The sequence below is a fragment of the Colossoma macropomum genome, unplaced genomic scaffold (genome assembly GCF_904425465.1).
Source record: "Colossoma macropomum unplaced genomic scaffold, Colossoma_macropomum, whole genome shotgun sequence".
NCBI lineage: Eukaryota > Metazoa > Chordata > Actinopteri > Characiformes > Serrasalmidae > Colossoma > Colossoma macropomum.
In genome coordinates, this window is record NW_023494791.1 from 18,115,149 (window position 1) to 18,187,237 (window position 72,089).

General features: G+C 39.5%; 1 protein-coding gene across 6 annotated transcripts; it reads right to left on the reverse strand.

Annotated features, from left to right (window-relative positions):
* Positions 1 to 2,866: 2,866 nt before the first annotated feature.
* Positions 2,867 to 37,215, reverse strand: pax2a (paired box 2a). Of its 6 annotated transcripts, none has more exons than XM_036574218.1 (11): positions 37,127 to 37,215; positions 30,496 to 30,661; positions 29,446 to 29,643; positions 26,151 to 26,236; positions 25,870 to 25,989; positions 24,887 to 24,931; positions 18,219 to 18,394; positions 15,652 to 15,772; positions 6,405 to 6,506; positions 4,360 to 4,446; positions 2,867 to 3,904 (listed from the first exon to the last, which is right to left on the reverse strand). In XM_036574218.1, exons 1-11 carry the CDS (start codon positions 37,149 to 37,151, stop codon positions 3,828 to 3,830), a joined length of 1,203 nt encoding a protein of 400 aa, XP_036430111.1. In that variant the 5' UTR covers positions 37,152 to 37,215; the 3' UTR covers positions 2,867 to 3,827. The 6 variants fall into 6 exon arrangements, with proteins under 6 accessions (XP_036430111.1, XP_036430109.1, XP_036430113.1 ...); XM_036574216.1 differs by lacking the exon at positions 37,127 to 37,215 and adding an exon at positions 32,420 to 32,885; XM_036574220.1 differs by lacking the exons at positions 24,887 to 24,931; positions 37,127 to 37,215 and adding an exon at positions 32,420 to 32,885 and having other exon boundaries at positions 2,867 to 3,885.
* Positions 37,216 to 72,089: the final 34,874 nt, after the last annotated feature.

The window sequence follows — 72,089 nt, forward strand, 5'->3', positions numbered from 1 at the left end:
AACACTGTATTTTTGTACATGTCTTACTTTTCATTTATATAATAAATTAAAGATATTATTAAGTATAGATGCTTAGAGAAATCTGCTGCTACTTCTTTGGCCAATCTATACAGGTTTTACCAATCACAGTAAATATCAGCATTTAATTTGGTATGAATTGGAAAAAGTAATGCTAACAATAAAAACACTTTTGAAAACATTTTAAAACTCTTAAAGCAATGAGCTACATGTTAGAAAGATTCTAAACGGTGTTGCTGGAAAGGGCTGAAACAATAAAAAAGCAGGAGAATTACTGTGTGAGTGTGAGCGCATGTAGCTGTTTCTCGAAGCGCAGCAGTACAGGGCTGGGGCCCCTGACTGGGTTTGAGGAGCCTGGAGGATGACAGGTGCTTTTTGTAATGCCTTGCTGATGAGAGCCAATCAGCTGATTCCATTCGGCTTCTTTTTTCCCCCCTTCTCTCCCTTGTTGTCATCTGGCATGCTAAAGTAAAGATGAGCCTGATTGACAGATGCATCCGGGTTCACAGTTTATTGGTTTCAGCAAAAGAGGCAGATATGCCAATTTAGACAGGGTAGTGACAAAAAAGTTTCCATCTAAATGGAATAATTTTACCACTGGGAATTCTCAGCTGGGGGAAGAGTGGAGACGAGGCTCTTTTTCGTTATTTTAACAAGGCCTGAATGACAAACATATACGACAGTAAGAGGCTGACAGAACAGCAGCTTTTGATGCTTCACAGGGGAGCTATGAAATAAACAATAGGCAGAGCAATTGAATTACAACTGGGTTGGATTGTCTGCTCGAGCAGGAGGAGCAAGCAGTGGTGTGCTGCTGAGGAAACCCAGCATCATTACATATCTCTGTCTCTCTCTCTCTCTCTCTCCCTATTCGCTTCTGCAGAACTGAATGTTTTGTACTATATATCATATACACTATATTACAGTATATCAGTGTGTGTATTTTAGGTGGTTTTGAAAGATTTCAACACACGTGTGCATACATTATGTCTGTATACATACACGTGTGTATAACTGACTCTGCAGGAGTCTTTTGCCTTCTCTCTCATGCTCTCTTTCTCTCGCTTACCATCTTATGTACACTTTTGTGGTGTGACGTTCATAAAAAGTGGGACCTTATCATGTCCTTGAACCCTTAATGGTTCCCTCATGAAAGGGTTAATAATAAATACCACTCTTACAGGTTGACATACAAAAAATTTATTTCTCATGTGCACAAAAAAGGAATTGGACAGAAGTGGAACAGAGCAGTGATTGAGGCCACATGGCTTTTGTTATAGATTTTCATCAGAAATTCTTGTTATGTCCATGATATATCTCCTGTATCATTTTACCAGCTGGAGGAGAACCATGTCCTCTGCCTTGCTCTAATGATGTAGGTCCTTTCTGTCTGCCTCTTCTTAAAAGACACAAAATGGAGCGCAATGTGTGAGACAAAAAAATCTCTTCATTCTAAGCGGGACTGCACTTTTGACCTTTTAAACTGTAACAATATTCACCCATTTATTCTTAACTGCTGTTCTCTCTGCTGGTGTATGAAGAAGCAGAAGACATTTTTCCATGCTGCTGTGTCTTATAGCGAACACTTTCAGGTCAGCTTGGCTCAAGAACCTTTAGAACCGTAAAGTTACAGAATGCACTTTAAACGTGGAATAAGGATCGCTGTAAGGAAATCCGTCAGAGCAGTCCACAGAACCAGGCGTGGAGAATGCATTTGTTCATTTGTACAGACTTGCCATCAATAAGAGGCCGAAGGAACAACTGGAATCAGATGTCAGATGGAACACGGTGGTAAAAGAGAATACAGAAAGCTGTTTTACTTCATTTGCATAGTGACTTAAAAAATTATGAACAAGTCAAGAAAAACGGAACCAAACGTACAACCAGCCATACATGTGATGGGCATCATTTGAAACCCACAGAATAATAAATGACAGGTTTCTTTTTTTTTCCTTTTTTCTTTTTTTTTGTTGTGCTTTAGTGCACAACACATAAGACACAAATGTATGTATTTTTTTTCTCCTTTTCAAATCGCATATGTACAAATGGAATCAGTAAATTAGTACGATACTGCAATGGTCAGATGTAGATGATCTTATATACATAGAAGAATTGTCTTCACATTATACACAAATTCTACAAAGCAGCAATTTGTTGCAAATGACATAAACATTAAGTAACCCAATACACATTGTTCGTGTACACTGTAATGTTGTCTTTGATGGACCTTTTGCATTTTGTTTAACATTACCACATACAATCAGTGTTGACTACTATTAAAACATAATACTGCTTTATTAATGCATACAGAGACTGCAAATAAAATATTAAATATCAAACTATGTCTTTGGCAAATGTGGTAAAAATTACATTCACTTTACATTTCCAGGAGTGTGTAACATAATGAATCTTTTTCACTTCTGTCTCGAATGTCCCACCTAGATTTAGAGAAAAATTGTGATCAACAGCACAAATGTTGTGTTACATGCACGTCTACCTCTCAGGACTGGAGCCAATGTTTTCCCCCATACATTTGAGGGAAAAGGGGGGAAAATGATAGTAAGGCGTTACTAGGAGTGTTACTCACGATGACATAAGAGTAGAGTGCTTTTGTTCTTTTAGCATGAGCAGTGCGTTTACACAAAATTACTTCTCGGTTCTAAATAATTGAACAGCACTGACTTGATTTTAGTACAAATCATAGTGGCTTAGTAATATGTCTTTTTTCATTTATTATATATATATATATATATATATATATATATATATATATATATATATATATATATATAATATGTCTTTTTTCATTCCTACTGAAATGAAATGAAAAAGGCATGTACAACTTATTATGTTCAATTATTTTGCCCAATTATGCTACACAGTTAGCATTTAGAATGAGTAGTTGTACATGTTTGTGCATGTAGTCTGGTAAACGTTGCTAGCTCAATGTCCTTATGATTAAATAGTGCAAAAATGAGCAAAGCATATAATATTGGTCATGAAGTCGGAACTGAATGAACTGCAAGACAGAAAACTGGCATTAAATGTAAAAAAAAAAGGAAAGAGAAATTCATTAAATCCAAACACAGCTATAACTTAATAAATTCTTTTCTTTTCAGACCATTCGGAGTTTTCTGTTTTTTTATTCTTAGTAGTCAGACTTTTACACATGATTGTGTATCACAGAAAACAGTGTACGTCTTTTGCTATCATCATGCTATCACTCAGAGGCAGCAGATGACTAAACTGGTCATTATAGTAGGGGTTTGAGTGAAAGCCCTCTACTGCAGTTCTCTCCTTCTCTGTACTCCGTGCATAATTGATGTGTCCGTGAGAGGTGAGACAGTGATAATGGTAGGACATTGGCAAAGGACAGTCCTAAATGCCTCAATCGATCCTTGGTCAGTGATACTAAGTACAGTATGTAAAGGAATGTATTGATGGGAAAAAACCAAAAAAACAAAAAAAACACATCACTTGTTACTTTGTATTTTTCACACGGTTTGTCATGTTTTATATTTTATAATATATATATTTTGTATAATCTTTCAGAGTCTTTTCGGAAAATTGCTCAGTCAGTTTCCGGCGCGTCGAAGAAGTACGAGGGCTCTGGTGTCGATGATCAGGGGGTCCAAGAAATGTGTGAGGCAAAAACCCACCGCTGCTTGACCCTCTTAATCTCAGCTTGACCCCACCAAACTGAAGATTGTAGAGTCAAGTTCAATCCCGTGGACCTTAATGCCATTCAGACTGGTACAATATGGAGGCCACGACCATGGTGCTGCAGTTTGATTGGGTTGCCATGGTAACTAGTGGCGGTCATAGGCAGTGGCAGCAGTGGGAGGGGCGGAGCCCCGGGATGCGGCACTATAATAATAAGGGGAACCTGGAAGTTAACAGAAGAGCGGACCGTTTGAAACCACCTAGTGCACCACAGCAGAGGAACATTCAGGCCCACTCGAAAGCAGGAGACAGTACACGCTCACTTCAGCTCAGGATCAAGTAGCGTGATTTGAGCTGATAAATAAAGCTTATATTAATCACCTTCATGTTAATAGGCCTAATTTTTGTAGGGAGTAACTTTGGTTACTTCAGAAATCTATCAAATATGGTGTTGCTACATCATGGTTCAGACTACATAATGCCATGATGTCAGTAAAATGAAGTAAATTATGCTCAATGTAATCAAATAAAAAATAAACCATTTAAAGAAAGAAGATGCAGATATTGGATTTTTGCAAACGTGCTGAAGTTTATGTTTATAAAGATTATTTATTTAGGCCCACTATAAAAAGCTTAATAACAAAGAGAATAAACATGTAATCCAGTGTTAATACTCACTTAATAATGCAGGGTTGCTGAACCGCCAAGCCTCATTGTAAGTTGTGTATTGTGGATGGGAGTAGGGGTTTCCTGAAAAATCGCTTCCTGAAAAATGAAAATGAATCAGACTCTAATTAGAAGAAATTATAAATAAGTAATCTTTTAATTAATCTTAATGAAATGTTTTAAAATATTTCAATTCAGTTGATGCATCTTAATTCAGTTTTGCTTGAATATCCTTCCTCACCAATAAAATCATCTCCCCTTTTTGTGATTTTTCTATGTACTTTGAGCACAGCAGCTGTCCTTTATACTATGTATAAATTTCATGATGAGTGGAGCAATAAAAATGCTCCAAAATTACTTGTAATAAAATCTAAGTTGAAAGTTGAGAACATTTTTGCCTTCTTCTGTAAAGTTACTATTTTGGAGATCACTTAAAGCTGAGCCCCTAAAACTGATGCAGATCAGCACGGACATAAATTACATTATTGCACTACACCAGCCCAAGCTAGATTTTGCTGTTGTAAGCCCTCCAGCTTGGATGTTTTGGTTGAATTTTATCACAGCTCTAAGTACATTCTTTTTTTCTACGGTTTCTTTCTTTGATATCTGCCTTTGCACTATCAGAGTTCACTTTCCCTACTTTCCAAAAGCTCCCCAATGGACTCGTTCTTGCTTGCGCCCGCCTTCTTTATATAGCCTGGATTCGACTTTCAGGGAACAGCCGCAAGCGTGTCAGTGAGCAATGCTGTTGGTCCCTCCACGTTTCTTTCTTTTATGAGACAATAAAGGCTGGGGTTTATATGAAGCTGGTGAGGAATGGCTTTTGCTTTAACAGTGTTTGGGGTCTGTCACTAAATCTTAGTCGTTCGGGGACCAGATGAATGGGAATGCACACTAAGCCCGTGGCTGCTGGATTTAAGAGGATTTCTGAGTGTGTGTGTGTGTGTGACCAGTGAAAATGAATCTTTGATGAAACCATATTTGATGTACCTGTAAAGATATGTTTGCCCAACAAATGAATTCTGTCACTGAATTAAATTTACCCAGCAAAAACAGTATTCATGTTTGCAGCCCAGGGAGGCTGAATCCGGCTGAAGCACTCAACAGTGACCGCCGCAAGAATCCTTCTGTGTTTGATGTAAAATATTTGTTTTCCAATTTTTTGCTCAAAGTATGTTTGTGGAGATGCTATGGGGCATGTTTTGTCACTGATGCTGAGGCCAGGCCTGGGATAAAGTGTGTAAACAGTGCTGCAGCTGTAGCCAGCCTCTTACAGTATTGTACTGTACAGAAGAGGTGTTGTGTGTGCGTGTATCCGTGTCTGTGTGTGCGCTGTTTGGGGAGAGGGCACCAGTCTGTTGCCAGATTGCATCCTGTCCTGGTGGCTGGCAGTGAAACTCAAGCCGGGTCCCTCAGAGAGATAGTGATTTAAATATTTACAGGCCTTCCCGCCCGCTGTTTTGTGACCCTTAACTGTTTGCTGTGAACCTGAACTGCAGGTTAAGTAGAGGGGGAAAGAGATACGCTCTGCAGCACTGCAGGCTGGGGCGGAGAGAGCCCTGTTTATCGATGGTCCGTGAGAATGCTGGGGAGGGGGGGTAATGAGCGCTGGAACCCGAGTGGAACTGAAAGGAACTGTCCTATATCCCGCGCCCTGATCGCTTATTGAACAGCGCTAATTTGCTCCTACTCAGCCAATAAGCAGCACGATGCTTCCTTACAGGTCAATTACGTGTCCGAAGAGGCCTACGGTTCACACACAGAACGTCATTGTCCTTACTAAGCCTACAGCCACCGTGTGGCAAGCCTCCTTTCTTTACACTGTACTTTGCATTATGCTAAAAACATTATTTAGATGACTTTTATCTGTATTTAGTTGACAGACTCAGCAGGCACTAGGCACTGCAGAGCTGTAAAAAGTAAGCCCTCCAAACATTTCTTTATGAACTTTATGTTGGCTTTGAATGACCTCAGGTTTGCTGAAGATGGTCAATTGGTGAAAATATTACGAGCTCTCTTAAAATGAACAGCCTCATAAAAAGAGTAATGTCACTTACCAGGGACCATTCCAGCAAGTGTTGAGGTGGGGTAGCTTCCCTGCCCAGTGGGGGGGACATGCGGAGGGTAGCCTGGGAGAGTCGTGCTGGCCATGTCTCGACCTGAAAAGCAGGAGGCAGAGAATGTAAGAGCAGCTCCAGGACTAAGCGTCAACTAAAGAACACATGCTTCCCATATGGATATGCAAAATCTGAATCCAAATTAATGTGCTGTCTTTTATTTTTTTGAAAAAACCTTTTAATTCTTAAGATGTGTACATTAACATACTTTACTAGCAAAAACACAATCGCTCCTTGATATATCATAAGGCAGGATATTGTATAGACCACATAATTTTCACAGTAAAGTTTATAGTGCATAGCATCAACTGGAAAAGAGCCCTAAGCATTAAGCAGTGCTAAAGTAACACAGTGTGAAGATATGTGACCTCGCGCACAACTACAGTAAATACATTCAATCATATCAAAATATTTCCTCTTCTTTTCCGCTGTGCCAGTGTCAGTAATCACCAATAATGCTTCAAATCCAAACCTCATCAGTTATCAAAGAAAGCGCCAGCAAACCAGTCACAGATGATTAGAAAGACAAACAACAAGCCTATATTGTCCAAAACTCATTATGGGCAAACCATGCTGTGGTCAAAGATCATCTCCTCTATGCTCCGCCATTCCAAACCTGCTTACACAGCAGAACTCCGCAGCGTTTTATTCTCCACACGTCATCCTGCTTCACAGAGCACCACCGAAGGCCAGTTTTCACTCATGTGTCTTTTTTGTGAAGTGACAGAGTTGAACCGAACTGAACGCTGTTGTTTGGCAGAGCTCTTACTGAAGACCTCAGCAGTGCTGAGGGTAGAAGCGCGCATGGCCTCCACATTCAATGCCGTAATTGGTGGTGACGGCCAGTTCTTCTGGTCGTGCCGTTGGCTCTGGAACACATAAACCTTCGTCAGCCTGAGCAGGGCCTTCACTGGGCCTCCTGCTTTTGTTAGCAGAAGGTCCTATGACAGTCATGACGGAAAGTGACAGCTAGCAGTCAAAGTTGCTCACTTTTTACATAATAAAAATCTGCTAATGGCATGACTGAACACATGCATGAGTGAATGAGGGGATGGGCTGACTGTGGAATATGGATGCCATTTTTAAGATGAGTGAGACTAATGGGGAAGGCAATAATAAAACCAATAGTAGCAGACTCCAGTAGCAGTGCCCACATAGCATTAGGTCATCAAGACTCATTCCCTGAATCTTTTGCCTCTATTGCATCAGTAACTAATCAGCAAACCAAGCTGTGATCCCTTGTTAGTGTTCCTGCACAATCAACAGTCTAACCAACAGCGGAGAAGTACAATAGATATTTACTGCAATCCTATACAGATTTTCACCATTAATCATTCAGTTGTTCAGCATGTACAAATACCAGCTTCCAGTCCAAACATACTGAGGTTCATCTTCACTAGAATGATGTTATTACAGTTGACATAGCATCTGAAATTAGTTTTCAACTGTATCTCCTGTACTCTGGCATTCTGACCATAAAGATGGACAATGGGAACTCTTAAATTTGTTTGTGCGTCTACGATCCAGTTTACATGTTTTTAAGTACAAGCCATCTTAAGACCACATTTACTTACATATGCAACATAGCCTCATTTAGCATTAGTGTGCACCACCAGCCTGTACGGTCAGTTCTGTTTTCCTACAGATTTGTTGGCTTATGCCAAACAAAAATAAAAAGCCTACAGGACAGTGCCCTTCCACCATAATAGATTTTGAGATCATTTGTGTACTGTGCATAATCTGGTTCTATAACTTATCAGAAATATATTTTGAAATTTGTAAACAGCATATATGCCATATGCCAGTCGACTGCTGCAGGCTGTGGATTCTTCTTTTAACCATACAAACAACTATTAAACTTGTAATATGTAACACATGGTCCGATCATGGCTATGCAACATGTCATCATTGGCTGCAGAAAAATGGCTTACGCGAGACAACAGGGGTGCTATAACTTAAATAACTGTATCCACTGATGTGTTCATCCACTTCAGTTCACCTCAAGATTTTGACATAATTTGCACAATTTGTTAAAACTACATTTGTCTACTAGTAGAGGAGAGGTGGGCACAAACTAACATGAGGTGAAATGTGAATATTGTATGTAGCTAAACAGATTCCCCCTATAACTTGCTTTTAGTGATGTTCTCCTATCCATATTTTGACAGCAATCGGACAAACGTTTCTCAAGATTCCCCGTTTTTGCAAATAAAGGTAACTTTTTCATTGTAAATGTTTTTGAATACTGAGCTGTGTGTTTATGACACAGAATTCACATCTACGTTGTTTTAATCACCCTGTTGGTGGCTGTATTCTAGCACTGTTTTGATGCATACGAATAACTCACAGTGAGAGCTAGAACAGCTAAAGTGCAGCCTCCACACAGCCAGGTTAGTTGCAGCACAAAGTTACAATATAGATACAATATACAATACAGTATTCTTTTCAAGGCAAAAAATGAGAGAAGTCCATATCCCCCATATTTACATTAAACACAGTCATTTTTTAAGTTTTTATACAAAAAAAATGTACTATAGATATCACGTAAATAAAATATTTTTCAATTGGTTGTGCTGTTCTACTTTGTGGTCAAAATAATATGTTTGACACTGCCTCTTTTCGCTAATCATATTTATTTTGATGAAAATTGGGTTGGAGACCTCATCTGGTTCAAACAACATAGAACTGTAGTGAATTAATTGTGTTTTTGCATTGATTTATAACACATTTTAGAGACTGTTACAACTACCCCCTCTTACACTTAAACCCACCTATTGGGTTATATGTCACATTTGCATTCACTCTGCTTTTGATTGTGTTGTTCATAAATAGTACGTTTTTGAAAATATTCATTTTCATTTGTAGCAAAGATGTTTATTGAATTGTAGGTTGACTGGATAAATAATATTGATATTGCTCACATACTTTTAAAGTTATTAAGCAAAAAACTCAATGTCTTGGGCTGTACAAGCTGCATAAAATACATAACATTTGGTTCTTAAACAGAGGGTAATCATAGAATATTTAATGCAGACATTATTATTATTATTATTATTATTATTATTATTATTTTAGGGTTTGGTTTTGCTGTCTTGAGTATATTTATTACTAACAAGAGGAATTTGAATATAATTTCATTAAAAATTTTAAAATGAGTAGAGATGCTATATGTTTTTTCTTTTTGCAGTTAAGAGCATAAAAAATAGAGATTCACAGCAACTCAGTCATTATTTTGATGATAATAGATGGGAATGTTACATGATTTTAGACACATGGACAAACACGCTCTCTCCCAAACACAAACAAGAATGTGCAAGAATCACCAATCCTTCCCAGCAAAAAAAAAACAAAAACAAAACAAAAAAAATCATTTATGGTAGGTAGTAGCTCTGGGACAGAGTAGGACAGTAGCTGTCTCCCCCCAACCAGCGCAGGGTACAATGATTTTTTTTTGGGTCCTCCAGTCGGGCTGTACCTGCTATAATAGGCTGGCTTGCATACTGGCCGTAGCTGGGGCCATGGTGGGCATAGGCACCGTAGCAGGGGGTGGAGGCGTCTACTGACACGCTGGGCTGGAAGGGCAACAGTTCCGCTAGGCCCGAGGCTGCCAGCGAAGAGGGGGTGAAAGGAGCCAGCGAAGCCTCGTGTGGCTCTTGCTTAACACACACCGAGGACGAATGGGACTCTGCCGGGTGGAGAAACAAAACAAAAGCCACACACACAATCAGACAATGCACAGGCACACACACAAGCACATGGAATGATGAAGGATGGGTGTGTATGGGATCAGTCGGTTAAAACCAACGTAACAAAAAGAAAATGAAATGAAATTTGGATTCGGATTTGTCTGACTCTGCTGTGTGCTGTGATAGTGTTTTTATGGTAAAGTAAGCTCTCTGTGCTGAGGCATGACTGCATTGTGTTGTGGTCTAATCATCCAGATGTGTTTTGGAGTTTTAAAGTATCAGCACAGACTTTAGAGAAGTGAGCATGAAGCCTCCATGTGTGCATGTGTATGTTTTTGTGTAGTGTGTGTCTGTGTGTGTGTATCAGTCCAATGCCAGGTTAGCAGGGGTCAAAGAGCATGTGGAGGACACACACTCAGTGTTCGGAGCAACACACACGCAGCGTGTAGGGGGTCTGATCCCCAAATAATTAGACTGGCGATACCATAAACACACTTTGTTAAGCAAATGGAATCTAATGCGGTCATCTCCTACAGCTCATGAATGTAAGTCCCAGAGCATAAAGAGCATTCTTCACTTAAAAGGCCCAGATAAATCTTTCTCAGCCCACACCCTTGGGCTTTTCCTTTGAATTCTTTGCTGAACACTGAGTCTGAATGCAAAGTGTCAGGCGAGAGATAACTCCTCTTTCCAGCACACAAGTGGTCTGTTTTGTTGTGCAACAACTCATGCGTTGAATATATTTAATTTCTCAAAGCTGAAGCCTTGTAATGAACCTGGGAAACAGGAATTATTATAAAGCAAAATTCTGGCTTGTTGGCTTTCATTATACACTAACAAATGAATATGTTTCCTCATTATTAGGTCACTTCTGTGTGTACAGTACCTCTAAAATAACATCAGCAGCCAACAGTAAGCCTCCCAGGTCAATCAAGCTCAAATAGGAGAGAAATTTCCCTCTGGTTTAGGTGTATAAAACAAGTCGAGAGAGAAAAAACTGCAAATCATAAAACAACCCCTTTGAAACGTCAGTATTAATATCATCTGCCTGATGAAACTTGGCATTTTTCATTCATCTTTGTGGGTTTGCTGCTGCAACCCAGACAATCAATGTAATCTCTCTCTGGCTCTCTCTTTCTCTCTCTCTCTCTCTCTCTGTCTCTCTCTTTCCTCATCCTCTTTAACATCCTCTGCTGTTAGCGTGGTCTGTGGGGAGGGCTCTCACAGCTCCATGATAGCCTCATTAGCTGCTTCCCAACTATTGTTGTTTTACAACCGAGCTGTGTGCGGAGAATCCCTCATTAAGATAAGGCCTCCTTTATGTCGGACGCAACCCTGACAACCCTTTCAGACCTAACGCCAGGAAATCGGGCAACTTAACTGGCCTCTTTCCCACACAAATCAATGGCAGAATTTCCCTTTCTGAGGGCCTGATGGCTGCATCTGCGTACAGTACCTGACTAATAAACCTCGCTTTTTAGTGGAGAGCTTGTTAGAGAATGTAAAATTTTGTTACTGTGCACACAAAAAGGGGTTAAGCAGAGGTGTAAAATGAACAGCTCAGATGACTATATTGCTTTTTTTCAACAGAAGGAGATGTTGGCCATAAAGCCAAACTTCAAGACGAAAACCTTTGAGGCCAATAAAGGAGAGGGAAAGAGGCTTTTTGGAACGAATTAGGGCTCCTGTTTTCACACGCAGCGCTCTGCTGTTGTCAGACAGACAAGGGCACAGTGCTACACTGACCCGGGCTTAGTGTTCAAGATCAGTGAACTCTGAAACTAATCAGAAGCGCTGTTGCTTATTGTCCTGCGGACGAGCGAGGCCTGCAAAAAGGAAGGCTGTCAACCTCCTGATTACTGAGATGGGAGATAAACACAGGTCTGTGCGGAGGCTCTCTCGCAACAAAACACATCACGGCATCGGGCCTATAGAGTTCTCCACGTCTGTCTCTCCCTGGCGCATGGTTTCACATGGGTGCGTATACTGAGGGGAATGTGTCTGTGCAGTAGGAGGGGAGCATTTGACCTTCCTTTTTTAAACCCAGCAGCTATAGCAAAGTCACCTGCATACAAGTCTTTAGGGGATTACAAATATTTTAAATTCTCCACAATAGGGACACCTTCATGTATGTAACAATAACAGTTCACTAAAATCTTTGACCTCTATTTTCAGCATTCTGGAGTTAGCTATTTATCATAAGCCTGCAAAACAACAACTCTAATCAATTACGACTGAGCCAAGAATGTTTGGAGAGGTGAATTAAAGTCGAACTCCCTGTCTATGTGTTTAAAAGTCATTCATTATCAAATGTGTGCTCAAAGGTTAGTGTGCTATTGTGAGGATGAAATAAACATTAATTTGGGCAGCAGGGCCTGGCGGGGCTGTGCTGAGCTGAGCTGAGACACAGGTAGTTTGTCACCGGGCCACACATCAGGCGCCTCAGCCGAGCCGGCTGCCTGTTGTTCGCTGCTCACTGGAGAATAGCAAGCCACACTTAAAAAATGGCTCTCTGGCGGATATATTTCAGCCGGAGTTCATCAGCGGCAAAGGCCGACACAAAGCAGTCTTTTCTTTTCTCCCTGCCTGCGTATGCTGCTTTTCCTTCTAACTTCTCCTGCACCATGCTTTTTTCTTCCTTTTCTTTTTTTCTCTTTTTTTTTACACAACCTCCAGACATGGAGTTGTGTTGCTTTCAGGCACAGCACTACCCCCCCGACTCCCCCATACCCCACTCCCCCACCATCTCTCTGAAGAGATTTGGAACAAGGGAGATCCCTTCAGCACCTGCTCAGGTTTTCAGCGGGTCAGAGGGGTGCCCATTTACACGGTACCATCCCACTGGCACCAGGAAGACTTCCATTATATGCCTCTGCAGGGAGGGCGCTTAAGAATGTGCACCGGCCATTCATTCTAGAGGTATGTGCAAAACGGCCTTTTTAAAAAGACGAGTCATATCTGGAAAGAGTCCAAGTTAGTTTCCATAGCCAGAATAAATCATGCCTTTGTTTTTTTTTCATTACTGTAAATACGTCTAAGTGTTGGAATGTGAAGTCTCACTGGCCCTGATAAGACAGCGGACCAAAATAACAATACCTCTAATCTGATTTAACGCATAAAGTTGAATAATCTGATATTTTAAAGATTATTTTAATAATCATAATCAATAAAGCCTATAGCCAACCACACATTACAATGCTGTGTTTATGTGTATCTCTGTATCTGCACAGAAATGTGTTCACTTCAATGGGAATTAATCTGTTTTACTAAATGGCAGTGGAGAAGACACATCAACCCAGTCCAAATACAGGCCTGCTTGGATAAATTAATCCAACTCCCTAACAGCGCTTCCTGCCTTTTCAGCCGCAGAACAGCAGTCCTAACTCCTTGCGCTAATAGGATAAACAGCGGACAGAAAAAGAGCCGTGTCTCCTTCCCCTCGTGCTGCCCTTAAAATTCCAATTTCTGTTTTGTAATGAAGAGTTCATTAATCATTCATCTTTAATAGATTATGCAAATTTCATGACATAAAATCAACATGATCAATGACAGCGTGAATTTTAATTGGCTCAGGAAAACATTGCAGGGAATGACCATAATCTGCAGCTCTATCCAATGGCAGGGAGTCATTTATTCCAAATTGGCTCTCAATGTAAATGCAGGGGGTAATTTAGCACCTCTTTTAACTTGGTCCTTATACCCATTTCCAAAGTTTATCACATGCTAGAACACCATAACATCCAGTTATTGCATATCACTCGACATTACTTGCTCAGCACTGCATTATAAATGGAGTTATTACTGCCAGAAGCCATTTAAAATACCTTGCGCAACATTTAATATTCAAGGCCTTCGAATAAGGAGGTTTGTGCCCAGTGCATCAGGAAGGCAGTGGTAAAAATAATTACAATATCATTTCATGTTTGAAGAATACACATAGCAATTTAAGGTTCTTCTAGCATTGGTTCTTTCAGTTCTTTTTCTGTTAGACGAACCTTGCCACACACTGCATGAAACTAAGCTAGGCATTAATGTGTATATATATATATATATATATATATATATATATATATATATATATATATATATATATATATATAGATAGATAGATAGATATAGATATATATAATATTATTAATAGTAATAGTATAGTATAGTAGTATTAAACTGTTGAACTATAAAAATATCATACTTTCTTTATAAGCAAAGTTTTTTATTGTGAAACGAAAGGTGGTCTGCACTGAAACCCCCTTGTGGAGTCCCAACCCAGGTGCAAGAAAGGCCACCTGCCATGAGGGTGCTCCCCAGACCGAGACTGCTTTCATACAAAGGACAAAAACACACCTTTCTTCTCCAGGGGCCCAACTTTCTGGAGGGAATCCTACCTCCCACATATTACTGCGAGGAAAAAAAGCCCTTTCTTTTCGCATAACACTGGCCAGCTATCATTTGAGAAGGGGGCACAGCAATTTTCAATCATCCTGTCCTACGCCCACACAGAACTCATTGGCTTTGATGGCTCCTGCATAATTATGTGAATTTTATTAAAAGCTCAGTGTATTAATCTCGGAGCGACAGTTGGCTATCAGTAAACTTAACCTTCTCCGAGGTAATAACAGCCGCTGCAATGAAACAATATTTCAATTAGCCAGCCTGACATTAACCACTACATACCAAAAGATGACAAGTGGGGGGGATGTTACTGGAGCACCACGGAGCAATACACAGCAGAGTGCTTTTTCTTACCATGTGCCTGAAAGGTACAGGCTAAATAAAATTTTCTTACAACAGTCGTGTTTACACAGGAAGGCATCATTGGCCGTTTTCATCCGCCGTTCCTCAGTAAGCAGAGGTGACAGGTAGAAGGCGGTGCATCAATTACCGCACAGTGACTTGCTTGACACTGTCAGTCAGCACTCAGATCATCACTTCAAATGTTCCCACCCTGCCATGCAAGTAACAGCACCTGTCTGTGGTGAGCAGTATTCTCTCACACTGTCAGTCAGAGTGGGTCCTAACACTAATCTGACCACTTTAGATATAAATGCCAGATTCACAGAGATGCTCGGCTCGACTTGAATAGCTCACTTTACCACTCAACACGCCTGAAAAAAAGGTCACACACAAACATATACTGGAGATGAACCCTAATGCTAGCTAATGCTAGCTAGAATGCTATGGGCCTATGCAGAGGTGGGTAGCAACTAATTACATTTTGGGTTTACATTACATTACTAATTTCATTTTGGGTTTAACTTCATTATGTTATGTTGTATCTGTACTGCTTTCAACTGGTCATCTGACCTTTGATTCATTTGTTTATTATTTTATTTTAGACTAAAAGTGCATAAAAAAGCTTTTAAGCTGTTTTTGGATATATTCTTTCATATTTATTTGAGCCATTATTTCACCAAAGCAACAATCCTTTCACTAGAGTATGAGTTCAGACTAATCTACCCACCTCTGGGCCTTGGCTAGGACAGGTGATCCAGCACTCTTACCTGTCACTACCGGGTAGCTCTGTGACACGCTGGAGCCCAATTCTGAGCTGGCGCTGGTCGACAGACTGGGCTTGACCTCGTCCAGTCCTGGGTTCAGTGCTGGTAGTGCGTATTCATTAGCCTGCCAATGAGGGGGACACTTTAAACAGGCGCACAGAAGCACAGCTCTCTGCCTAACTCTCTATCCGAGGTGGCCAATTATAAAGCTAACTGCTTCTGAGCCACCAGTCAGCCAAGTATGTTCCATTATCATGTGAAGCCATGTTTAATGCTTTGTCTGCCATTTTTGGAGTGTAGCACTATGAGAAAAAGGAAAAGAAGAAAAAAGGAAAATGCGGCACCACAGAAGGCACCGCCTACATCTAAGTTAATCTACTGGCTGCTCAGGTGATAGCTATGTAGCTTTATAAATGAGCACCTGGAATACAGTGATACTGAAATTCTGTAGCATCTCCCTTCTCTCCATTCACAGAGAGAGAGACTGTAAGGCCTGAGTGTGTATTTTGGTGAGAGGGCATGTGCATGGTGAGTGCATACATTAGTGAGTGGGGCTGAGAGTAGGATTTGGAGCGGGTTGAAAGGCAAGGGTGTCAGCTGCCTCTTTGTGCTTGACTGCAGCCATCCCCCTGACCAGCCAAGGGAAGAGACGGCCCTGCTTTGTTAGATTACCGACATGTGGCCCCGTTTCTAGAGCCAGAAACGACCGTTTGTAATTGTTTTCATTGAAAAAAAAATATGATGACACATGCAAGTAGCGTGGAGAACAATTAAAGAGATTTGTATTATTTTGGATTCACAATAGATTTATGCTCTATTTGCTGATTTGTGTTTTTGGGCACAATAATTATCTATGTTAGATTTGTTTGGATTAGTTATTAAAGGAATCATTAAACAGAAGTAAAAATTTGTCAGCACGAACAGTCATTTTCATGGATGGCCCAGATTCTCAAAAAGTGTCACGCTGTGCTAATACTGACTATGATAGCAATGCTGTAATACACATTGAATAAATATGATGATGTTAGGAAACTTCTTGGTATGTCTTTCAGGAGTGGTCTTCCTGCATTCTGTACTTCAAACCCTTCCTTGCTCTGTTGTTATCTCTCTGCTACTGAAATGCGTGTGTGTGCATGTATACAAACACACACAGCACACACTTGGGTGTGCGTGAATGTGTTCGTGCATCTGTGTACCTCAATGGACCAGTGTCCCAAAGGGAAATGCCGTGACCCCAGTCTTGTCTGTCTCTATCCCAGATAAACTCTAATTGTCTGATACAACTGTTCACTGGGCCAGCAGCGGATGTTCCTCTCTATTCGGCCTGGCCTCAGATGCACAACAGCCATTTTATCATGCAGATAGGGTCAGGTTGGGCGTGGGGCAACTGAAGAGCCATTTGAAAAGGATGACCAAATGGCTGGCAGAAGTGTGGGAGGGGTGAGTCTATTGAGTTCAGCATTTCCAAAATGGCTTTTTAATGCCTTGCTTCACACACCAGACATTGGCTAATAGGGCCGCCCTTTCAAGAGTTAAAAAGGGGGCCGAAAAAGAGACCAATAAAAGGGAGTAAAGTCTGATTAATATTACACTGAATTAAAAGTGATTTTTCTGGGCCTGTTTCAGGGCCGTTTTTTTCCCCTTACGCTTAACCTCTTTACTCGCAATTTTAATACCTTCTCTGGTTCTCTTTGTGATTGCAAGTCATTTCCAATTCGTTTTGGTATTGATCTTCCAATAGAAATCAGTTTTGTAATTAGCTGCAAATTAGGCCCTCTACTAGGGGTGAGGGCTGTCCCCCTGATTTATCACCAGTGTAATTCGCCACGATTGGAGAGAAATTAAAATGAACTCAATTAGGCCTCTGCTTTTGCTTTATGGGCCTCCACTTGGAGTTTCAAGGGAAAAATTAATAGTCGCTTGTTGTTTAATAGTCTAATGAAAGTAAATAAAGGTTAAGTCTACAACTTTAAATAAGAGGTTGTATACAGAAGGGTTTGTTTTGTCGCATGTATCACTTTTAGCAAGGCCTTAAGCTGTAATTCTGACTGCACCACGTTTAGGACCTTGATTGGATCATTTTTGCAGGCTGTAATCTTCTTTATAGTGTGTTGTTTCAGTGGCTGTATAGTCTGTTAAATGTCAGATAATTTAATTTAATTAAAACTAAAAATGATTAGATTTAATATCCGTTGCAGAGTCATGGGTTAGCTCAACAATATTGTTTTGGATTAAATTGTATTGTAAATGAATAGTCTGTGATATATTCTGTGTACTGTGTGTATCGGTTATAGTGGATGTTGATCCGGGTGTCTGATGTTTGAGGAAGAAAACTCTAAAAGACTGTCAGTGACTTAGTTTCCACCTGAATTCTGTTTGTTTTGTCTGAGGTGCTCAAATCAAATGGCTATTCGAGTTTCTCGCATTTTATTCCATGTTTAGTCTTGTAGTAAATCAGATAGATTGTTAACTAATCAAAGAGAGAGATCTTGGCTAACTGGTCAGATCTGCTGAATGGATTTGTTGTATTTGGTCATAGTTATTCTCCATTTAGCCTCGGTGTTACTGACCTGCTCTGGCTTGATGTGCTCTGACGTTGGGAAGACGTCGGGGTACGACGGTCGCTCAAACACCCGGTCCAGAGCCTCCAGCTGCTGCTGAGTGAAGGCATCGGCCCTCAGGTGCTTCCGTAAACTCTCCACACTACCCTGAGAATCACTGTTTGGGCCAGAGCCATCTGAGCCATCTACGAGAGGAGAGAGGGACAAGGCCACATGCTAGTAGCAGTCATTATGGCCCCATTTCTCTGCAGGGCAGCCACCCAAAAAAATAAAACCCTCCCTGCTCTCATAGCCCGGCCTAGTGCACCTCTCAGCACCAGCGGTGGGAGCAGGGCTGAAAGATAGGAGTATATCAGTTCAAATTCAGTCAGCACTAGCCTCAAACAGATCCTAATAGCTGAGGAAAGACAGCACGAGTGAGGGGGAAGGGGAAAAGGAGAAGGAAAATGAGAGCCAGAGAGAGAAAGAAGGGGGAAAGAAAGAGGGGAGGAGAGAGAGTGGTTCTCCTCCTCCAACACCTCTACCTCCCCCTCCCTGTCCAGCATCAGCACCATCATCATGTGATAGGTCTGCAGTAATTGATGGATTACCTTCAGTGCAAACATAGACTTGTTGGGAAGACCATGTGTTTTAGTATGAGCTGTAGCAATAAGGGGGTGTGGAGGTGGTGGTGGTGTTTGGGGGGGTGGGGGTTGCTCTCGTTTGGCAGGCTGGTGGAAATGGAGAGCTATTATTTAAAGGCACAATTTCCTTTAGAATGTAATGCTGCTTTCACTTTCAGATTGCTTTTCCCTGGAAAAATGGGGGGCCAGCTACAGCTTGAATACAATTACACTGCGTGACTGCTAGCTTATGCATTTCCTTCAGACCCACTGTCTATAAACAAATGAGCAGTTTCCCCTCAGATTCTGACCTCATCACCTCGCCAAAGCAGGTGCCCCGGATTCCCCACTGCTTCATCTTCGTTTTTGCTCTCGAAAACCCCTTCGCTAACCTCCGGCGAGCATCCCTGCAACCCTGGCAGCCATGACCACAGACGCCCAACCTCCCAGCCTCGGGCTTTAGTTCCCTTACAAATCTGTCATTCTAAATTTGCAGCAGATTATGTTCTCTCCTCAGCGCGAGTGTGGTGATATATGATATGCAAGGCCCCTATTGATTGCCTGATCTGGTGGCAGGAGGGAGGCGAAATGAACTTGAAATGAACATCATGCCTCAACTCATTGTGCGTATAATACTCTACTTAATCCCACATTTTTCTGTGCTATGGAATTCAATTGATCAATCATGTTCCACTGATAGTACCATTTCAGGGGTGTTATTGCCATTCTACCCGCCAGCTTGACCTTTTTTCAATGGCTGAAGCCATAGGATGAACCTGACTTTCACAGAGAAATAGATCCATAGAGAGCTGTGATAGAGAGCAATATGTGTGTCTGTATGTGTGGTGTGTGTGTGTGTGTGTGAGTGCAGTATTCTTTGTGTGAAGTAGCAGCTAGAATAAGGCAATATATTTTTTCCCCTCCTATTAATCCCTCTTGTGGCATGTATGCTTTTCATATGTGCTTTTTTTCCTTGGCATTATTTGAATCATTCCATATTTGAGGTCAAGCATTTCTTACGGACGGCACCCTTGGGGGTCTTTCACATGGCTATGTGTTGTTGCTGTATAAAACTCAATTGTTCTCTTTGGTACAGAAGAAAATAGAGTCATTAATTACTTTCTATCAGTTGGCCTAAGTGCAAACTGCGATCAATAAGCAAGCGTTTGTCATTCACTGTGCTACAGCATGCTTCCCATACTCAAAAGCCCAAAGCACACAGGGCTGCTGTTGGACACGGGGGACGCTGCTGCCGCTGGAGGTATGGGGGCTGGGCTGCTCTACACTACATTACAATAGTTAGAGGAGATCTGGAGCTGACCAAGGTTACATCAGCTTTTCTTGTTCTTGCATGGTCTTGACTCAGTCTGCCATAATGTTTTATGATTTGAGTATTTAATAATAGCCACTGTTTTGACCTCTAAGAAGCTGCGTCTCGTGAGCCGATTGCATAGTGAAGAGGCCATTATGTTGTTCCTGCGTCTGTTGTTTGCTGATGTCCCTGCGGTTGTGCTGTATTGATCACATTGGGACACTTTGTGCGTTTGTTTTGACATCCTCCTACATTAGCACTCTGGTGCTATGGGACCACCACTCTGTCAGATCAGATAACCAGAGTCCATAAAACACTCTTCTCCTGAGCTTCCTCCTCCAGAGAACCTAATTCAGATAAAACTAGAGCAGGAGAGAGCTCGACTTTTATCAAATGAGAGAAATCACAAAGGATGCCTTAAAAGGTGATATTGTTCTAGAAAGAATTCTGCTATTTTGCCAGGGATATTTTTTTAAAGTGAAGGTTTGAAATTGGACTTTTAATCAGAAATATTTGATTTCATTTGGCTTATATATTCTTTGAAATGCAAATGTGAAGATTTTTTAATTGATTAAACCATGTGCCCTGAAAGTGGTTTATTCTACTTACATTCCCTTATTTAGTGTTTTGTTCACATTAGACTTCAACACAAAATCCTAACTTGATTCTGAATTACACGTAATCATAAAAAAAAGCTTTGTAACTTTTTCCTATATTAAATTGAGTTGGATATGAATGGGTTAAGCAGATAGCACTATCTTTAAATATTAATAATGTTTTCAGCATTTGTATGCATTGATAGTAAGTGGATGGTTTGGTAGGGGGTTGTCTGAGCTGGTGTGACATCCTGTAAACAGAGAAACACTGTGCCTCCTGCTTTCATCTCAGATAAGAGAGAGAGAGAGGGAGGGAGAGAGAGAGAGAGAGAAAGAGAGAGAGAGACTTTTTGGAGAATTAAATAAAGCAGGCCTGCTCCTGGCCTGGGCCTGCCTGACATGATCATATGTCAGCTTTTGTTTATTGTTTACGTTTATTTTCGTTTTACTGACTGTGGTGGGTGACATGACTGATTTGTTTTGGGGGCGATCACTGCATTAGCTGACAAATTGATGGTAGTAAATTCTGATGATTCTGCTCACTGAAAAACAGTTTGTTACTGTTTGTGTGTTGCCTCAAACACATCCTGCAACCTCCTTAGCTGATTTAAAAAAATCAATTTTTAAGGGAACAGACGTAAAAGCTTACAGTGAGAGAGGAAGTGAAAGAGAGAGAGGGAGAGTTAGAGAGAGAGAGAGAGAGGAATTGAGTAAGGGGGCAAGTACACCTTCCATGTCAGCTGTACTTAGTTTGAGAAAAAAATCCCCTATTTATGAAAGCCATGGAGCGGAAAGGCTGCACAGCAAATAACTGTATCGTAAGAGACGAGAATGGGAGAAAACAGTGAGAGAGAGAGAGAGAGAGAGAGAGAGAGGGAGAGAGAGAGGGGAGAGCAGAGAGAGATAGAGAGAGGTGCTGCTGCTGCCGCCGGTGCTAGTGGTGGTGGTGGCAGCAGCGGCACAACCGGGGCTGTTAATTTCCTGTTATGTTGCGGCATGTTTAAAGGCTTTATTAATTCAATTTAGCTGTGCTGAGCAGGGTGCAGGCTGGCAGTGGGTTGAGGAATTAGAGCTGATCTCTCTCTCTCTCTCTCTCTCTCTCTCTCTCTTTCTCTCTCTCTCTCCGCTCTCTTGTTGTCAGAGTGGGTTTCTCCTCTCACCCATATCACACATCCTCTACTGTACTCACACCCAGTCCGTCATTTAGCACATCGGCCTCATGTGATGCAACGTTCTGGAACGCAATTAATGAATGCATCTTCCTCCCCTCTCTCTCCTTTCTCTCTCTCTTTCTCTCTCTCTCTCTCTCACTCTGACTCTCTCTCGTTTGCTCTCTCTCTCTCTCCCCACTTCACTCTCTTGCTCCTTTTTAAAACCTGAGTAATGCAGCGCACCATTAATTCTCAGCATCAGTGCCCATAATTGACTTTTCTCTGACATGATTCCTCTTCAAGCGAACCACCCTGTCCTTAGATATTTCCATGCTGTGGATTTGTGAGGTGTCTTTTGGTGAGCGGCCCGGCGGCGGCAGCAGCAGCAGCAGACGGCGAAGCGGGTCTGCTTGAATGCAGATGTATCAGCAGAGCAGGGCATAGACCTTTTGTGTCCTTTGATAAGGAGCCCTGACACCTTCTTCTCTCGCGGTTCCGCTCTGCAGCCTCGCTCAAATCTGGGCTTTCTCTTTCATACAGAGAGCCATCATCGTGATGAGATCGGGTGGGATGTTCTTATTCGATTTAGACTGAGGCCAATCCATTTCTTGGTTTGGATGTATTTCATTTCTATTCCTTTTTTTAGAGTAGAATCCATATTGACACAATAGAATCTTACAAGCCATGAAATGGAAGCACCAGGCTAAAGCGTTCTAGCTGCAGGCCAAACTATTTTAACATGGGGGGAGGATTTGAGGTGTGCGGGGGCCGCGCTCTCCCTCTCTCTTTCAAAGCGATGCCTGTCAAATGAACAAACAAGCCACAAAGAGAAGTGCCAGAGCTTTTTTTTTTTGCGTGCCTTGACCATGATGGCATGGGCCGTGCGGATGTAATCTCTTTATCATGCTAATGTCAAATAAATAAGCTGCTATGCCTTTTAAATCAACCCACTTTAATTTCTCTCTCCTGTGAGCGCACACACTTGTCCACTCCCACAGTGAATTCAACCGTCACGTCTATGTTTTTTTTTTTATGTAATTTATTACGGCTAGCCTCCAACGCTTAAACTCCCTAAGTAGCTTGTGTTGCGTTTGCCTGCCTGGATTTTATATTGAGGGAAAGACAGTAGGGAGAGTGGGGTCACACCAACCTGCTTATCAGCCATTGCGAGGTCATAATCAACTGAACACTGCTTAGAGGGGGAGGGAGCAACATATAGTATCAATATACTGTTATGGCCTAAATGCTAGTAATTAACCCAGTGCACTCATTTGTCTTTCTCAGTATAGAGGTATTAATGGATGAGTGAACCCCCCCTGCCTCCCCCCAAAAACAGGCTTAAATTCCTCCTTTTTTTGCCATTAATGCATTTGGCAAGAGAGGCATTCTATTTTCCATAATGAGATACACAAATAAATCTGGCAATGGATTGAGGGGCCTGCGAAGGCAGCAATAAGGTTGAGGCGCATTCTCGGTGTGCTGGTATAATTGGTATCACTGCTTGCAGACATATAAACCAATCTTTACACAGATAGGGCTGCAGCTCTCTCTCTTCCCCTTTAGGCTATTTCTTTTGTCTTTTCAATAGCTTGTGCATCCGTGATAGAGGAAGGGGGATGTTAATTTGTGAATTAATAGCTTTTCTCTGCAGAATTGCAAATTCTCTTAAATGTCACTATGTTCAACGTGCAGGGAGCTATTGCCACCAAAGAACTAATCTAGAGAGGTACCTTCCCCCCCTTTTCCCCTCTGCACCACGCTTAACATCACCCATAGCCGACGAGTGTAACATGCTACTTTTAATTTGCAATAACGCATGAAAATGGCAGATTAATGACTCTTATGACACCTATGTCCCTGAAGCTCCCCTTACGAAGACCTGGTGTACATAACGCGTCACACTACATTATCTCCACATCCCTCTTGTAATGGGGACCTTTTTTTCTTAAAGGGCACTGCCAACATCAAATACACAGGCTGACCTCCATGTCTAGAAGCAAAGCACAGCGGCCCAATGCTCCATATAAAGAACAAGCAACATTTTTGCACTATTCAAAAACAAGCCAACTTTTTTTCTGGAAAATCAGGCACTTTTAGCTTCTAATGCATTCGAGTTTGACTGTACATGCTACTCTACCTAGCTCTCAAATCGGATTAGCATATATTCAGTTATGTCATCAGCTAATGAAGGCGAGACTTGCAGCGCCCAGCCAAATATGGCTCAGGTAGCCCAAGGCTGCTGTGCTGCTATGAAATTGAAACCAGGCGCTGGCTGTCGAGCGGCCTCCCTGATGTCTCTGTGTGAAATAAGGGCTAAGTTTAAATAACTCACAGCTTTTTGGACAATTGGCACAGGATCAAAAAAGCAGCTATGAGGTCTTCATTAGGGTCACAGCACGACGTATGCATTCAGTATGCATGCGCTAAATATATACACACACAAAGAGCTTAATAATTGTACATGTAATATCATATTCACTGGCGATATTAACCCCACTTGTCATAATGGTAGTAGCAGTCATAATAAACAATACAACAACAATAGTAAATGTCTTAAGACATAGTATTATCAATGCAAGCAGAATCATGAACTCAAGTTTTACAGCCAAATGATCTGCAGAACAGTTAAAAGCATCCCCTATTAATTCAGCACTCACTTTTAATATACTGCAATCAAACTGTTTATCACTACTTGCGTTTAAGTGTTCATAAGACTTGCTTTTTATATTCTGCTTTTGGAGACAGGCTGTGGCAACAGTGGAGGAAAAGCTCCAAATACAACATCCAGTGTAGCAAATTGGCTACAAACTCTTTCTCTCAGAGTTTTTATATGTTCCAGGAATCTCTCCATAAATATAGAGTTAGGCATAAACGGTGTACTCTCTCTTTCTCTCCCCACTTCTGTCTTCACCGGGGCCTCCACACACACATACACACACCCTCACGTGGCCACTTGATCAGAGTCGAGTGGCCCGTGATTCAGCAAGCAAAGAGAAGGTGGGCTAACAGAACTTACAATATCCTATTTTCCTCCCATCCAAGTGGTTGCCACTCCAGAGAACTAAAGAGATGGAAACATAAAAGAAGCAAGTAGGCCTGCTTTGATAAATGTTTTAAGAGATCATTTCCAACCACTTCACCCTCCCTCCCCTCAACTGCCACTATGTTTGTGCGCTTGTTCGGCCCAGTGCCACACTAATGTTTATTCACTAGCGTTCAAAAGCTGATTGTTTGAAGAGCCGATCAGCTATTAGGCCTTAGGCACTGTGTGCCCCCTCATTTTGAAAGGAGAGAAAACATTGGTCAGAACAGGTCTGCTTCCCTGTTTTTGTAACTTGTTACGTGGACTACGGTCTCAACGTTTGTCCATTTAGAGTATGCAAATAAAGACAGCCAAAAGCTCCAGAGATCTCAATGCAAAACATTGTTTGCTGCTCTAACTAAGACTTCAGCCTTAGTTGTTTGTGAACTTGCAGTAAAGTGCCTGGCTGGATAACAATCCATTATAATATGTATATTTTTAACAAATGAAAAATTAACTGATTATTTTTAACACTTCTGCTCTATCCTAATTCAACACCTTCACAAATACCCCCCTTAAAATAAGCGCAGTTGATCACTTTAGCTATATTATTTACAAAGGAATTGAGCTCTAACTTCAGCACACTACTTGCTTACACGTATTATCATAATGGCCACCACATCACAATGCTTCATGCTATATGATCATTTTCTAGTTGGTGCTGAGATGCTAGATCATTCAAATAACAAAGGAGCTTCAGCTCCACAAACAGCAGAGTAACAACCAGCTGAATGAAATAGTCCAATCTGCATTACTATATCGCAAAACGCTTTTACAGAATGCTTCTTCCAGTGCTATCAAAATGCCACCTTCATCTCCCTGCACATACTGTATTTGAATTTACAGGCAGTCCTAGAATGGCACAGAGAAAGAGCTTAAGAGGAGTACAAGCAATGGAATACAATCCAGTCACTTACCATCATCACGTTTTCTCTTTTCGCCATTAGAGCGAGGGATTCCAAGGATGCCGTTGATGGAGTAGGAGCCCACCGGGTCATTGGAAGCACTTGATACGGGTGGAGAGGCTGTGCTAGGCACTGACAAAGCACAAGAAAAGGTTCACCCTAAGAGACCATTCTCTACATAGTGTTTAAACAGTGAGGATAGTGCGCTCATTTTTGTTCACTATGGAGAAATGATATAGACATAGATAGGGCTTGTGCATTTTGTCCTTGAGATTGCAGAGCATCTGTCTTACCTATAGTGTGTCCCGCTGTGGTTAGTGTGGTCCCTGTCCCGTCAGGAGATGGATGGAAAGGCTGTTGAACTTTGGTCCGTATTATCCTACAAAAGTGAACAGAGTCTGGTCAATATACTACCAGCCAGTATGGCTCAGCAGAGCTCTTTTACATACTGCGCTCAGCCAGGTAAACCTGCTGTGTTGTTTTGGGGCCTTTCTATAAGGATACCTGATTCTGTCACAAATAACCAATCCACGGGCATTAGGGACAATCATGGCGTAGATGTTTGAGGCTGAGTGAGAGCTACCCCAGAGAGAGTAGATTCAATCAAACGAGATCCCAGCTTTAGAAATATGATAAAGTCCCACTACCTCAAAGGTGTGATATGGGGGAAAGTCTTCATTGCACTTTGGTCTGAATGATCTTGCAAACAAAGCATGAAATCACATCAATTCACCTCAATGATGGGCTTCACTGCCTCGACCTGGCCTCAACTTTAATAATCTCTCTCTCTCTCCCTCTCTCTCTCTCACTCCCTCCTCTTTTTCTATGTCCCTCTCTCAATCTCCCTTCTTCCCTCTCCTAAGTGGCCTTTTGAAGGAGTGAAGATCGCTTGTAGACCGAGACTGCTGACTTTCCTGATCAGAGCATTTTTTTTTTTCTAGTACAAACATCCAGGATTGCCAATGCGGATGAGGCCCTATTGATTGGGACTTGAAGATAAAAAAAAGTTGGGAATTAATAGTAGAGGAGAACAGATGCAAATGGAGGGCTATAAATTATATGTGACAGGAAAGCAATAGTGTCTCATTGCCTCACAAAAGCCCACTGCAACATTTGATGTCTTTAATCTGGGACACACTTCTGAGAGAAGGAGCTGTCATCCTGTGCTGCAAACACATTTATATTATTTGAAGCCATATTCTTCATATTATACCCCACAATATTTATGTAGGTATATGATATCAAATGATATCAATTGATACCAAATTATATTTGAGATCTAATTTTGCAGGAAATTCAGTTTCATCATAGATATATAATGTTGTAGAGTGCATATAATGCGCTGAATAAACACCACTATCCCTAGTGATAAAATTTCAGCTCCAGAGAAATAGTTTGAGTTGTAAAACTATCTGAATGACTACAGTGCTACTGTTGGTCCTTTTTTACGTGACTTGCTGGTTAACTATGAAGCAGCCTTTCTGATATCTTTGTTCAGGCTTGCCTTTTTCCATTCTACAGTATCTCCTTGGTCTGCCCTTTGGCAAGAGTGGCAAGATCTACAAGCCTTTCCTGGAAAAAAGAAACACACATCAATATTTTATTTGAATTTTTAACATCTAACCATAACAATGATTTGACCCTGTGACTTGGACAAGCCATATAAATTCAAGGACTTTATATGGGATCCATGTTCCTCCTATTGAATAAGCAATCTGGGAGGGTGAATTAATGACTTGCCACAGTGCTGAAAATTCCCTGTAGAAATATGAAAATATGAATCAATACCATTGAAAGGCACTTAGGATCTTGGTGTTGGGAGTGCTCAGTAGTGGGTGAGCGCTGGTGAGTCCACACTGAGCAGAGGACACTACGTCCACCCAGCCTGTGTGTAATCTTTAATAATTCATGCAGAGAAAATGTGCTTAAAGCTGGGACATCTTCTAATGTCAGCAGAGCAGAGGTCAACTACCTAACCACTCAAAACATGAGGGTCACCCCTCTCCTGACTCCACAGAGGAGAAATGCTTGCAGGCGCCCTGTTTGAACGGCAATAAGTTTATAATATTTCAGCCAATTGGAATTTGTTAATGCTTGGTGAGAAGATATTGTTAAAAGCAGTTATCTTTTTAGATATGCCTCTTTTTATGGTCAGTGTCATCACTGGTCATTTACAACTGCACAAAGTAACATGAAGCTCTTGACCAACTTCCTTCACCAAGTTTATTAGGCTACATTTAAAAGTGCTAAAGTATAACCAAACATAAACACCTCTGATATCTGTTGATAATGAAATAATGCACTTTAATTCCACACATAAACAAAGGCCCACCCTTTGCTCTTTCACGTAAACAAGATTACAACCCAAAGTTTATCGGTTCTTCTTTTAATGTCATTAATGCGGATTTAGAGTTTACCACATACATGTGTTGAGTCCTGTTCAAATTGCCCTTTTTAAGCAGTCACGGTGCATGAAATGAATTTTTTCAGCCCCTCTTTCCCCCATTTTTTTCTCGGAAATGTCTAGTGCGGGTCGGCCCATGATCTCTCTTCAGCTCATTAAAATGTAATGCTGCTGGCCAGCTCTATGGAACAGTGCCTCCTAACCAAAGTTCATTACTCTCGCTCGCAGGTAGGCCTTTTGCACCTCGCTCTTTTTTCTATAGCTCACCCGGGATACTTTTTCCAGCCCTCTTTTGTTTTATAAGAAAGAATGGAGGAAATAACTGATGAGCTGTTAATATTACTTCTTTTGCATCCAGAATATTTAATGGCTCATATTAATGTGTAAACCCCAGTGGACTGTATTTCAGATTTCTGTATTTCAGAACACAGCCACTCTCCGCACTTTCATCGCACTTATACATATACATATATGCACCAAATGTAGCCTAAGCATGCTAACGATAATGCGGAAAACAATACACAACATATAAAATAATGCTAATATATGTGACAATAATAATAATAATAATAATAATAATAATAATAATAATAACAAAATAATAATAATAATGATAATAATACGTTTAGTTATTAATAACAATAACTTTAATTATCCATAATAATATCAGTAAAAATAATTACATTCAAGTTTTAAAGGGTTTAATTTGCTGAATTTTTTATTCTCTTTCCTAATTAAAATTCTCGTTTACTCCCTCACTGAAGTTCTAATTCAGAAAACCAGTATAGAATATTTCCCTTCCAGCGTTCAGCTGCTGAGCGCCATGGTTACTGCGCGCTGCTGACAGCGGTCGGTTCTGGGCTTCAGTTGTCTGTCTGAGCGCACGAGAGGAACTTACAGTGGCCAAAACTTTGACAGTGAAAAGACTATTTTTGGATTACTGAGATTATGACCATGCGCTAATTCAGTATTTTTTTATTAATTTATTTATTTTAACGTTTTTCTCATATAAAAGTAGCTGATTTTTCTGAACTACACCGGAACCGTTGCGATTTTTTAAATTATTTTCTGCGGTTCTGATGTTATTGGGGTCTGCTGGATGAGGGGGGTATCTGCCGTGTTTCCTGCGGTTATGTCGCTTTTAGTGCGCGTGGTGCTGCCAGTGCAGTATTTTATTCTGTTACCTGTTGATAGACGACACGCTTGGCACTGTGTCGTTGTCACACACTCCTTCCGCCAGCAGTCTGTCTCTGATCTCCCAGGCGAACATGGTGGGGTTCTGCCGCTTGTACTCTGCGATTTTATCCACTACTTTTGGAGTGGCCACTTTAGGTTTGGACCCGCCAATAACTCCAGGCTTAATGCTGCCGGTTTCATAGTATCTGCAGGACACGGATCACACAAGTTATTACGCTGACATTAGACTAGTACATGGGAACAGCAAGAATAACAGATCACGCAGCTTTATTCTGATTATTATTATTATTATTATTATTAATAATAGTAGTATATATTTTTCAGCCAAACTGGCCGAAATATAGCACTAAGATAATAATGTTTTTAATATCATTTAAAAGCCCAACATTGGACCCAATCGTCCACATATTAAAATTACCAGACAATGTGCTCAATAATATAAAAACGCAAATCTAAACACTTTTACTGTAGCATTTTTTCACCTCGATTTTTTTTTCTGTCACATTTTCCATCGGAAAGCTTTTAACATGACTGACGTCACTCTCATATTTCTAATATTTCTTATCGCTATAATTAATACACAGCTGTAATGTCCCATGCACTCATTAAAAAACATGCCACCAACATAAAGACTCATCTTTTCTATCCCACATTCCAAGTGTATAAAACAAAATACCTCATAAAATCCTTCTGAAAGCTGAAAAAATATTTCAGAAAATTCAAATATACATCTACAAGACGGTCCCAGTAAACAGTTTTCTTCTCCTGGTCTGAGAACAGTAAACGCCATTAATTAAATCTAATCATTTCACCAAAAAGGAGAGTGGAGAAAGGAGAAGAAGCTGTGTGTGTTTTTTTCAGGTGTAGTAGCAGCTGATTGATGTGAGGCTGATGCTGGACTGGGTGTCAGGCTGCTTCAGCTCTGGGCGATCAGCTATGCTTTGAGGACATACATGCACAAGGAACTACAGAGCTGTGTGTGTATGTGTGTAAGAGAGAGAGAGAGAGTGTGCGCGTGCGTGCTGTTTCTCTCCTACCTGCCGAGGATTTTGCTGACACAGCCGTGGCTGACCCGGAGTTGTCTGGAGATGTCACAGGGTCTGACCCCTTGATGCGCCAGCTCCACGATCCTTTGCCTGACCACATCAGGTAGGGGTCTGCCATTCACAAACACCCCGCCTAACTGGTTTACACCCCCATGCCCTACATGGTATATAACACACACACACATACACAAGCAATATATTAGAATACATGCATACAGAAAACACTGCAGCATAGCTTAACTATATACATACCATATACATCCCCTCTCTATCTTTCTCACTCACTCACTCACTCACTCACTCACTCGCTCACTCACTCTCGCTCTCACTCTCTGAATCAAACACACACAAATAAACAAACAAGTAAACAAACACACACATACACACAAAAGAAACTGTAATACTTTGCACACAAACATTGGCTAAATGTTATTCAGTGTACTTGTGCCGTTTGGGCATAGTCATATTTTTATTAAGCTATTTTATTTATTTATTTTAAAACAGTAATAAAAGATTTAAGAGAGTTAACTAACAGGCCTACATCTCCCCATAAAACACAAATAATCTATATTTTCATTCAGTTAAGTAATTCATTTTTAATATATTTTTATTTCCAATAGTTTTTCTATTATTGTTATTATTATTATTATTATTGTTATTATTATTATTATTATTATTATTATTATTATTATTGTTGTTAGTATTATTTTGTCATGGTACTATTCCATTGATATAAGTACATTAGTAAAGGATCCATAATCTCTGAGTGTAATGATTCATAACAGTATTGACCTCACACGCACGCGCGCGCGCAGACTGCATGTTTTGTGTTGAACGGCGAAACTGATAAAGTCGCGCGCTACTCTATCCATAACACAGCAGAGTTTGCTAGTATTTTCCTCTACTATTCCATTGCAGCCAAACACATGTCGCACGGATTATGTTTCAAGCTGTTTAATTTTCCTTGCACAATTATTGTAAATAATTAAGAAGAGCTTTGATAACTCATATTACCGCCGTAGAGAAGGCAACTGCAAAATGATTAAGAATTAATTATTTAAATTAGCCGCTGGTAGACAATCATCTTGTTACAAACTTCATTCTCAATGAGTCGCTCTTTATTTTAATATATTACATTTTGTGTGTGTGTTAAAGAATAAATAAAAAATAAAAATAAAACCAGGCGCGTGATGCCTTCCTTTTCAGCTTTATTTCTGCGCTTCTGCAATTTTCAGTGTTTTTTGTTTACATAAAAAAGGGTATAAACTTATTAATATGTATATTTTTAGAAGCAAAAAGGGCTAAGAAAAAGTAATTACAGTTATTTTAAATTACATTGCATTAGTCGCCTCATAGGTCATTTGCTTTGCATTTTAGGCTCCAGCGTTCAGTTTAAAATGCACGCAAAATATACAGCTGGGGTTAAAAATAATTTATTAGGCTCACATTAGTGTGTTTAAAGCAACTAAATGCAAATGAAATTAAACAGTAACTAGTCAGAGCTACAGTATAATTGTATTATTATTTTATTTTTTTATTATTTTTTTTTGTGCCAAATTTCATAGACTTTTTCTACAACTTCATTCATTGCTGCTCAATACAGAACAACATACATGTCAATATGGCAAATCATCTTTGCAACTGCTCTGCGGCTGAACGCCAGCCTGTACAGGGGTTATTAAAATGATTAACCTTATACAGCTAGTTTGTGCGCAATTATGAAAATATGAAATTCGTGAACTGCAAAAGCTCGAAATCTTCGCTCTGGAAAGCTCGAGATCGCTGTGGAATGCGCATAATGCGTTCGAGATGAAGTTTGCTGTTACACTACGCAGCACACAGCGCTGAAGTCCCTGTCTTCTGTTTTAGAACTGAGTGAAAGAGATTGGGAAGAGAACGCGAGCGGTTTACTCACGGTGCATGGCCGTGAAGGGGTCTGCCTTGCAGTGAATATCCATTGGATAGCAAAGGAAGGAGAGATAATCGACTGAGGTCGCCGTCTCGCCTCGGTTATGCAGCTTTAAGCGTGAGTTGTAAAAAAATTAAATAATAAAAAAACAAAACAAAAATTGCAGCGCGCGTCCGAGGCCCTGGGGGGCTCACAGGGGAACTTCTTCGCCAAGTTCAGCTCTGAGCCTCCGGTCAGTCCCTTCAGTGATGGAGCAGCAGCGCTGGACGGTACGGCATGTCCGTCACTCGTCTCGGGAAGAAGAGGAAACGAAAAAAAACAGAGAGGCTCTCGCGCTGCGGGATTGGTCTTGAAGTGCTCGTTCAGTGCACCGCCGCGTGCCACATGTTTCAGAGGAGCTCAGGCTGCCGCCGCCGTCCGCCGTGTAAAATCCTTCGATTTTTCAGCGCGAGCGCTGGAGCTCAGGCAGGAGCAGAGAGGCGCGAGGCTGCGGGCGCTGAAGAGCATGGACACGGAGAGAAGGGCTCGGAGCGGGTCCCCCTCTCTTCAGGAATGGGATGTGCCTGTTAGAAGCTTTGGGCTGAGAATGAAAGCCCTCTTCCCAGTGTGTCTGTTTCTAAAAGCTGCAGTCCGCCGCCACCCCCCTCCTCCTCCTCCTCCTCACCCCCCACCCCACCTCCTCCTCAGATCCCCCTCGCATAGAGATGGATGACTTGTCAGACAAAGGCAATAGATTCCAACACTTTGTGATTCGCCAACGCGAAGGAAGCAGAAAAAAAAAACGCCGGAGCCCAAATGAGGAGGTCTCTTCATGTGACACTTCGGAAGGGGAGGGATGCAAACAGGGAAATGAGTGGAGTTTGGGTTAAGAAATCGAGGAAATTAAAAGAGAGAAGGGGAAGGAAACAATAAGAGCACGGGCCAAAAGTCTTCTGTGATTTCAGCACTGCATGCATTTAAAACGACCATCATTACTGACCTCTGCCTAACAGTACACTTCGTGAATTTCTGTAGTATTGATATACCGGAGTTCTGGCTTTAGCTGTTGTAACACCAGGTCCAGTTTTCTCCCCCCAAAATGAATCATGTTTTTGTGCCACACGTCATCTCTTTAAGGATTTAATCGGAGATATTCCCACATTTAGGTTTACTGGTCCCACGTCACGGACTGGTCGAGGCTTGGGGCGCCCACAGGTCTGATTTTCCGTTGAGATATCTCAGAGAGAGAAAGAGTCTCCCTCCTTCTCTCTCTCTCTCTCTCTCTCTCTCTCTCTCTCTCTCTCTCTCTCTCTCTCCCCTAAGTTTTCTCGGTTTTCTCTAGCCAGGTGTTGGGATGTGAGCTTAGCTTCTATCCAGCGGGATGCTTCAACTTTACTGGGATCTGCACTTCACAGTCCAGGCTGCCTTTATTTTGCTGTTTCTCCTTGCTGTTGAGCTGCAGGTGTATGCTGAGCTGAGCTGAGCTGTGCTGTGTTGTGCTGTGTTGTGCTCTGTAGATGGCGCTGCCTCGTATGCTTTATTTCACACTCAGACCCCTCGTTTGAGGAGTGATGTGGGGTCGCACTGTAGCTGGCAAGTGTTTCAAACTACTCGAAAATAGTTTTACTTAATTATTTTATTTGATATTTTTAGCTATTTCATTTTTTTCCATCTGCATTAAATTTTATTGGGACCTTTAATTGTTAAAATGACACTGTCAACAACATGAAGCTATGATACAATCTTTGTGAACATCACAGTTCTGTATTATTATCACTATTGCGTAACTTGTGCAGGACAGACCTGTTTCCTGCAGAGTCCAGCTGGATATTCATTATTATTTTACCATCTCATACATTCTGTCATCCTGCTCCCACCAGCACGCGCTATTTAAACCGTTATTCGTTTCTAAACGGTGTCAGTGGCGGGAAAGAACTGGCCTTGATATCATTCTAATGTCTAATTTCTAACGTCACTCAATACTCTTGAACATATTTCCTCTCAGCAGTGGAGCAGTAAAGCATGTCGCGAAGTTGTTGCGTTTGAGCGCTGTAAATACTGAACTGCGTGAAAAGTAGAAATAATCGAAAATATTTCTCGTTTTAGCGCTAATAATGTTGTTAAACAGTATCACAGAAACTCATCTGATCTGTCAGATTTGCTTCTGTAACAACTGTCATGTTATTGTTGCTAACATTTGCTCTTTCTTTTTCATATTATTATTATTATTATGAATAATAATAATAATAATAATAATAGTAGTAGCATTAGTCTTAGTATTATGTTAATGAATGTGTGACGTTAGCCACATCAATATAAAAATCAATGTGCGCGTGTGTATATAGTAGTGTATGGAAGAACATGTATGTTGAGACTGAACTAGGGTTGCCAGATAAGACGCCTAAATTCAGTGTAAAACCTGGCTAGCTGTACTGAAAACCGCTCTTTCATTTAGCCACTGTGTGCTTTGTGGCCGATGTAGATTGGGCTAAAAGAACAGGAGGCCATGTTGTGTTGTGCCTTACGGCCAAATTTGGGGACGATTCTTCTTTTTGTTAGTGTTTTTGGAGGGAGCTTCTAGTACAATATGTAACACCATGGGCTGTAATTTCACACTCCACTACACATTTCCCCTAAAGCTGCTTTTATTTCCCCGCAAGACCCCTGCTTTCAGCCTCCACTCCCCTTCAGTGTATTAGTTACTTCCCGTGTTAAATGGAAGGAAAACTAATTGCAACTGATCATACTGGAGTAGCCCTTTGTACAGAGAAGATACTGCGACTTTTACCCAAGCAGAAATATAGCACTGATGTGGCCAGATTATGCATGCGTGTTTTTGTTCTCTCTCTCTCTCTCTCTCTCTCTCTCTCTCTCTCTCTCTCTCTCTCTCTTTTTCTCTCTCTCCCTCTCTTTTGTTAAGCTTGCTTTCTCTAGTCCGGTTGTGAAATTTAGGAACAAAAGTAAGGTAGGCAGTTATGATGAATGATGAATCCTTCAGCAACGTTTCCTTTATAAACTTCTCTAATCTTAATTAATCTGATTATCAGAGAGAGAGAGAGAGAGAGAGAGAGAGAGAGAGAGAGGTGCAGTTTGCGAGGTGCAGCTCCTGATCTCTGTCCTTTAGTCTTTACTGTGTTAGTACGCCGCCCAAGTTTGAGGAGCAGAGTTAACCATGTGAACAGTAATGAACTTCCAATGAGGAAGCGCTAAATCCGTTTGCTGTGTGCTCTCTGGCCTATAGCTCCTCTTCCCATCCACCTTCATATTATTATGGCAACGTCACCAATCGATATTTCACTCCAGCGCCACGGTTCATGTTAGCCTCAGTCATCCTGCTATAGCTTACCTTACAGCAGCGAGACTGCTGGACTGGCGTAGAGGAAAACACGTGAAGAGACTGTTTACTTTCAAATGGCTTAATGTATTTAGTATTTTCTATATTTATTGTAGTATTTAGTCATGTTTGGTAGAGTTTGTAATATTTAATCATGATAAAACAATTACGATAGAGAGGAAATGTTATGAGTGCTTATGTCAACAAATTAGTTAAAAATGCAAAAAATAGTGGCCGTTAAAAATGAAACATACTGAACAGCATTACTGCCAGATGGTCAAAATAACGTGTGTTGTTTATGTATCCTATAACATTTGATTAATTTTAGATATACATTAAGAATAATAATAATAATAATAATAATAATTATTATTATTATTATTATTATTATCATTATTATTATTTTATACATGCAAATATATGTTGTTTGTTCTTCTTCATGTAATTTATATAAAAAAATTTCCCAACTGACAAGCGACACTAATCATTTTTCCTCTCTTAGTTAATGGAAAATGACTTCTTTTTTTTTTTACCTCACTCTCTTCAAATGTAACGTATCCAAATATTTAGCTGTTTCCTGACAAACAGCAGGACGGCTTCCCCAGCGCCATGATATCAGCTGCGTCCTTACATTGCCTATTCATGTTGTCTATAGGGTGAACAGATGGACCATCAATTTAATTCTATCCTCGACACCATCAGAGATTGATTTTGTACTTGGTTTTAATTTTGCCATAATTAATTAGATCATTACAACTGTTTTTCATTGATCTTCCCATTTACACCCAAAATGGAAAGGTGAATTAGCATGTGATCTATGTTTTCAATTAACTGACTGGTATAAGACAATATTAATTACAATACTTGAATAGTACCGCTAATATTATAAATAAAACTCTTGTTATAATAATAATAATAATAATAATAATAATAACAACTCAGTAATAACAGTTAACTTGTAGTTGTTATTATTATTGTTGTTATTATTATTGTTATTATTATTATTATTATTATTATTGTTAGTAGTAGTAGTAGTAGGAGGAGTAGTAGTAGTAGTAGTAGTAGTAGAAACAGGATGTACTGCAGGGAGCGTATAGTAGCATCTCAGGCCCAGTTTACATAACTTTAGTAATAATCTAATAACTTAGCCACGCAGCTGAATCCACAGTGCTTTGTACGTACAATAGTTCATAAAGCAAACACGAGCACTTGTGAAGAGTCTGTTTTCTGCCAGCTTTATGAAAGTGGCTGTCGTGGCACGCAAGCGGCGCTTAAAGTAAGCCTACTGTACGCTGTTAGCTCAGCTGAAGGCGGCTCACCTCTACAGCCAGCAAATAAACACTGACACTGTTTGGCACGAGGCGACTGCAGGAAAGAAGAAAAAAGCACGCGGCGCTTACCTGATCGACCAGGGCTGTGAGCCATGGCTTTCCCCTGGCTAATGGTCCGTCTCGTCGATGCAGCCCACTGGATGTGGCCGGCCTCCTGCGCTCCCTCCCCGGCTGGCCGTCCTGCCTCTCCCCGCTGCCTGTCACAATATTTGACCGATCAGCCAAAACTAAACGGTTTAGACGACAACAGCAAAAGACAGAGCAACCTCTGCTCCACTGAACTAGGGCTTGATAAAGGAGGGAAATAGCAATCAAAGCAAATAAAGCGTTGCAGGTGTTATATAAAAAAGAAAGAATAAAACTTGTCTGCGGGAAGTAAAGAGGGACTAAGAGTATGGAGATATGCTAAGATCTGCTCGCGGGGGCTTTTGCGTTTGTAGGAGGCTCAAAGGTAGGACTGATAGCAATGAATATTCATGATGTTTTTAGTGCGCGTTTATGCTATTGTTTTCTGTGTTATGTGTCAGCGTGTTTTCATATATGATGTGGCATAAGTTTTGTGAAGTTTGGGGCTGAAAGTTGGCAGATAGGTGAAAAGAGAGCTGTGTTTCTCATTGGCTGGGCTTCGAGGTGAACCTGTGCCTGGTAGGAGGGTCCAGCCGACTTTAAACAAGCTGCCCAAGTTGATATTTGTATCAGCGATACAAATCATTCTCACAAAGTTCCCGTAGTTATACAGCTGTTCTGACGCGCAGTAAGGATGGGAATCACTGTTGGTTTGGCTTAATAGCGCCAGGTGGGTCTGCGCAAGAGGAGTTTCAGCTTTGTAGCTTTTCGTTTCTCCGGAGAAGCTCCTGCACAGTTTAATCAGCCTGGCCTACAACTCAGCTTTCTATATGACAAAAAAGGATAAAAAATAAATAAATTAGTTATCAGTGAAGTGTATGTCCCACTATGGCGTTTTTATTTATTTATATGTTTGCTTGTTTGTTTGTTTGTTTGTTGAGGTGTTGAGAAGTTCTAAAGCGCCTAAATGCATTTGTCATTTATTTGCATGAGTTTACAAGTTGAACTGAATTGAATTGAATGTTATAAGACGTATTATTATGCCTGACAATGTAAATGACAGTAAAATCGCGAGTCATGAAGTGTACAATCAGGTTTTTGCTCATTCGACAGCTCTGATTCTCTACAGATGCTGAAGAGAATTTTGTCTTATTAAATTGAGCTGCTCTGCTCTGCACTCACATAAGGTATATAAAGTTTTGAGGATCAAAATGACCATGTTGGTCAGCAAAGTTTACACGAGTTACTTCTTGTTTCAAAATTTGAAAACAGTATGTACACCGGTATTAAAGTTCACGTGAACACAAAACACAAAATGCAGGCGCGGGCTTATACACACATATACAGGCGTGCGCGCGCACCCGCAGGCATTGAACTAAGTTAGTATAGCTGTATCTAAATACAAAGGATGAACTATCATCTTTTACACTTCGTTAAAACAGCGTGATATTTATTTATTTAATTATGTATTTATTCATTCATTCATTCATTCATTCATTCGTTTGTTTGTTTGTTTGTTTATTTCGCGCGGTTCGCTGGTTCCTCTGAATCAGTGAATCAGCTGCTGATTTGAAAATAACTTTGTTGGCCAGAAGGGGCACTGCAACTCACTACTGAAGACAGATGGAAATTTCAGTTGGAGTGGAACTTGAAAATGGCAGTTTTAACTATTACTAAGCGCAAATTAAAGTAGCACGAAAGTCCATTAAACCTGTGAATATGCGGAAGCTTCTTTCGTTCGTCTATTAAAAAAAAAAAACAAAAACAAAAAAACAACTAAACAAACAAATAACACTTTTGAAGTGATATTTCGGTTCATTCGAGGTGTTTCCCTCTGTGTCAGTCTCTCATACAGTTCTAACGTAATTCTAATTCTCTTTACATTTTACTGCTGTTGTTCTCCATATTCAGCTTATAACCACTTTATAGAAGTGTAACAAATCCGGGAGTGAATTCTAAAACTCAGATTAACAGTTTTCTTCACTGCCTCTTCTTCTGGTTAATGTGAAACCTGCTCTCCTTCATGCAATTAAAAAAAACAAAACATGTTTTATTAGCAGGTGATTCGGAGTTAATGTACATACCGCACATTCTGCCAATCCATACAGAAAAAAAGAATACATAAATATATAAATGTACTTAAATATTCCACTTTTGGAAAAAATGCCCTCACACAAAATGTTTGTTAAATAGGAGATATAGAGGCCATAACACTTTAATGTGGAGTTTTATAGCTTTACCACGCTCTGCCGTTCTTTTGAATATTGTATTATCGCATTTTTACAAGTTACTCGTCTGTTAATGTTCCAGTTAGTGGGCTTTATCATCCCTTTCCGTTTGTTCCTCTTTGGATTGGGCCGCGCTGTTAAACTCTTCGCTGAGACTGCCTGCCTGTGTGTGTGTGTGTGTGTGTGTGTGTGTGTGTGTGTGTGTGTGTGTGTGGCTAAAAGGACGGAGAGATCAGCCTCCATCACTGAGCCATACTGCTCTAAACATCATTTTATATCTGGCGCTTTAATGTTGACCCACTGACTGCTCTCCTCGTAGTCTCGCATAGGTGGTCTTTCTCAATAACGCAGGCAGAACTTTTATGTTAAATCGGCTGGATTTTATGCTTTATTCGTTTTCTGAGACGACGAGGAGCGTTTTGTCACACCAACTGTCTGCTTTATAAAATTACTCCCAAATTATGACACCATTTCCGACGCAATATGTGAATGTTTCAGGTTGATCATTAGCTCAGTTTAGATCTGCCTTCATTCTCTCTCAGGTGCTGGGCTGGTGAAAGTAATAGCCCGCCCACTATTTAGAAAATATTTATTCTTCATTAATGAAAAGCTGAACCCTAATGATGTTTTAAGATATATCAAGTAATGAGGCAAATAGCAAAGCTATTATAAACTACAATACATTCAAACTGCAGATAAATGATAACTCAGCAGCAGGTGATCATTTCTGTGTCTTTTAGGGTTTACATTTAAGTGAAATGCAATATGATTTTTTTGCTATTATAACAATAATAATTAGGATTAGGCTTAATATATGTATTATATATTATATTTATTTGAATGTATTTTACACAAAGCTCTTTCAATTGGCGTATAATGTGCGAATTTCTTATGTGTGTGTGTGTGTGTGTGTGTTGGCCCCTGAGGCTGTCTAGGGTGCTCTCAACCCAGCTGCCACTGTCTAAAGCAGACAGGAAACAGCTTCCACTTACATGTCTGCAATATGGAGAGCAGCGACCTCCTCAATGCACCCCATGTCATGACACACACACACACACACACACACACACACACACACACACACACAGATGAGCACACAAACAAACACACACAGAGACAGTATGTCCACATTCAGCTTTTTAGTTGTTTGATTCCGGATGTCAAAGTGACACCAAATTCTCTGTTGTTATAAAGATTATTTCTGCTTCTCTCTAAGTTGTTCTTTGTTGGTAAACACAACAGCCTATAATATGCAATGTACAGATTTCAATAAATGTCTGAAATAGATTAAAATGCCCTTTAGATCATTTTCCTCAAACAGTGAAAATGTGTATATCATCACTGTTGGAGCAAAACCTTGTTTCTCCAAAATGGTAACTTTACAAGAGAAGGAACAGGGTTCTTAAATTGTAATGGAATGTAACAAGACTTTTTTCCCAGGAATTTTAGACCTTTTCTGTTGGTTCATTCATGATGAAATTCTAACACAATGCAAAGATTAACAGGAGTTTTCAAATTAAGCAAAATAGTGTAAAGGAACAAAAATGAAGATGATATTTAAGGGCATGATTGCTGCCCATGATTGAAGTCTGCAGTTGCACTCTTAAAAATGAATATGCCAAAAAGGGTAAACCATGTCTGATTCCTTATTGAACTTTTCAGTGGAGAAGCCTTTAAAGAATCATATTTTCAAATATTAATTGTGAGTATGAAGAACCTTTTTAAAGTTTAAAGAACCTGCACCTAATCTAAAGGTTCTATACACATTAAAAGTTTTTTTCCTAGTATCCTACATCCAGGGCAGCAACCACTCAGAAGCCTTCATTTTTAAGAGCTGGGTGCCAGAAGCATCTCCGATCAGTCCCCTGTAAACGCAGCTTGTCACGGTCAGTGGTGTAATGATCATGGAAACAGTGACCTTGATCTATGAAAGCCATAATAAGGCACAATGAGCCTCCCTTACACACACTGCTTAGCACTGGCGGTGCAGGCGGGCATACGGGAGAAGCCCGAGGAGTGATCTGAACAGGGCCGTTTGATTGGCAATAAAGGCAGTTGGAGTGTCCGTAATGGATGTGAGATTTCTCTTGTTGATGTCCATTTGGCCTGGCCGTTGTGACTGAAGTCAGTGTGTGTCCAGATTGAAAACTCAGGGAGAGGCTGATTATGGCGTGTGGTGGAGTTTTATTGCATAGTCCATTACGCTGGTCAGCGCTTACACTACACACTGCGTCTCCCAGAGCAAAGGCTGGGTGGATTAATGGAGCACTGCCGCAGAACACACTCCAGCCCCCTCGCACGTCCCCACCTTGCTTTCCTTTCAGGGAGACTTTAAACGTGTCCCAATTCCTGCAGCATTTAACTTTAAATAAGTTTCACCCTCCCTCCTTCTCCAGAGAAGGGCACAGCAGGTCCCTGCACCCTGCGAGCATTGCCATTCATCATTTATCTTCCCTCTATTTTTGGAAAGGATAGACAACAAATGTCAGTGACTTTTCTGTAAAAGAAAGTTCTTATGGAAAAGGCAGAATTGTAACTGGTTTTTTTTTGTAATTGAATGTATATAGTATGGTATATAGAATATAGAATTATATAGTATATAGAATCATCATTTAAAAGGTAATTTAGAATTGGTGACCCATTTTTAAAAGAAACGTGAAATTGAGCAAATTTCACCATTTAGTTAATCCTGCACTCTTAAAAATGTAGGTTCCTAAATGGTTCTTAGCTTGGATGCACTTCTAGGAAAACCTGCAATTGGTGTAGAACCTTTATAGTATGTTATTTAAACTTTAAAAAGGCTCTTCACACTCATACATCTCACTTGCATCAGTAATTCTTTAAAAAAAAACAAATGAAAAGTTCTTTGGGGAACCAGAAGTAGGTGTGATGCCATAGAACAAGGCTGCCTAAATTTTGCCTGTGAGGACGTTTAATTTGGCCCACCAGAAAGTTACCTACACCAACCCCACCCCCTCACTCAAATATATTTTTATTCTTATTTAGAACAAACACATTTTTATACTATTCTAATTTCTTAAATGCAGATTTTCCTTTCAAATGTGTATTTTTGAGTACTATTACTTAAAAAATATAGTGTAAAGTTACAAAGTGCATTTTTAAAAGCTTGATTTGAAACCTACCCTCTTTATTTGTATATTGTTTTGTATTATTGGCCCACGGCCCACCACAAACAATACGATTTGGTCCTTCAAGACAAAAACATAAATAAAAACAACAACAACAACAAAAAACATTTATTTTTTTCGTTTGGATATTTTAAAAATCATAACACAATCTAGATGAAAAGGCTCTGTCTGCAAACACTGTCATATTCATTACAAATGAGCACAAAAATAGTGAACGTGCTATACCAGACAGACATAATAAATAATGGAAGAAAAGTACGAAATTCTCCCTGCGGAAATCTGGACTGCTTTGTGAAATCTGGTCCCCACACCAGCAAGCCCCATCAACTCATCTCCCCTTGCCAGCTTTTCATATTTAAAGCCAGTACGGGTTTAATTACCAAATGATGACAGTGTCATATGGTGCCATGATGGCACAGGATATGTGCGAGACACTGAGTGACAGTGGGAAGCTGGAAAGCAAAACAGGAGAGAGAGGAGGAAAAAATAGCTGAGACAGTAAAACATCTGTAATTTGCAATTCGCTGGTGTTCAATGGTTGCTCATGGATTAAAGATTAAAAACTATTGTCTGGCAGATGGAAGAGAGGGAGAGAGAAAGAGGGAGGGAGGGGGAGCTTCTAAGCAGCCCATTTACATTTGTATAAAAGCAGCACTGTTAGGATAATCACATGGAAAAAAAAATAAGCTGTCTCCATTATACACTCAAGGCAATGCCTCCATTAGCCTTATATCCAGATGTAGATGCTACCAAATCAAATTGTGATGATGGTATAAAGTGTTATTTGATAGTGTTTAATATATGTTCATATGTGATCATTTAAAATAACGATAACTGCAAACTCGAAGATGTTTCCACCTAAAAATAAGTCAGAAACTTCATACATACAATACAGCCTTTTGAATTGCACACAGCACTAAAAGTTGAATTGCACATGGTGTCTGACATTGTCTATTTTTTTTCCTTCCCCACACTGGATAAATGAGAGGAGCTCCTACACCTGATCCTTAATTGTAATTGTAATTAATTGCTGTTTTGTTAGTCATGCTGAGTCTTAATGAGTTTGCTCTTCCCAATAAAGAGTGAGAACCAGCTTATTCTATATGAACGGATATCACGTATACTAAAGCAATTCTAAAATATTGTTATGGTCGAATGCTACTGTATATCTCCGAGGCTGACCCAGGGTTAGCCTGGTTTGATATGCTCAGAGGTTTCTTTGATGCGTTTCTGTGAGTCGTTATGGGTGGGGGTAATGGGCAGGCCACTGAAGCATGGCAGACCACCTGAGAGTTGTTTTTTGGGCACTGGGAGGTCACCTGACACCAGTGCTCCAGAGAAGGTGCACGGCGCTGGATTTCATGAAAGCACTGACGGAGCTGAATTAAAGGACCTCTTCAATAAAACATCAGCTGCTTTGAATGGCGCACGCTTGAGCTGCTTGTGTAATTGACTATTTGACTTTTTTTCGGATTTGCATGGACTCTCCAAAAGGAGCTCACCTGGATAGCATTGCTCTCCTCCAAAATTACAGTAGTGTGTGTTATGTTACATATAATAAGCACTCTTCACTGGCCACTGCTACTCAATAGGCTTTCTTAATTCTAGCTTGCTTTTGAGAAGGGCCCTCTCTGTAAGCAATCACTGAGACTGTTAAAGTACATTTGTACTTGGTACAAATGAGCTACACTTACAGACAAAGTCTGAAATAAAGAGTACACATGGCTTTTTGCTGTCAAAATGTCAGAGGTTTGTAAATTGTTGCTGCTGGAACAAAACTTTGTATTGAAATAATAACTTTATAAAAGAAAAAGTCTTTAAATTCAGTGCATGTTAATGTAACGTGGTTTTATTCCAGGTAATTTTGGACTGATTCTATTGGTCCTGTTGTCATTACATGTTCAGACAATGATAGATGACATTTTCAATGATAGATGGTGTTAAAAAAATTATTAAAAATACAAGCTTTTGATACGACAGAGAGTGTCATCCTTTTGGTATATTGCAGGAACTTCATAACACATGCATAAGCACTGAATAAAATGTATTTATAAAGCAATACTTGATTATTTATAGATAGCTTATGCTCAATCACAAGGTGATATAAGGTGTTCCGTTAACACAAGGGGCCTTAAACAAAGGTGACAGACATTTGTTCTATTTATAACATAGTTAGTAAGCATCATTCCTAAGTAATGGAACTTACGAGCACCATATATCAGTTCTATGAAAGATTTTTATGAGCTACCATATGTGTGGATACGCATATTCCTGTATATCTGTACATCTGTCACTTTAGTTTGAGGCCTCTCTTGTCAGTACAGTGTCATTTCCTGGAGCAACCTTTCTTTAAATATTCAAATATTGCTTTATAAATATATTATTAAGTGCTTATGCATGTATTATTAAGTCCCTATCAAATAATGTGTTACTACTTTTTGCTAGTCAGCTAATGTAATAATGACAGATGTAGACTATGAGATTGGCAGTTAAATGATGCAAGTCTTCTGGCAGCTAAATCTTTTTCGGCATTGTATTTTTTCTTGATCTTTAAATGCTAAAAAAGAATTTAGTTTCCCAAAATAATCACAGCATAAAGATCATCATAAGACTGGTGGAAGAGTGAGTTATCAGTCTAAACACACAATCAAGATCAAGATTAGTCAGGATGATCTGGCAGTAGTGTATCTGCACATATGAATTCAGTCAGAAAGAATGATTTGAGTGTTTAAGCCTGAGCTGAGGAGTGGAGTAGCTGCATATCAAGCTGCACTGAATAGATGAGTGAGAGCCAAAGGTGAATTATACAGGGAGTTGTTGGTATCTGTGCCTCTGATCTCCCTCTGATAGCCCCCCTCGTTGCCGAACATCTGTCACGCCGCATGCTGCGCTCACTCACACCCGGAATGTCAGGTGATGGTGTTGCGTGGTTATCCCTGTAAGGTGGTCCACATGGAGATATCCAACACCAGCGCTCATTAGCAGGGAACCAGGGCTGGGCTGTTGGAGCTGTGGCTGGGCCTGGAGATGAAGCCTGGCAAAGTGGGCCGCACATCCGCAACGGGCAACCCTCGCCAGATTGCAGGGATATCAGAAGTGACATCACAAAGCCAACAAAAATTAGCATCCCTAATGGTCTGCCAGGCCAAACATTATTCTTCATGATGAGGAGCAGCCATGCCTGCCGAGGGCTCTTGGTGATTCAGCCAAAAGCAGTGGAGGCCTGTGAGTACTGAGCCCAGCCAAAACCAACAGGCTCAATTTTTCAGTGCCATAAAGGAAAGTTTTAAGATACTGCGCTACAAGAAATCCCTGCATTCTTAAAAATAAAGGTGCCAAAAAGGATCTGCAACAATGCCATAGAAAAACCAAATTTTGCTCCCTAAAGAACCTTTCAATTGAATGGTTTATAAGGAAACATCCACTGAAAGGTTCTTTAGGGAACCAAACATGGTTCTTCTATGGCATTGCTTCAAAGAACCTGTTTTTTGGCACCTTTATTTTTTAAAGTGTATACAGTTTTGAGGATGTTGCTGACAGTCCAAGACATGAAACTTCTTTGTTCAAAACTGAGAACAAACTTCTAAGATAGTTTTTGTAGTTAGGCTATGCTACTCATTAAGATCTATACAGTATCCTTTTGAATTATTAGGACAGTGCATCATAGCCACCTTGACAGCATTACAGAAAGCTGCCCTACATTTATCTCCAAATTAAGGAAGTAAAGTCACGAAAGATCAATGAAAAGAGAAGAGAGGCTTGGCAGATTTAATTAATTACAGCATATTAAAATGTTTGTTTACAGAAGTGAATACGTACAAGGGGTCTGATGTTAATTAATTTGAAACGTTCTTCCCCCAGCCCCTGCGACATGTTGGCAGCAGCTGAGGTAGTTTCATGGCAGGTAAGCGTACGTCTCATTGGATTTCCATCAACTGCTCTAAGGTGTGTTCAAAAAAACAAAGATGCATGGTACGCAAATTAGCATGAATGGTAACATGATTGCATATTAAGAAATCTAATTAGTATTCAAGAGAATAAAAAGAGAAGAGCTGCACAATATATGATGACGCATATCTAAAATAATGCTTCCATAATCTTTAAAGCCATCACACTTTTACATACTTTTATACTGTTACACACTGCTATATTGTTACCGTACCTTTTTTTACACAGCACTTTTTGTGTAACTGTGATACTGCATGTCAGTGCCTTTATTACACTGCATGTGGGGCAGAATATCTTTCTAACACATTCTGTAATAACATCCATCACATCATTTAATATTGTGTCCTTGTATCTAAGTTTACAAGAGGACTTTAACAGGATATATTTTTGTACAACAGTATTGTGTAAAATCAAAACTGCCATTAAGTACAAGTTATTTATTTTTCAGTATACATTTCTGAGGAAATAAAAAAAAAATAATAGAAAATGGGGCTCCTAACAACACTGCAAGACCTGGTAGACCACCAAAACTGTCATCATCAGACAAACAGTAAACACAAAAAAGATGATTTTTCAAGACTTCTTTAGCAAAGGCACTGGTTCTACTTAGAACCATGAGTTCTATATAGAATTTCATGCTTAAATGGTTCTTTGCATGGTGAAATGGTTCTTCCAATTGATGCAGAATGTGCTGTATGTCTCTTTAAGAATTGTTACTTTAGTAAAAAAAAATGGTTCTATATAGAACCATTAACACTCAAAGAATTGATAGAGAATTCTATATAGAACCATCTATAGTACATTCTCAATCTGAAGAACCTTTCATAATGCAAAGAACCCTTTAATCATGGAAAGGGTTCTTTTAAGTTTCATGATTCTATATAGAACCATTTTCTTTACTAATAAACTCTTGAAGGACCATCTTTTTTTAAGAGTGTACTTAAAGTTTTCATCATTGAGAGAGAGGAGAAAGTCAAGCTCCACTCCTGCTTCAGATCTGAAAAATCCACAGGTATTTCTGTCCATCGTTCCAGCACTATCAGGATGTTTTGTTGTTAAAAAGCCATTACTGAGAGAAGAAAAGAGCCAAAAAAAGAGAAAAAAATGCAAGTCAAATAAAGAAGCTGCTGGTGTTCTCAGACCAAGTCCAGATCTGAACATCACTGAATGCGTTTGGAATTACTTGGATCGTAAGAAGCAGAAAATGCAACCAACTTCTAAGACTGAACTTTGCAGATATGAAAAAATGTCCCTGCACTGTGAAAAAAATTGGTAATTTCATACAAAGCCTTATTATTCAGTAACTACAAGGACTTCAATGCAAACAAATGGAGCTATTCTTAGGTTATTGAAGTGTGTAATAAAACTTGGCTTGTTAAGGGGTTAATACAGCACCCTGTGTTGAATTCTTGAAAAACATTTACAGTACAGACAGACTTTACTGAATCAAACACCTTACGGTATGGGTACTGTAATAGTACTGTAACAATGTTGTAAAAAAGACATCTAAACACAGTTTTATTGTCAAAGTAGGAAGCAGCAAAGGACCACTGCAATTCTCCACTGGAATTATTTTTATTTTTCAGTTATCCATTATATAAATGCTAAAAGAGATGAATTACATTCATTTCTGAGAACCAAAAAAGTGACCAGTTTAGACCTTTGCTTAAGGTTACTGAAATGTTAACATTAGTCTAGTTATTCACATGAGCTTATAGATTTTTTCAATCAATAAATTATTCAAACAATCAATCAGTCAATCAATCGATCAATCAATCAGTTTATTTATTTATTTAGGACACAATTGACTTTTGTTAGAATTTTTGACGCAACTTAAGATGCAATTTAAAGGCAATTTTAAAATGTTTTCATTACTTAATGTGTGCATGTATACAATATTTAGATAAGACAAGATACTGCTGTCAATAAGTAATCTTGTGAAAATGGTTTTATACTGCTTTTAAAAATACTGTACAATGTCATTACTGTAAACCAACATTACAGTATGAGTGCTGTAAATATGAATTACAGGAACTGTAATTAACAGTAGCAGATTTCTTAAAAAAAGTGAAAGCAAGTCTCATGCAAAGAATGGAAGCTGTAATAAAGACATAGCAAAATGAAATAAAATCATATTTAGTTGTTTGGCCTCTGTATCATTTTCTGTAAAACGCACATTCTCTGTTTTTTTTATTTTTTCTGACACTGAAAAACGAATAACTTGTATTTATTGGCCATTTTGACTGGAAATTAAATAAATAAATGGTGGTCTCTGACTTTTGCACAGTACTATATTCCAGTTGGCCAATCACTCATGAAATGTTCACACATTTTAAAAGGCAGATGTTGTTGTCAAAAGTATAGAATAATAAGGTTTTGATATTGCAGTGACATTATCTCTTTTAGATTTTATTCTGTCTTGACAGTGTGCAAAATTTCTTCTTTTATAAATATAATGCTAAAAGAATATGTACTCTCTGTGTAAGTGTATGTGTGTGCACAAGAGTGTGTAAGTGTCCAACTGTGGTCAGGAGGTCTCCTGAGGTCCCTCTTCTGGACAATGATATATTTAAGTCCCCTTAGAGGTCAGATGGACTCTGTCCAGCACATCACCTGCAATCAATAGTGTTGGTAAACCAGGCTCAACAGAGTGGCTGTGAAGACTCCCCTTATAAACAAACTCACAGAGAGGCCGGCACGGCCCATTGCTCTGCTAAAACCACAGCCAGGGCCCTTATACACTCTCTCCTTCATACACACACATGCACTGTCATTCTAAGAGAGTCCATTGAGGAGAAAAAGTGACAGAAAATAAGGGTAAATTGACAGTCATGTGAATGTGTTTATAAATGCCGGGGGGTGGCATTGCTGCAGAGTGGCGAGAAGCAGGCGAGAGAGAGAGAGAAGTTCATTGGGGTGAGGGATGAGTGCGTTATGAAGGACGTGTGTAATTATTTTGCCTCATAGAGTCATTATTGGTCCCGCTCACTGCTGACAGTGCTTAAGGACTAGGACTCAGGATGCAGCTCACTGTGGAACATGAATGCAACATGCTGAAATAGCTATTAAACACGTGTAACAAGATTTTATGCCATTGTGGGCTTATATCTGATCTCAATTGTCATGCTCTTGTGCATTTGCAGGTTATACTGTTAGAATGAAGCTATTTCCTCTCTGACAGGCTACATCTAAACATCACTAAACGAGGCTGTGCAAAAAGGCAATTTTCTTTTAGGTTTTAGGTATTTCACATATCAGTGCTATTCATTTGTGGATGAAAGGTATTAAGGATCATAATTCATCAAGATCTGTTTTGTAAGTTGTTTTCTGCTGTCTTAGATAAAGAGACACACCTACACTCTTAGTAAAAAAAGGATTCATTATAGTACAAAAAACAGAACTATTTTTTGGTGCTATACAACTATTTTTAAAAGATTCTTAAAAGGCCCATACAAAAGGGGTTGTCTATCATAACAAAGAACCGTTTCTGTGTTCAAATGGTTCTTTGAGTTCTATATTTATCCACTGGCCTTACTAAAGAACCCTTGAAGAACCAGAATATATAGTCACAAAATTTTTTTTTACCTATAGTGGAACCCTTTCTGGTGCTATAGAATATATATACTATAGCACCAGAAAGGGTTGCTTGACCTTACCGTAAGGTCGACCTTACCCTATTTAAAAAACATTGGTCATTAGGCTGGAAGAAGTTCCAAAACAATTACTGAAGAGTGTGGGTTTCACCAATCCACTGTCAGGCAGATAGTGTACAAATGGAAGAAATTCAACACCATTGTTACCTTTCCCAGGAGTGGTCATCCAACCAAAATAACTCCAAGAGTAAAACGTATCATATTCTGGGGGATGACAAAGAATCACAGGGTAACACCTAAGGATCTGCAAGCCTCGCTTACACTGGTTAATGTCAGTTTTCATTAATCTTCCATCAGGCAAACACTAAACAAAATAATTTGTATGGAATGATAGCCTAGAGAAAGCCACACAAAAAATTGATCTTTATGTCTAAAATGAGGAATGTCATGTTTGGCAAAAACTAAACACTGCATTCCAGCATTAGTACATGTCTGCTGAGAAACATGGTGGTGGCAGTATCATGGTTTGTTTTGCAGTTATTGGACCAGGACAGCTTGCCATCATTTGACGGAGTAATGAATTCTGGATTATATTACGAAATTCTACTGGAGAATGTTATGGCATCCATCCATAAACTGAACCTCAACAGAAGGTGAGTCCTGGAGAAGGACAATGATCCTAAAAACACCAATTAGTCTCCAAAGAATTAAGTTAAAGCAGAAGAAATGTTACATTTTGGAATGGCTGAGTCAGTGTCCAGACTTTAATCCAATATAAATGTTGTGGCAGGACCTATGTAAGAAAGCCCACCAATATAACAGAATTGAAGCAGTTCTGTGAGAAGGAATGGTCCATTGACTTCCTCCAAGTCAACGTGCAGGGCTGATCAACAGTTACAGGAACTGTTTGGTTGAAGTCATTGCTCCTCAAGGGGGTCACATCATTTGAAAGCAGAGGTTCACATACTTTTGCCAGCAAAGAAATACAATGTTGGAACATTTTGTTCAATAAATGTGTAAAACTATATAACTGTTTTGTATTGTTTAAAGATCTGGTCATGTTTAAGGTGACATTTGTGCAGGAATTCACACAACCATGTATATATATATATATACTTTTAGCACATCAGTAACACTTCAGATCATTCTTAGCATTCTTAGCACCTCAGTAACACTGATGTGGTGGTGGTGTGTTAGTGTGTGTTGCATTGGTCTGAGTGGATCAGACACAGCAGTGCTACTGGAGTTTTTAGACACCTCAGTGTTACTGCTGGACTGAGAATAGTCCACCAACCAAAAAATCTCACAATATAAAAAAATATCCAGCCAACAGTGTCCTGTGACCACTGATGAAGGACCAGAGGATGACCAACACAAACCATGCAGCAGCAGATGAGCTATCGTCTCTGACTTTGCATCTACAAGGTGGACTGACAAGGTAGGAGTGTCTAATAGAGTGGACAGTGAGTGGACACAGTGTTTAAAAACTCCAGCAGCACTGCTGTGTCTGATCCACTCAGACCAGCGCAACACACACTAACACACCACCACCACGTCAGTGTTACTGCAGTGCTGACAATGATCCACCACCCAAATAGTACCTGCTCTGTGAGGGTCCATGGGGATCCTGACCACTGAAGAACAAGGTAAAAGGGGGCTAAGAAAGTATGCAGAGAAAGAGATGGACTACAGTCTGTAATTATAGAACTACAAAGTGCAAATATACTATATAGTAAGTGAAGCTGATAAAATGGACAATGAGTGCAGAAACAAGGAGGTGGTCATAATGTTATGCCTGATATATATATATATATATATATATATATATATATATATATATATATATATATATATATATATATATGCATATGTGCAGACTGCAGTTTGAACTACTTCGGTCCATATACCTATTGCCTTTACTAAAGAATGCTTGAAGAACCTTTTTAGGGTATACACTGAAATTGTCATAGTAAACGGTCATACTTCTGATAGCAGCACTGTTCTTTTTTTTTTTCGCAGGTGAAATGGTGCCAGTGGTTCAATCAAGGCTTTGCTGCTCAGATTGAGAAGACCCTAAGAACCCAGGCAACAAAGGCAGATGCTGTGGTGTGTGTCTCTACTGTAAGTGGCTTTTGAAGAATTGGCACAGTCATCTGGCGAACACCTCACATCTCTCACAAACAAATGAAGACCCAGTGCTTCAAAGTGAGATTGATATCTCTCTCTGAAGTTCATCCCGAATATTCTGAATATTGAGAGAGGTGTGCTCCTCCCTCGGGATCGTCGCAGCGCCTTCTCCTCCCCTGCTCCGCCAAAGAGGGGAAAAAGATTGCCCCTGTAGATCTTTCATGTTCATCAATATTCACTCATTCATCGTGAACCATGGCAGCTGAAATTCGTCCAAGTATTGCTGGATGGATGGCCCGGGGATCCACTTTGTCGCAGTAAGGATGTCTGAAATTGAGTCCCAGAATTAAAATAGAACAATCCCCAATTTTTACGGACTCCAGACACTGCTATAAATTTCACTTAGCGACTGAAAACTTTTCCATTTGGTCTGTGAGTCCTCAATGTACCCAGCCATTTAATAGGTCATGGATAGATGTATCCGGTTTGTTCTGCTTACTGACTCAATGAGAAAAGCTTTTGTGTGGTGACAAATATAGTTATTTGTTATTTTAAAAAAGTTCACAGTTTTCACATTTAATACAGAAAGCAGTTAAAGGGCTGTTCATGAATCAAATACTTTTAAAACACTATATTACAATGCACTGGCCACCATTATAGAGCAGCATTTGGCTGGAATATAGAGAGTCTGAGTCAGTATGTAACTAGTAGCAAATGCAGTTTAAAGGGCCCATATAATGGAAAACTGAATCTCTCTCACATTTTTAAATAAAAAATTGATCTAGTATGTAAACATTGTTAAAATTGGTGCAGCTCCCAATACAGTCCATGTATAGAAACTGCCAAAACAGTCTATTTTGAATACACTATTTTTTGTGATGTCACAAAAACCAATGTGTTAATGTACATATATCCATCTACTCAGCCTACAGCAGTTCAGCCTTACCTATTCATGCTGAAGTTATAAAGAGTCTTTCAGCCTGGACTGCTTTTTGAATGAGGTACAACAGTCTTAAAGACACAGTAACAAAAAACAGCCTGTTTTTATTCTAAAGGATAAAGGTAGATAGAAAAAATAATGTAAAAATGAATTGCAGCTGTTATTGGTACAACCGTAATTCACAGAAATGTGATCAGCGTATATAACAGGACTAGCATACTACATTCATATTGTACATTTATCTGAGACCAAATTTGTTTTGTATTGAAAACACTGATTTCAAACTTTTAAACAGTGAATCCAAACTTTTAAATGGTGGCATACATGCAAATAGAACAAAAAAATATATAGCTTTAAAATTCCTTTTACTGTAAAGTTTTACATGAATGACACTGATGGCTTTTTTCCTTAGCTACTTCACACAGTCAATATTATCAGCCATAAGAAAATTGGTTATCTGATGCTCCACTGACCAGGTCCTCCATGGGTCACAAAATAGGCAAAAGGCTTTGCTACAGAGACACAGAGGCAATGGGCCAACTGGTTTTACTCTTAGTCAGTAACTCGGGAGGCAGGTGATGTACAGCTCTATTGATGTACTGCTCTTCAGCAGGAACCACTTGCATTTGAACATAGAAGAAGATAATTATGATATAGCCCTACCCAGATTAGTCAGGTTTGCAATGTTTCAACAAGCCTAGTTTTAAAGATTAGCAACCCAAAGGTTGATAAGGGTGGGCAATATGGGAAATATATATATATGTTATGTATACAGTCAAACGTTTGGGTGCCCCTGGTCAAATGACATGCTTTGTTGATTTTCGATGTGAAAATAAGTATGCATCCTCAACAGAGAACACACTTCTGCATATTTTATTGCACAATTACTGTGGCCTGTGCAAATGTTATGCCTTTTTTTATTATTATTTTTATGTATTTTGCATTTTATGTTTTTTTTTCCAATATGTCAAACTCAGCAAATAAGCAGAAATTGTGCACTAAAATTTACAAAAAAAAGGCAACAAAATGTCATGCAACCAAGGATGTTCAAATTTTTCATATGACTGGATGACACTATTACTGGTTGAGCAACTATGAAAAGCCATGAGCTATAGTACATATTGTTGCAAAAAAATAAATAAAAGAAAGACAAGAGAAAAAAAAATACTGGGTACAATAAAATAAAATAATGGGCTGATATGCAATAAGGTACGTATGCCATTTCTATAATACTGTAATATTGTTGTTGTGTGCATGCTCTCTTTAAATGGTATAAGTCTTTTTTAGGATTTTTTTTCTCAGCCCTTCACATAGTCCATTTCTCCCTTACAGCACATCAGCACCTCAAATCTGAGATGGTGAAGAACTAGCAGCTCCTGTGATGTGGATGAAGCCACTTTTTCAAAGGACTAGTCACAGAGCATTGTCGAACATCTTAGGAGAATGCTAAGACTTCCACTCTTCCACATGATCATGCAGATGCTTGCCTGGCTTGTGCATCACATGGTGATAAGAAAAGATAGACCATGAATTCCTTGCTTCCCCTCTCAACGAGAATACAGCCAGTGGTGTTGTAAAGCAGCCTCAGTCATAGACAGCACATGTACACCTGGGAGGTGAATCTGAATCTTAGGGGCAGCGCTCACCCCTTGACTGCCTTTTGAACAACTGATCAATCCAGATTTCCAGTCTATCCTCTCTATAATGATGTTCCCTGAGAAGTAAATCAATAATTGCTAAGCTACAAAGACCATTTTGTCATAAAATGGTAATTAGTATGGGTCTTGACCTCCCTCATGGCATCCCCCAGTCCCCCATCTGAGGACCAGGGCATGTCCAGAGTTGCCACTTAATGACGCTAACATTACACACTCGCTGAACATTGTCGGGCTTTTGTCTTCATTCACATCGAAATGAAGTTCTTGGGGCCCACGTTTATCAATCATGGTGGGGCTCCAGCTGTTCACCAGTCTTTGGCCTGACTTCAACAGCCGTGCTTACAAATTGTCTCTGAATAGCATGGAGCACCCCCCCTCCCTTTTTGTCACTGTCTCCTGACAAATGTTCCTCTGCAGCTTTTCCCAGACATGGCCGACCCTACCTTCTGCTCCTCACCATTCATGCGGGGTTTTGGCCTCATGTTCCTCCACAGAGACAAGCCTGGTGAGCCACCACAGAAGTGCTTTAGAGTCTATTGGCTTGTTAGTGCGTTATTAGATAATAGACATTATATTGTTACTGTGGTAAAAAGCCATGAAGTAATTCTGTATGGGCCTATGAGAATAGGCACTATAATATTACAAAGGTCAAACTTGCTTTCTGACATAGTTGCACATCAGTATATATTTAAAAATGTCAGTTTATTCAAATCACATTGTTTCTACACAACTCCTTTACAACCCAATGAAGTGTATATCAGAAGGTTGTGTACTGTAGTTACAGTTCTCTGTATTCAACCAGGAACAATACAGTCTCTCCTGCAGTCCATAAAACAATAGAAAACAACAACACCAACACTCGTGAAGAGCTGGGATTGCCTCAGAGGGATGAATGACATACAGTTTCTCTTTCTTGCTGCTTTGAAAAGTGAAATAATTAAGATAGATGGACAGATGAATTAGTTGTCTTCCAAGGTCAAACGCTGATTGCCTTATTACTCTATTACTTCACTGTTGTGAAACTGTTACCGCTGACACTTTTTCATGACATTCTGTACATCCACAAAAGAAAGGCAGTGAGTGGGGGAGTGAGAGAGATACAAATTGATTGTTTGGCGGCCAAATCAGTCATAGTCATCTTCGGTGGATGGATTAATGGGTTTGATGGCTGTTGCAGGTTCAGGCAGGGAGACGCGCTGAGAACAAGAGAAATTGGTTTGGGCCCCCGGGAGCTGAATCGATGTGAGTAGCATGTAAGCAGCACACTATTTTTTTGTGGATTTGTGTGTGTGTGTGTGTGCGCATGTGTATGTTAGTGTATGTTTTTTTACAAAAGAGCTTGTGTGTGTTTTTGTTCAGTAGTAGGGAAAGGGTGTTTCTCCCCTCTAATGGCAGTGTACAGAAGTATTTTTCTTGCTGAATATGGTTTTTGAAAGGGTTGGGGGAAGCATTTAAACCTTTGCACCTGCGCAATAATTCCATTTTTCATTTTTTTTTACAATCTGAAGAACCATACCAACACTGAATTATTAGTAACACCAAGTGTGTTTACATGTGCTTTAATAATAAAGGATCTGATTACCAGATTATTCAAATGGTCATGTAAACAGCATGCTAACATCAGATTAAACCTGTTTTTGGTCTGATGAAGACACCCGAGGCCTCCTTAATAAAACGTTTTTTATATCAAGATTTGATTTTTAAATGATTTTAAAAATTCATGTTAAAGTTCTGCTTTATAGAATGTAAATTTAACTTTTAAAATGTGCACAGATGCAAGTTTCCAATCTGATGTGTAAACGGCCGTGTCAGTGTGATACAGGCATTACAGTGTGCAATTTGTAAACTTGTTTTTATAAATCAATTGTATGTAAATGCTGAGAACTTAAGAACACATTCACAATGAAGCACTAGTACATTAGATAAAAGAGGCCTCTGCATTTTAGCTCTATAATCAGCCTATTCAGCACTATACCATCTGATATCTTTTGCTTTTTTACATTTGCACATGTGCACAAACATAAGCGAATGGAGAAAAGCTACCTGGAAAGTAGCAACTCTACAGACTTAAAGAAACACTATGTAAGATTTGGGGATTTGAGGATTTAGAGACCCCTCTGGTGGAAATGGGTATTTGCATACAATCTAGTTGAGTAATTGCTCCTTTCCTGAGTGGATGAACCTGATGACCATGAGTGTGTAAAAAATGGTATTCAAAGAGAACTCAGTGAACAGCACTGTTGTCATCATATCTTCATCAGTATAATGTTGATTTTGCATTTTAAACCTAAACATAGAACTAGATCTTCTTTTTAAGCCTGTGTATGTGTGATGTCAATACGTAAAGACATATAATGTGGTCCAAAAAACTCTGGACCCAACACCCTCCAACTTTTAAATTATTTTTTCAGGCTTTACAGGGTGACTCACAGCATCACACAGACACCATATTTTTTAGCCATTTTTTTCCTCCTGACTCAGTAATGCTGCTTCTTTTAGTTTCAACAACAACAAAAAACGTATATAGTACAGTTTTCATTCAACACTAAAGCTATGAAATGGCAGCAAATCACAGCAGTAAGTACAATGTGGAACCATAAAAAAGTCTTTACCAATAAATGGCTACATGTTAAACAGAAAAGTGCAGTGAGAAGTTTGAATTTTACTGTCTGTTGGCCAGCTGCAAAGCTACAGTAGAGTTGCAAAAGTTCTGTAATTAGAACTAAATCTAATCATTGACTGACTCATGTAGAGCTTTTCCATGATAACATTCTTTAAGTGCTTGTAAACGTGTTAAAGGAATAACTGCCAAACAGATTTTCTGCAGTTATCAGATTATTTTGTGCATGTAAACATATTCACTGTTCCAAATAATTATGGAAGTTATGGAGGTGCTATAATATAACTATATAATATAACCCCATGATAATATTTTAAAAATGATGGCTTGGTGTTAGGCCTATGAGCATAGGCCTAACACCAAGCCATAAATACAGAGAGTAAAATGAGGTGTGTTCCCAAATTGAGATGATTTTTGGTGCGGTAGTACTGTTAGTAGAGTCACTGGAGTGAATGAAGTGAATCTCACTGAACAGTTACTAATACTAATGTTCAATGTCCAATATTTAGTATATTTTAAATCTATAATAGATTACATAATGAGCTTTACAGAATTACACAATTTTAAGGTTATCTGCCCTTTCTTTATAATTGCAAAAACCATAATTACCAAGTGTGCAATCATTTAATATAATTAATCTGTTTGTTTCTCTGTAAAATGTGTTGCTCCTGTGTCTGTAAAGAGCTTCTGTCATATCTCACAGCCTTAGTCTTTTCCATTTTTGAAACAGGCCTAAGGAGGTCAACAGCTGTGACAAAAAATCAAAATCCATTTTCTGTGGCCAAATGTAAGGAGGACCAAATGGTGGATGTTCCATTCATCTCTTAGTGCTGCCTGAGCACTCTTCCACCAGAGGCAGCAAGCCTGCTAAAGCAGGTGGAAAAGCTGGGGGGGAACTTTATCTGAAGAAGAACTGCACAAGGCTAGCTTTCACAGAAACAGTGTGCTTTTGAGCTTTTGTTCTATTTGTACTGGTGGTAAGTGTATTTAGTGATGAAGTTATATTAAAAGTGGTCATACAATGTGAAACCTACTAAATCAATCATTGTTTTTGTGTACTCAAATGCATGAGGATAAATGACAGACGTATAAGCTGCAGATGTATAAGACATATATCTTACGTGGCTTCACAGAATAAACTATCAGTAGGATATAGGAGTAGGCAGTGGTCCTCTGGAATTGCACCTATTTAGGGACAAAATGGAGTTTGCTCCACATACCGAGAAACAACACATGAAAATTGCTCTCTGAATTATGACAGAGAGCCTTCCCACTTCAGTCCTGAACAAGTCCACCCACACTAAATCTGTATCAGTGGCCCACATGAGTGTGGTGCAACCAAATCTCCAGTTTAGCCAGCGCCTTTATTCCTCCACTGCAACAGGGCATGTGTGAAATTAATCAACTCCCCACTGTAATTCTAAATATTTGCCACATGGGCTGATTGGGGTCAGTGGCTCAATCCCACATCAGGAGAACGTGCACTCCCCATCATGATTGATTACCGGCGCGGCTGCACATATTATTATGAAATGAGTTTATTAGCTTTAAATCTACTAGTAATGTGCCACTGTTTTAGGCCCTTCATGCAATTTTCAGCGAGTCAGGCATGGGTGACGAGAGCCTGTGTAAAACACTTGGCTGTGAAGGCTTTATGGTGGAGCACCCAGGCTTGCTTCATCTGGGGGAGCTCTCACTTAGGTACAAGTGCTACAGAGGTAATAAAACAGGCCTGAACCGCGTGGCTATTTCTGCTGCTGATTTGTATTTAGAATGAGCACTGAGGACTCTCTCTGAACACCAGTCAAGGCTCGTTTTCCCCCAGATAAACAGGCTGATTGAATAGAGACCACTCAGCCCTCTCACACTTCTTTCTTCGCATCGAGATTTTCCAGTATTTATGGTGTAATCTGCATTGCCATAGTTTTGCCCGGCAATCATAAATCATAATTTCAGAGAACGAAACGGCACCAATTTACCTGTCAACAATAAGGTCTGGTATTTATAGCTATGCTGCAGGTATATTTTACGGTTATGATGATATGAATTACACCAGTTCATTACAATCAGTATTAACTTGAGACTTTGAATAGAATGAGAAGAGTGCCAAATGTCTGTCTATTTTAACCTGCCTTGCTAATAGCCATATGAGTGTGATAACTAAGCAAAGTACTTGGTGGTAATGAGTCATGTGACACCTCATGGGGTTTCCCATAACTATTTGAGTAAATGGTCGCTCTCCACCAACAATTCCCTTTGATGACCCATTAGATATTATGGGGCAGCCTGCTGTGAGCGCCATAGTCATGTTCCTACCAAATTTGTGTTTAATGCCCAAGAGACAAACAATAACTAGATTTTAAAAACTTCTGTACATTATCTTTCATTTGAGTTTTATAATAAACCACAAGACATTTTCTTTGATTCATTAAGGTTTTTTTTCCCCCCAACATCCAACCCATCATGATTCCCATTTTTAAAGCATAGATTATTGTACTAAGAATCCACATATGATACCACATGCACAGTGCCTTACAATAGCTGTGGATTTTATTTACAGTTTGGGTTGAGTTTTAAATGTTAAACAACAAAAAGGCTGTTTCATACGGTTGTATTTCGTAATAGGTCCAAATATTACAAACCTAATATAATACTGCCACTAATGCACTACTATAAGGGAAATATCCACTAGCTTTTGCTGACACTGTGCAGATTACTCTGCATCCCCTTATAAATCTTACTTGATTGAAAGAGCCAGTACAGGTAATCAGAACTGCCTCTTTGTTTTGAGCTGCTCTGTTGTTCTAAGCGAGCCTCAGCCGCTGGAGTCTGATCAACTTCCAAGGCTGCTGCTTGTCAGCTGGGGAATATATAAAGATAAATGGTATTATGTTAAATTCCACTTAATGACAAATTTTTAATTTTCTGAACATGGTCATTTTCTGGCTTGTGAATCAAGTGTAAGGAGCTAATTACGTGAGGATCTGAGCAAAAATAACTCCTCATTTTCAAGGATAATGGAAGAGAAATGTTGTAGATTAATGGCACTATTTATCTTTTTTAAATTTCTATCTTTCTCTGGTGATAGCTGTGCTCCCCAAGGAAAATATTCATAAAATGAAATTGAAGTCGTAACTTAATAGGTTATTAAAATTTTTGAGTGCATATCACTTCTCCTTTCGCGGCGCTGTAAATTTAAATTGAAGTTTGTGGCGTTCGGAGTCACCAGCGGAGTTTTTTATGATGGCACAATAGAGGGGGAACATGCATCTTTGTCAGGAGGTATTTGCTATTCTAATTTTATGGCAGGCCAGATTATCAAAAAGGAATGTCACGGTGCGGGCTGCTGACAACACCTCAGCCTTCAGCCATGTGTTTCCATTAGGGGACCTAGCCGTCCAGGGGTTTGTTCGCCCTATTATTTTCCATTTCTGTCTTTTATCTTGATTTAAAGTGAAGCTCACTGCATATTCTTCTGCTGTCATTTCCCTTCCTCTGCCAGAGCCTGAGATTGGGCAGCACAGGGCGTCTCAGCACGGGGACCCGCTCTCTCTGGGGGCAGTGTGGAGAGCGCTTCAAGGTGGAATAACTATCTTTAGCCCATGTGTGTTTGGAAACACAGGGTGAATGAGAGATGAGCGAGTGAGGTGATAGAAATAGAGAGGAACCATCATCGCCGCCCCACCATTTTTTTTCAAGGTCAGAGGGCCAAATTTATTTATTTCCCTGAAAGTTACGATGAAATTTTACTGAGTACTTTGTAGTAATGATGAGGGAGATCAGCAGTCATAAATTTGTCTTGCCATTTGGTCTCCAATGATGAACCATTTATTATTTGGCCTTCAAGGACACGGTGTGGTATTTGGATGGCAGCAGTGTTATATGTAATGAGGTCTATTTCATAGTGTCATATAGCATAGGCCTATATGAAAATTAAGAGCAAAACTGACTAGAGCTTTGCCCATGCTCAGCTCATGCCATTGCTAAGCTAATGCTATTGGAACATTCTATATATAGAATGTCGGAAGAAAACCTCTTATCTCCATTTCTGACGTTTTTCAGTTTTTGACATAATTGAAATTACCTGTCACCCTTTACGTTGTGTGTAAATTTATCTGAATTGTGGACTGTTTATAGTGTGTGCTTTTACCCAGACAAAACTAAAAATAACACTGTGTCCATTTATAATTTTATTTCTTCACAATCCCTTTTTCTCTTGGTTTCATCAACCAACTGCCATATGATTTGCATAACATCATGATGTCTTTTATTGATTGGCTATTTAAAATCCCATTGTAGTCCTGGGACTACGTTAATGGTTTGGAGCCACACCCCTTCATTGCCTCATGCTATCCCATGGGCCCTTGTGGGTATTCCTCAGTGGGCAGTGTTTTTTAGTTCATTAATGGTCAATTACTTAGAGCTTATGGGCCCCTCTGTGTCATCAGCATAGACAGGCCTAAGCGATGCAGTCTTTGTCCCACTACACTGTCCAAACAAATAACACAAGCATACATTAAAGCTAAAATCACACGCTTTGTATGAGGTACATTATCTATAGTCAGCGGAAGCCGTCCGGTCCAGTTCATTTCTTATTTCAGAATTAATAATACTTTGTTTTTCCATTTCAAGACGTTCGACAAATAAATTTGTCATCGCAGAGATAGTGGCCTCCATTGTTCCCTCAAGGATATTTTCCCTCTCTTTTTTCCCCAGTCTCTACTTAGAGATTCTGCATGCTGAAAGCTTAAAGTAGAACATATTGGAACGCTCAGACAATCCTGACCTGTTTATGCACGAAGAGTTGATAGGCTGTCAGGCCCCCAGCGAGAGGGCCCAGAATGAGGCAAGCTATCCTTTAAACTGCCTGCCTGATATTTGTGGATAATAAAAGAAATAAATCAGACAATAGGCCTGAATATTTCATTTGTTATCCATATTCCTTATGGGCAAAAATGATACAGAAATGTAAAAACAGCAATTTTGCTCTGGCCCCTGCTGGAATTGTAACACTGCCTGGGCTGTTTTCATGTCCAAAGACAAAGTGCATTCTCGCTGCCGCAGACTATGTGCTATAACTCTATTCAGCAGTGCGAATTACATGTTTTAATGCTGCCAGACACCATTCCCTTCTGTCCTTTTTTTCTATATATCCTTATCATGTTGTTCTCATAGCTCAGATGATTATTGCTTAGTTTTGTTCTGCGTCTGAAAGATTTTTCTCCCTCTCTGCTTTACCTGCACTGTTTGTAGACGCAGATATGAGCGTGAGGTCCAGCAGGGTTAGGATGACCAGTGTCTGCAGCCTAATGCCCTTCATTTAGCATCCCTCCCCCCCCCGTGCTCCGTACTGCGTCTGTGTGAAAGATGCCTCCATCAGCAGAATGGTGGTGACAGTCAGAGGGGAATGAGCTCATGAAGTGATTACGAGAGCGGTGGCAGTCATTCAGACCCCCAAGATGACAGCACATCCAGAGGGAAAGTGCCCGAGTGGCATTAATCCCAGGAAAATCGCTGGCCTCCAGGAATGCATTGTGGGCCTGATAAGATGTTGTTATAATATGCACTTAATCAGCAGGTCCCCAATGAGTCTCCTGGAATTTCCAAACTGGAGGGAGTCTTTGTGAGGGACCTGAAACATCAAAAGCAAAATTGCAAGGTCTTATTATCTTTTAATGCAGACGGTGTCGTTACAACTCTATATCTCATCTGCCCCACAGCTATCAAATCTCTAGCTTCTATATACTCATTTCACTCACCTTCACATGCTAAGATCATCTACGGAAGACTCTAGTAGACTCTAGTACTCTAGTACAAATGCTGAATATCTCTCAAGTACGTTCCAAATTAAAACTATTTAAAACTATTGTCCTGCATAAAGCTCACCATAGAGCCAGGGTAATTTTGAATACACAGATCTTTGCTATGATTATGTCCACTCAGCACACTGTCAGGACAGAGCAGGGAGGACTCTGTTCACTCTGTCATTAGGCATTTTAAGGAGGAAAATAAGGGCCTCTTACTGAGTGAGACCAGAGCAGTCTGGTCCTATTTTACCTTGACAATGCAAAGCACTTTTACTGTCACCATGCAGTAGAAGCCATTTCTGAAACCTAGTGTTGAGAATGCAGCTACTCGCTAAATATGTTTTTCTCATAGATTTTTCTTCTGTCCACTAATTTTTTATCATTTAAAAACTCGATGAATTATCCTTTTCAGGCATTTTGGGACTTCTTTCTATTATTTATTTATTTTATTGTTTACTTTTTGGACATCTAATGTGTACACGTCATAATTTAGCAGTTGCAGATTTTACTTTTTTCAGTTATTAACTCATAGAACTCTAGAATTAATAGTCATTTTGCTACATTATTTAAATCTAATTACATAATTAATTACATTCACTGCAAATTTAACAGAACATTGTCTCAGTATATAAGTCCACACTAATTGCTGGTATCTTGAAATACCTTCACTGCTACCCACTGTAAGATTGTCAGAGTTGTTATTACACCACTCAATTGCTGCACATTCATTAAAAAGTATATGCTGTTTAGAACACTGTTGTTAATTTCTTATTGCACTGGAGTTACTTGTTCACTTAAATGGTGTTAACAGTTCACTCAGCTGTTTTTGTTCTCTTTACTTCAGTAAATTGCACCAGTTTTTAACACTTAAAACTACACTATGTAAGTTTCAGGAATTGGGAGACCTCTCTGGTGTACACACACAACATGCAGAAGAACATTTTGTAATGTCAGTTGTGCTTAGGACTCCTTAACCAAAGAGTCAACCTGATGACTGACAGAGCATTCAGTCAAAACTTGGTGAAGGACATGTCTACTGAAGATGCAGGTGAATTATCTACTATTTTCATCATATGTTCATCAGTATAATGTTTATTTTGTAGATGTAAACATTGAGTCTGATCTTCTTTTTTGAGCCTGTGCGTGTGACATTAATATGTAAAGATGTATGACATGGGTTGTGTTCAAAACTGCATAGTACCATACTAAATAGTATGCCAAAATATTACACCATCAACAGTACTGCATTCAGCATTGTAGTATGGTAGTATGTAATGTTGGCCACAGCCATGGCTTAAAAAACTCCTGCAAAATTGAACCACACATTTTCGATTTATATCAAATTTGTTGGAATGTTTTCTTCTGACAACAGCGGTATATATATATATATATATATATATATACACATACACAAACACACACACACATAGAATTAAGATGGAGGGAGGCAAAAGAGCCAAAATGGTAAAAGTTTTAAAGGTTTATGTGATAAAGAAAAGTGATACATTCTTTTTTTTCTACCCTTTCTGGCTTGAGGCTGACTTACCTACAGGCGGTTCACAAGCTCACTGTTATTAGGTTAAATTTCTTTACTTAAAACTTAAGTTAAGACAACATTATTGATAATGCAGGCTATAATAAAAATGAAACATTTCACTCTTTCAAATTTTTGATATAAAAATGATTCATCTTTCAGCCATGCACACAGGTGTAAAAACTTCAGAGTTAACACTGCTCAACACTAAAATTTTAACTTCTACACTTATTAAATCTGTAGAATTTGCTATGTAGTTACTTACATTTTATTGCAGTCCAAAATATTTTAACAAAAAAATTGAATGTTGAATGGACCAACAGAAATGCTCCAAAATTGTTTGGACTAAAATCTCTTTACATTAACTTACCTTAGAAGTAAAGAAAGGTTTTGCCCTCTCTTGTAAAGTTACCGTGTGGGAGATACTTGTTTTATTCTGGACACTGAAGATTTCCGTTGGACTAATATTTTGTATATTGACAGGTTCAGATGTGCACCTCTGACTTTTTCTCTTTATTTTGATGTCAAAAAACTCAAGGTGGCAAAAATATATATAATGGTTACCTCTTCAAGTCTGTACGAACAAATTTAATCAACTTCAAAATAAAATCTACTTACAAACACAGATGTGATGACAACATTTAGAATCCATACTTTTGACAGAATTTCTCTGCTAGTTTTAACGAACAATGAACAAGTGAGAAAAAAATTATGCATTTTTTATGCTAGAAGGCATCTGTATCAGAAGGTTATCTTAAGACTGAGTAACCACTATACATTATTAGATAACTACTAAGAAACTAATATTTAAGTTATGCAGTAAGGATGTTGAAGAATTAAGGTGGGACCACATACATGTAATGAGATGAACATTATGATTAGGATTCTTTGTCGTTTTATTTTTAGGTCCCAGCACTGGCGTTATGCACCCACACTTCTGATTTGAACATGTTTGTCCCACACAAAGACTTTAAAGATGTATGTCAGTCTTGAGACATTGTCTCTACTAAGAGACTGGTTGTGATAAAACCTCTTTATCTGATGGAAAGCTTCTTGGTTCTACAAGATGATATTAAAATGGTCCAGGAAGTTTTGGTGCAGGAGAAGCACTATCCTGATTATTGATGGTGGGCTAGTATGACGTGATGGTGATGGGAGGTCCAGGCGAGCTCCAGGCGAGCCCCCCCACACCACACCCTGGGGTCCCACAAATATCACACTTGTAATTTCACGCTTCTGATTATTATTGCACACTCTAGCTCTGAGCACAGCTCCTCCACCCATCCTCTTTCACTTTCCCAGCTGAGCTACTGTTTTAACAGGACAAGCCCACCTCCTACTCTCTCTCTCTCACACAGTCACACACTCATACACTTGCAAATGTATATATGATCACCTACGGTACTCACACACACACACACACACACACACACACACACACACATGCGCGCACTCTTTAATCCTTATTTTTTAATGTCTTGCCTCTCCGGACCAGTCATGAGCTTTCTCATTCCTTCTTCTCTCATTTTCTGTTAATTCGCCACCATCTGCCTCAGCATCTGTTTGAGGAGCCAGAAAAAAAAGGTGTCTGCCACGATGGAAAAAGTCTCCGCTTTTTCTTTCTCTTGTTTCACTCTTGGTATTTCTCTCTCTCTTTTTCTTTCTTTCTCTCTTTCCCTCCCTCTTTTCTCTTTCTTTCTCTCTCTCTCCTCTCTTTCTCTCTCTCTCTCTCTCTCTCTCCCATTTAAATGCCAGTCACAGTATCCTCTTTTGCTCTTTGTCTGATCTGAGTCACTGCTCCACCCATTTTGTTCAGGTCCTTTTTTCGCATAATCTCCTCAAATGCTCTTTTCCTCCTCACTCTATCCGTAGCATGTAAACCTGCGGCCTGCTTCCTCTTTTTACCCTCAGGGGAAATAGACAAAAAAGGCAGCTATATCCTTTCTATTTCCAGCCATTTAGTTAATATCCACAGTCAACAGGAAAGCACAAAGGATTAGAAAAAGTGCAATTGTGTAGTGTCTGGACAATAGCTAAAGGTCTGTGCAATGCCCCCCCCTCCCCAACACACACAGCCCTTCTACCCCCCCTTCCACAATAGCCCCATACTGGCACCCCAAAATCCTCCAATCTTCCTCCTTCCTCTTGTGCTCTTTGAGGCTTGCCGACAATAGTGGCAGGCTGCTGCAGAGCAGGGCCTGGGCCAGGGATTCTTTGTGGTGGCCAGGGTTGCAGCGGTCTCTCAGAGAGAGCGGCTGTGAGCGAGCCTGTGGCAGAGGCAGCGCTGCCTCAGGGTGCACTCTCCTCTGTTTAGGGAGCTTATTGTGCTCCCCTGTTTGACTGACACCGAGCCCATCATAATCTCCTCCCCACAGGGACTAGCACCATTTGTCTAGCAGACCTTACAAACTGTTCTGACCTCGTGTCCTCTATTCCGTGCCGCATTAGTGTCATTTAATTAATTCACAAGTGCTTTTCATCTTCACTTAGTTGCTTTTATACTGTCTCAGTAACATGGCTGCATGTTTACAATCACTTTTGTGTCCCGGCTATAGGCAAACCTCATTTTGGAATTTATGGTCATTTCTACAAATTTTATTTGCATCTTTTGAATGGCTACTTAAGGCCACTTAATTTAATGTAACAGGATATTATTTCAGGTATTTTGGACTATTTCTATTAGTCAATTAATCATTATATATATATACATATATATATATATATACATATATATATATATATATATATATATATATATATATATATATATAGTGTCATGCTGACATTGACACTGACTGACCATTACTATACAATCTTCTGGCTTTGGAGAATAACTCTTACATATTGGATGCACTTTGCCTAAGGTGTGTGCGCATGTTATTCATTTTCCCATAAAGCCCCCCCTCTCCATTTTTCCACAGGGAGCACTTTAGTGATAAGTTGCCACATTACATGCTAACTTTTCAGCGATAGCTCTGTATTCGACTCATTTATGGTCCAGGTCCTAATGGCTATCCTAAGGCACTGCCTTTGGCAATCATGTCACAAATACATAAAGGCTGACACAGTCAATCGGCCAAGTCTTCCCCCTGCTTTTGCTCATTTTCCCTTGGAGATTATCAGTATAACAACAATTATTTCAAATGTCACTGATTCGTGCCTTTAGGTCATAGACAAATGGAAATTATAAATCTATTAACACTTATAAATATTTAAATATTTACTTTTTTAGTCAGCAAAGGCAGAGTTAGGTATGCGTAGGTTTTGCTTTCCTAAGAAACAGCATAGGCAGCGTTTCTGCCTTCAGCACATTAATTGATTTGGTTATGTGTATCACACAAGGAAGTACACCAGTGTGTCTCTGTTTGTGTGTATATATGTATATGTTGTAACCATGCATATGCATATAAATAAATGTTTGAATCTGCACACAACACATATAATGCAAAACTGCAGGCATTACAGATTATAGCATTATACATCCACAACAACTGCACTTCAATTAATTTCTGATCCAATCTCTTGCAAACACATTGGTGCTTCTTTAGTGCGCCACCATTAATGTATTCATGAGTCATGGAGTTTCTGTGAAGATAGTGAGTTGCTACAGAGACTTCATGTTTAATTTCCTTTTGGCTATTGTTTGGCTTGTCTATGGCTTGGGGGCTAAGGTGGAGGGGTCTGAGAGTATTGTCACAGACAGTGGCTCTATATGACCTCATCTACCCTTTTATCTGTCCTGTGTGTCATCAACACATCCTTATCCACTATCTCAACAGATGTAGATTGTCTAAGACTTGCAACATCAAACAACACACCGATGTATGTGTTGATAAGGCACTTTACCTTTGTGATCAGTGCATAACCTTAGTTTTATTCAGACTATTATTATCCCATTGAATTAAAACACACTCTGTTCTTCCCTGCAACAGCACTGATGTCCACTTAGAATGGGATGATATAAAGATATTGCTTGCAATATCAATCTATTCCGTCTGATTGCCCTCTCAAGATGGGCTCAAAATCCATCTAGGAAAAATAGCACCATCTCCCTCTTTATATTGCATGTATTTGTTACCTTTGGCCCAGTAGCAATAAATTCAATCTAGTCTCTTGGATTTGGACCACTGACCACTAGGAACTGGTCAGGGAAAGCTGCCACAGCTCACTTCACCACAACCCCCTAACGTCATCATGACCCCCACACACACACACATACACATTCCTCAATTTTACAATTTCTTTTTTTTTTTCATGTTGAAGAATTTAAAGCGCATGATATAATTGTTTTCAGTCTGTGAGAATACTGATTTACTGATTTACGTAAAAGTGGCGTTAATAGTTTATTACCCAGCAGGGCAACTATTTACCTCGTATTTCCAGCCAGTGGACGAGGTCCGGAACCATCAGCATAAGCTCGCCTCACCACTAACCTACGAGGACCGCATATACCTGCGCCACGCTTAATTTGGAGGACCGACGCACGTATTTCAACTATTGTCAAAACACCTGTGTGGTGAGCTCATTCCGCACTTACTTAGCGGTACACTTTTCACACTGCGAGCATATCACGGTTCTAACGGCTTTGCATACGGTTACAGAAAGGCTTATCGAGCACCACTGAAAGCCGAAGTGGCAAAAACTAGTGGTTTGGTTAGTAAGCTAGCTAGCTAGCTAGCTCAGATTAGCGGTTAGCCAGACTGCAGTACGTAAGAACCTGGGGACGTACGAGGAAAAATACATACACCTACATTTTTGATAACGTATTTTTTGGGAATACTGCCACATACCGCTGGTATAGCAGTGTTAAGCTAATTTAGCCAGTCAGCCCTTCTTGCCATCTTACCTTTTTATCTGTATGAGCTTTACGCGATAAGGCAGAGCCGGTTTAAGGGAGACAGGACACTTATTATTTCTTCCGTTATATGAAAAACATGACTGCAAAACGGCAGAGAGCGTTCGAGTCCTCAGTGAATGAGAGCGAATAGGGTTGAACGGCTAAAACCGTAGAAATTGAGATAGTTTCCAATCATTTGTCCAGGACCTTATTTAAAGAATGTGTTTATTACAAACAATTAATTGATTGGTTAATTAATATATATATATATTTTTTTTACAGTTGTAGTTAGTAGAACGCTGACGTGACTGATACTGAGTGCTGATTGTTTGGCGAGCGGAGCAGCTCATTGGCTGAGTGAAGCATAAACATACATGAAGCGCCGTTATAAGTCCAATACTGGAGCTCAAAAGCGCTCAAAAACATAACAGCGGTGTGAAAATGTTCTATGCTGTTCTGTGTTCGGTGTTCAGGGAATGGCTGCATTCTTTAATATGAAAATATTTAAGCATTCACAAACTATGATTTTGCTCAGATGCTCCATATTAACCTATTCATTTTGGACTCGCTGCAGGAGCGTCCTGTAGTATTTGACTTCGGAAGACATTACTGAGTGGCAGTTCTTCTGTCTACAGATTCTCTAGTAGCTTAGCTAAGCTAGCTAACTAGGCTATAAAGCACACGGAAAAAAGGTGCTTTGTACAGAAATAGTGAGTTGTGAAAGTCCTATGTTTGCAACTATTTTATAATTTTTAAAACTCTAATTAAAGTAGCATAAATAATGATTTGTTTATGTATTATTTAGCAGCGCCATGTTATTCCATTTGTTTGCTAGGTCAGTATTCATGTTTGATAATGTCGATAGTTTTAACTACTAAAGCCTGGTCTGTAACATGCCATCTTCCAGTGCTGTGAAGTCCATCTTCTGCGAGAAAAAAATGTGAAGAGGGCCAATGTGGAGTGTTTCGGGGAAGAAATGTGAAGAAGGTTGCAGTAGTGTGTTTCAGGGTAAGTTGAAAGAGAGGGAGTCTTGAAGCACAGTCACCAATTTTTGATGGACCATGGCTAAAAGAGACCATATGACATGTTTTATGCCGTGGATGTACACAAACGTGTTCAAAAGTTTGGAATCACTGTTATCGTTAATATAAAGCCAGTTTTGTTGCAGGTACATGTGAAAAACTATTTTAATATGATTCTAATATTCTAGGTTTCAGGTAATTTGTAGAAAGCTGTAACAATTGTGATTTTTTTATTATAAATTTAGCTGTATATTGTTCTATAATAACTAAAACTATAATAGCTGAGTTTGTGACAAGAAATTACTGTAAATAGATAATTATGAATTGTTATTTTATGAAATGTACTTTTGTTTTATAATATTATAACTTCTTGTTGTTCTCAAAATACTTTAAATTATGAATAAACCGTTGGTTTATGTTTTGGTGTCCAGTTTATAACATTTCAGTCTACACTGTATAACAATTTTTAAAATGACAAGTGAGTCCAAACTTTTGGATGTTGGGGTAGGCCTATTTATGCCTTTTGTGACATATAATATTTTCTTGGGAGATTTTTTTTTCTGCTTGTGAGCTTATACTGAATCAACCCCAAGACTCAAAAACAAGTGTGTAATAAGACCTGTGACTGGTGTACCAGAAAGACTGGTGCTGTGTCTGAAATTGCAGAAGCTACTTCTACTCTGAGTATGACAGTATAGTGCTCCAGAAAGATCTGTGTGTCCATCAGGAGTAGACAAAAGCTCTCATACGTATGTCTTACTACATCCAGTCAAAATAAGAAGTATGAAAGCACATGAGGACATAACGGAGTCCTGCACCGAATCCAGTGATTTGGATGAGTGGTTGGTCAATTTCTAGAAGATGGTGAATATTCTTAATAACAGAACATATGTGATTATTATACTTTGTCAATGTCACACGTTTATCAAAGGCACTTAACGCTGCCATATAGCAAAATACAAAATATGCGTACAGAATATTTGTCATCAAAAATTAGAGGTTGTGTGCAGCTGAAGAAAATTTTATACATTCCAGATACAAGGTAAAATATACTGAATGTATTATTATTGGTATTACTGTGATTGTTGTTTATAAGCCTGTATGGAACGTCAGTCTCCAAGCATCAGATTCATTAGTTATTCAACTTTGCCATATTGTTCCCTCCGAGTACAAACATCCAAAAAGTAAATTACTTATGAATGATTACTATCTTTCATTACTGTTCCCACGGGAGCTGTTAATGGAGCCCAGATGGCAAGTAAAGAGTTTTTTTTTTCTCCTTTCCTTTTTATACACGACGCTGTATCAGAAACACTAGTTGGACTTAGTTGGAAGAAATCATTTTACATAAAACAGAATTTTGTACGGGACAAATCTAAATGATAGACCAGTAATAACAATGAAGAGTGATTATCATTACTTATATTAAAAAAGTGGCCCATCTACAGTGGCCTACAGTTCTGATAATCAATGCATATGCCTGACACCATTAATTATTTATAG

Bases quoted from the DNA above. Each gene is read 5' to 3' on its own strand.
- pax2a (XM_036574215.1), bottom strand. From the start codon at position 30,737: ATGCTGCAGTGTTTTCTGTATGCATGTATTCTAATATATTGCTTGTGT. The intron at 25,990-26,150 runs GTAAGACAGATG...GTGCTTTGTCAG, and splicing joins CACAGCGGGACACACTATAG to TGCCTAGCACAGCCTCTCCA. The intron at 24,932-25,869 runs GTAAGTGACTGG...CCATCTCTTTAG, and splicing joins AAAGAGAAAACGTGATGATG to TTCTCTGGAGTGGCAACCAC.